The sequence below is a fragment of the Piliocolobus tephrosceles genome, chromosome 6 (genome assembly GCF_002776525.5).
Source record: "Piliocolobus tephrosceles isolate RC106 chromosome 6, ASM277652v3, whole genome shotgun sequence".
Lineage (NCBI taxonomy): Eukaryota > Metazoa > Chordata > Mammalia > Primates > Cercopithecidae > Piliocolobus > Piliocolobus tephrosceles.
The window spans coordinates 56,141,586-56,213,674 of record NC_045439.1 but is presented as its reverse complement, the minus strand read 5'-3'; positions in this window follow the sequence as shown (position 1 = coordinate 56,213,674).

The window sequence follows — 72,089 nt, the reverse complement described above, 5'->3', positions numbered from 1 at the left end:
TTGTAAAACAGTGGTGTAGGAGAAACACTGTAAGTTTTAGTGATGTATTCCCTTCCCAAGTTGAAAGTTTTGTTTGCTAGGGAAATGATTTATTAGTAAAAGTAATTTAAATATCAAAATTCAAAGTGTTTATTTGAAATTTAATGTACCTGACCTGAAGCCATACTTATTAGAAACATTTTCTCCAAATTAAGACATTTACCTGACAGCCTATGTTTAACTGCCTTTCCCAGAAAATTAATTAGAAACAAACTACTTCCTTATTATTGTGAATGGTTTAATAAACTCTTTTTAAACTATAATCATTCATAGTTCGGTAAGTTTAAAATTCTTCTGTTGGTGCAGGCATTTTCTCACAGATTAGACTCTTCTCTGCCTCTTTTATTTATTACTGGGCTTTGCTTCTATTCTTTCACTATTCTTGTCTGCATTCTGGGTACCAAGGCCATACCTGTAGCTTTTGATAGCACCTGTATAGGAACTAAGGGCCCCTTAGGAGTAAAAAGCCATCAGCGAATTTGTTCATAACAGTAATTTGTTAATAAATATCTTTTAGTTTCTACTGTGTGAAGATAAGTGATGGTGCAGAAGTACTGATTTCACCCATTTGTATCCAGCTAAAATTCTAACATAATAGTAATAGCAGTAGTAATGACGGTACTTTATGAAGAGCTAAGTGTCAGGTACCATGCAGGCACTGTGCTAACCAATAACATGCATTGCCTCATTTAATCCTCACAGCCTCCTCATGAGGTAGACATTATTGTTTCCATTTATAGTTCAGGAAACTGAAGTTCAGATAGTTAACTGCCTGAGATCTCACAGTTACTAAATGGAAGAGTTGGGATTCTAATGTTAAGTTAACGACTTGTTTTAGTTGGCTAAGGCTGCCATAACAAAGTACCGAAAACTGGGTTCTTAAACAACAGAAACTTATTTCCTTGCAGTCCTAGAGACTAGAAGTTCAAGATCAAAGTATCAGCAGGGTGGGTTTTTTCTGAGGCCTCTCTCCTTGGTTTGTACATGGCCATCTTCTCCCTGTGTCTTCACATGAGCTTTCTTCTGGGCCTGTGTATGTCCTGATCTGCTCTTCTTATGATGACAACACTTATTTTGGATCAGGGCCCACCCTAATGAATTTATTTAAACTTGATTATCTCTTTAAAAACTTTATTCCCAAATACAGTCACATTCTACAGTAGAGAAGGTTAGGGCTTCCACATATGAATTTGGGGGGAACACAGTTCAACCCATAAAAGTCCTGAAACCATGAAGTCTGTGTATTACCAGTAAGAGGAAATATCAAGTCAGCTAGACATTTCCACTCTGGTATAAATTAGTTTTCCCCCAACTAATTTCCTACAGGAAGATTTGGATGGTGAAACTTATTGAGAAACTTGGGGGCTCTGGGTCCTTTAGGGAATGAAGAAAAGTCATCAAAAGTGGGAACAAGGAAGGAAACTAGAAGGACAGAATCTCCTAATTCACTGTTTTGGGTAGGACCAAACTTCTGGAAGTAAATTAAACACAGCATCATTTTCTAATTTTGCTTCTATATTTCATCTTTCTAGCTTCTCATTTTTGTTCTGAAAGCATCATTGCTCTCCAATCAAGCTGGCAGGCTCCTCATCTCTTGGAAAAGGTCCTGAACAAATCCCATTGTCACTTTTGAAATAGGACCAGAAAAATAAAAGAAAGTAATAATCTGCTAGATTCTCTATCATTTAAAAATATTATTAAAAATTATAGACATCTGTTAATATAGATTGGAATCCAGAAATATTAGTGGGTATCTGGAAAGTTTAATAAGAATTCACAGGAAGCCAATCAACATCAGTGATGGTTTTTCCTGGTGAATTCCCGATTTCTATCATAGCTATTTCATCTAAAGGAGTATATCAGAAAGGAAACCACAGCACTGCTCACATCCTGCCTTCCAAGAGTTCTTATTTCTATAACCTCTTGGGAGCCAAAGCTAATGAAGAAAGCAGGGCCTTCCTTCTGCCCTCATCTATCAAGAGTCAGATTCTCCCATTACTTTTTCTCTTCCTATGCCACTGAGTTTGTCCATGGGGCATACTGCAGAATTTGCCACTTGTCTAGAGGCAAAATTAACTACCAAGTTACTTTTGGACACTCAGCTCATTGTGAATAATCCTGCTTGACAGCCTGTTAAGTGCCTTCTGTGTCAGGAAGGGCTAATAAGTTTTAGTTTGTACACCAACTCCAAATGACTGATGGGTAGTGACTGTCTAGGTAAGGGCAGTGTTGAGAAGGTTGTGAGGCCATTTTTTAAAAAAGAAAAAAAAAAACGCCATAATCATTTAGTGTGGTCTACCATGGGAGAGGGACTAGTGGCACAAATATAAATGATCTTTCATCAGTAATAAAGTCAAAGCTACAATTTATAGTGAGCTTACCCTGTGCCAGGCACTGGGCCAAGCCTGGTACATGCATTAATTCAGCGAATGTTCACAACTCTCCAGGATAAGTGTTATATATCTCTATTGCAAGGAGAAAGAAACTTGCAAGGATAAAGAAACTTGGGCACAGTGGGTTTAAATAGACAGCTCAAGGTTATCCATCTAGTAAGATTCACAGCAGGGCAGTCATGATATAGATTCTAGGAAAAAATGCACTGAATATGTGGATTAGGATTTGAGTGAAGGCTGCTGCAGGCAAAGCTACAGTGCTGATATCACTGTGAGACCGCAGGGCATCACCAAGGACCCAGGAGGGGAACTTCCTTAGATGTGTCCTCAATATAGCCTTCCTAACTCGGAGCTGGCAGGCTTGTCTTCTCATTATTGAGTCCACAGATACTTACTGAGCATCTAGACTGTGCCAAGCATCCAGGAATGCAGCGAGCACAATAGGGTTCCCTGTCCTGGAGGAGCTTATGCTCAAGTTGAAAGAGGCAGACAACAAACACATTAACAAATAAGATCACTTCAGGCCTAGATAAATGCTGCAGAGTTGCTTAAAGAGGGTTACTGGATGGAACCATGTGGGAAGAACTACTTTAGCCAGGGATGAAGATCTCTCTGAGAAAGGGATCTGAAAGGTGAGAAGAAGGCAGTGTGGGCAAAATATGGGACAGAGAGAAAGAGGAGCAAATGCAAACACCCTGACACATTAGGATCTTGTCATATTTGCAGGAAAGGCTCGGTTATTGGCCATTCCCTCACTGTTATTTGAAGACTAAAAATCATGGCCATGCTTCTGTGATTGTCCGAATTTCAGTTCCCCTGCACAAACTTACTTGGTGGGGAAAATAGAATAAAGTGATCTTCCTTCTGTTTTTCTTTTCTTTCTTCTGCCCTCTAAATGTTTATGTCAATAAGTCAGTAAGGAGTTACACACATGACCAAACCTTCAGCATTTTGAAGAATTAATTTGCTTAGGGAAGAATATGAACTTACAGCATGTCTTATAGAGAATGTCGATTGATAATATACATAATAGTCACACATCAAACAAACTAATATTAGGGAGAATCCTTTCATTAACTTAATCTAGAGAGTTTATCTTTGAACACTAAAAATATGTTAGAAAACTCAAGAAAAAGTAAAATCATTTTCACGAGTTTTGATACAATCATCATGTATTTCCCGCAGAGTGGACTCTCCTTGTTCTAAACACATGATCCTTTGGGACAGCTGTTGTGGAGAGGACACCTCAGAATAAGGGGTATCGTGCCATGACACTGTTTTTTTTTTTTTTTTTTCTTGGAATTTTTTCTGACATTGATTTGAGATTGATTTACATTAGTTTATGTAATATTTTAAATGAAAATAATGGGCACGCATTTCATGGTTATTGCAATATAAATAGGACAACTATTAGCTAAAAGCCTGAATTAACCTTTGCAAAGTGGCCCAACAAAGCTTCCTCCTGAGACAAAACCTCCGGCATTTCTGTCTCACATATCTGTACTTATTTAATAAACGTTTATCAAGTGTACCCAGAAAGTGCCAAATTCTATGAGAGGTAAATAAAAAGCAGAGAAATCATTGTTTCTACCCTTGAGAAACTTGTATTTCATTGGGGCTAAATATTTGAAAGAGCTAAGGAACAAAGCTAAAGCAATTCAGAAAAAAAAAAAAAAAAAAGGTAATTAAGATTTGCACAGAGCATCATAGATCATCTTTATATGCCTTTCTTTGTTTTGCTTGCACAATGGTCTTTTGAGATAGTTATTGATATTATCCCCATTTCCCAGATGAAGAAACTGAAGCTTAGAGAGGTAAAATACACAAGACAACTAGTAAAGGTCAGGAGCAGGCACTGTAGTAGTTAAGGGCAAGGGCTCTGGGGTCAGACAAACTGAATTAGCTTTACAAACTTCGGCAAATTTTTTACCCTCATCCTCAGTTTCCCCATTTTAAAGGATAATAATGGTATTCACTTTCTCCACTGTTGTATTGAATGAGAAATCTATTGAAGATGCCTAGCACACAGCTGGGACCACAGCATCCACTCAGTGAATGCAGCCTTTGTTATGAGGAAGTGGCAGAGCCAAGATTGGATTCCAGCATCTCTGCTGTCCAAATACAAGACCCTGCATGTCATGTGGACCCTAGCACTCTCTGCTTAGGTTAAAAACGTGGCTCAACCACTTACAAGCATGACCATGGGCAAGTTCCTTGATGGCTCTGTGTCTCTGTTTCCTCATTTGTGAAATGGAGATGATACAGTGGCTACCTCACAGGCTATGTAAAGATACAGTGCTTTACTACACATAGAGCACTTAGAACAGTGCTTGGCCACATTAAGCTCCCTAAAGAACTTTACCATCAAGGATCAAAGATGCAGGTGGGGTGTGTTTAGGAAGGCTTCTTCCAGGCAGAGCTTGTCACTTATATCCTGATGGAACAAATGCCAACAGGAATTGAATCGGCACACCCTGCTGATTGATCATCACCCTCACACAGTTGGAGGAGGCATCATGGCTAGATTTGAAAATCTACCTTCACCACCTCTCCTGCACCTGTCAAAACTGCAGGGGCTGCTCAGCAACACATGAGAAATCCAATTTGCAATAAAATCATTTTTTTCCAAATACATCTGTCTACAGTTGAAGGCGGCAAAACACATTTGAGAATTTGCAATCCTGCATAGAGGATATGAACTTGTCAACTTGTTCTGTTAACAGGCTTGATGTCTGAGCATTGTTGTCATCACAGAACTGCTTGCTATCTGCCAAGCTTGATTGTTTCCCTCTCAAGTGGGAATGGGAAGGTTCTCTAACAGAAGAAAGCTTTACAAGCCCCGGATATAATGCAAAGCCACAGCCCTTGACTTTGTAAAGTGGAAGGTTTAGTCTCTGTGTGCTTTTAGCTGCGTTTTGCCCCATGGCCCTGAGAACCTTCCCCTTTTCCCTCTTTCCCTCCCCTTCACTTTTTATTCCCTTTCTCCCCTTCTATGAACCAGTGTTTCTAATGGGGGCAGGAATAGGTCAGCTATGTTTGCCACTCTGGAAACATTCCTTAAATTAAGTTACCATTTAGAGTTTGTCTATCAGGTGCTTACTACATGCATGACCTTGTTTAGTCCTCAAACAAGCCCCTGGAGGATTTGAACATAGGCTTACTTGATGAGAGAGCCAGGACTTTAAAGCATGATGCTTCCTCTGAGTATGCGCAAAGAGTTTGTCTTTCTTGCCTGTGAGTCAAGGGAGCTTTAGTTTTTGCCATAGGGGACTGTATTTTAATTGTATTACTTACATTTTTGACAATTAAAAAGGGTAAAACATAAGAAAGTTGTAGATTAAATTAAAAAGATGAGGAAATAATCCTAGCTCCAGAAATTAAATCAGTTGAATCTTGGTGAATTTATAAGTGTCATTCCAATAGGTTTCATTAAAATCCAATGGGGAAAGAAGAAGTGAACAGATCACTGACTTTGGAGTCAGATTCCATGTGGGACCAAATTCTGATTCCATATATGGCCTTGGGCAAGTAATTTACTATCCTTAAGAGAGGGCAAGCCTGGTGGCTCACGCCTTTAATCACAGCACCCTGGAAAGCCGAGGCAAGAGGACGGCTTGAGCCCAGGAGTTCAGGCCAACCGGACAACATAATGAGACCCTATCTCTTTAGAAAACACACACAAAAAAAACTCTCTCTCTCTCAAAGCCCCTTGATTTTCTTGACTATAAAACAGGAATGATAATGCCTCAATTACAGAGTGGGCAGCTAACATATATGAAGTACTTGGTTCACAGTTAGTATTAAGTTAGTCTTTATTTCCCTCTCTTTAAGTTGTACCTCTCTTTAGCAGAAATAGAAGGAGGAATTTCTCAGCAACTTTAAGAACCACAACATAAATGCAGTTTTATTATAAAAGAAACAACAGTCTTGCCATGTTCTCCCCAGACAAGTTAAAAAAAAAAAAAAAACTATTAAAAAAATTGAGACAAAGGAGACTAGGAAGGCAAAAATATAAATATTTAATAGTGACATTCTGCCATTAAGAAACGTGATATTTGCCTGTCATTACAGCCTTTTTCAATTTTGGGGGCAAACATTGCCAAATAAGAAAAAAATCCATATATGGCCTTGGGCAAGTGAAATGAATAGAATTTTTCAACTGCTTAGAGAAAGCTCCTTTGACATGCAGTATAATTGCCAGAGGAAATGAGTGCATGTTTTGAATACTGGTAATGACCAGGTCGGACCTAAAGAAAGCAATTTGAGCTTCCGTCAATTTGCTCCAGAGGATTCTAGTTTCCGGTTCAACTGATGGTGTTCAGTGTTAAGGCAGACTATTTATCTTAGCAAATAAATGGTGCAGATTCAGGCATTTTTTGTTGCTTTGCTAGAAATAAACAGGCCATACTCACAAACCATTCGTTGGTATCCTAAATATCATAAACAGTTATTTGGGAATGTTGCTTTTTCCATAGACTAGCTTTGGGAGTAGTTATTCTGAAAACTACTCTCTTAACATTGTTTAATTATAGGCATAGGTATAAGTGAAATAGCAATTAATTTCCTGGTGGAAACAGAACCAAACTTTAAGACAAAGAAACATTTAAGAACGATCTTTCTTTCTTTAGAGTACTGTGTAGCCCTTCTTGGCAACTTCTGCCTTGTCAGTTTTGGTAGTAACATATGGAGAAATTATCAAGTTCCATCCATTAGGTAAACGTGATTTATTAACCAAATGGCTTGGTGGTTTTCACAAAGGGAGATGTTTTGCTTGTGTTAAATGACTAATGGTACAATTTGTTTTACATTATCAAAAAAAAAAAAAAAAAAGAGAGAAACTGACTTAAGAACTTGTTTGGAAAGGATTATTGAAGAAGGAATCCATCTTCATAGAAAGGAGTGCCTGAAGCATGTGAATGAAAGTCCTAATCAATCTGCCTTTGTTTTGGGAAATTAAAGACTATTTTTTAAAAAACAAAACAAAAAAAATGAATAAACAAACAAAAAAACAGAATACAAGGAAAAGACGGTTTCCAGACAGGGTACTAAGCAGAAAGAAAAGCTGATGGATGTAAAAGTTAGGGATTTAAAATAATAATGTTTGCATCTTTCTTTTTGTCACATCTTTCTTCCACAGGCTTTTAAAACGTAAAAGTGAGGACAGTGGGTTAAATTAATTTGTGTTTATAGCATTGTAAAAATGACTGAAGTTTTTTCAAGATGAAAACAAAGGCATAGTCATCTTGATCTGAACAGCTCCTGCTTTTTTTTTTTTTTTTTTTTTTTAATTCTCTTAGCACTGGTAATTGATGGTGGGTTCACATCTTTTTCCTGTACTTGAAACCAGTTGTGTCAACTGAGGTCCTGAGTCACTGATGAAACTAGGATAGGATGGAAGGAAAAAAAAAGCCAAAACTGGTGACCTTAGGAAATCCTCTCCAAAGGTTTTTCTCTTTATTTTGCTCATAATCACTATCCTCTTGATTCACACACTATTGAAAATAATGTAACTTGACTTAAAAACACCCAAAAAATTCCAACCACTAAATTCAGTCATCTCATAAAACATGTAATATTTGAATCCTTTATTCTTCAAAGGGATATATATATATATGTATGTATATATACAGTCAGCCCTTTGTATCCATGGGCTCTGCATCCATAAAGTCAACCAACCACAGAGCATATTTGGGGAAAAAAAATTATACAAAGTTTGAAAAAACTAAACTTGAATTTACCATGCACTGAGTACTACATTGAATCCAGGCAAGTGAGGTGATGTGTATGCATTGTATTAGGTATTATAAGTAATCTAGATATTATTTAAAGTATACAGGAAGGTGTGTAATAGGTTACATGCAAATACTATGTCATTTTATATAAGGGACTTGGGCATCCTCAGGTTTTGGTATTCATAGGGGTCCTGGAACTAATCTCCCATGGATAATGAGGAATGATTGTGTGTGTGTGTGTGTGTGTGTGTGTGTGTGTGTGTGTGTGTGTATTTGGTTCTCTGTTGCAAATAATGGAGGTAGATGAAAGAAAACTAAAATAAACAACTAAATTCTTTTTTAAAAATCTAGGTTTATAGAAGCTATAATAATTAAACTACCATAAGGACAGTAGAATATCCTGAATTAACAGCAGATTATATTTTAAAAATATTTTAAAAGATAGATAGTGAATGTCATTTAATAAGCTCAAGTAGCTTGGAAATACATTTTTTAAAAGGGTAAATTGAAGTTATATCAGTTAGTTATTGCTGCGTAGCAAACAACTCCAAAATATAATAGCTTAAAACAACAACCATTTATTATTTCCCATGAATCGACATATCAGTCGGGTGGGTCCTGCTGATCTTCACTGGGTTTGGCTGGGCAGTGTTTTGATCTCAGCTGGGGCTTATGCACTGGCTTGACAATTAGTTGGAAGTTTGCTGATCTATTACTAGATTCAGCTAGGATGACTGAACTCCATTCCACATATCTCATTCTCCAGAAGGCTTGCGTAGGTATGTTTTTGTGGTAATCACATGATTGTCATTGACAGGAAGCAGAAATGTGCAAACTCTTCCTTCAAGCCTCTCTCTGTGTGTGTGTGTGTGTGTGTGTGTGTGTGTGTGTGTGAAATTTGCTACTTTCCTTCTGGTCAAAACAGGCTACACAGCCAAGCCCAGATTCAAATTGGGTAGGAACTACAAAGTTTCTAGGCAAAGTTACAAGGCCAATAATGCAATCAATCAATCTACCACTGCAGGGTAGTTGAAGTGAGTGAAAATTGATATGGTGGGGAATACCTTAGCATCTACTAAAGAAATCATCATGAAGATATAGAATGTCCTGAGAAGGCTTCCCAAAGGAAGAAAATGAAGGGAAGACCATTGCAGGTGGAAGAAAGATATATTATGGGAATAAGTCATTTTACTGGAGGTGTAATCACTTATGTAACCAATTCCCAATTGATGGACATGTAGGTTGTTCTAAATTTTCTCCATTACAATCAACGCTGATCTATGCATCTATCTAGCTAGTTTGCATATAAGATATATGAAACATTTGCACACACACACAGATATATCACACGTACATGATATGCAAATATAAATTCTTAGAAATGGAATTGCTAATTTAAGTAGCTCGTAAATTTTTATAGATGTCAAATTGTCAAACTGCCATCTAAACAGACCATACAAATTTACACTTCTACCAACAGTATATGAGATTTGTTTTCCTTACATTTATATTAGATTTTTATCAAACTTTTTAAACTTTGCCAGTCTGATAGGTAAGAAGTAGTGTTATGATTTTTATAAATATATCTTCAGTTATAAGGGAGGTGAGACTATAATATTTTTGGCCAGGCATGGTGGATCATGCCTGTAATCCCAGCATTTTGGGAGGCTGAGGTGGGCGGATCGCTTGAGCTCAGGAGTTGGAGACCAGCCTAGGCAATATGGCAAAATCCCATCTCTACAAAAAATACAAAAATTAGTCAGGAATGGTGGCATGGGCTTGTAGTCCCAGCTACTAGGGAGTCTGACGTGGGAGGATGGCTTGAGACCAGGGGGTGGACATTGCAGTTAGCTGAGATGGTGCCACTGCACTCTGGCCTGGGTGACAGGGCTAGACCCTGACTCAAAATAAATAAATAAACAAAATAAAAATAAACTATAGGCTGGGCTTGGTGACTCACGCCTGTAATCCCAGCACTTTGGGAGGCAGAGGCAGGTGGATCACGAGGTCAGGAGACTGAGACCATCCTGGCTAACATGGTGAAACCTTGTCTCTACTTAAAAATACAAAAAATGAGCCAGGCATGGTGGGGGGTGCCTGTAGTCCCAGCTACTTGGGAGGCTGAGGCAGGAGAATGGCGTGAACCCGGGAGGTAGAGTTTGCAGTAAGCCCAGATCACGCCACTGCACTCCAGCCTGGGCGACAGAGCGAGACTCCATCTCAAAAAACAAACAAACAAACAAAAAACTATAATATTTTCACATATAGAGGACACCTGTTTCTTATGAATTGTCAGCTTATCTCTTCACTCATCCTTTAAAAAGATTAAGCCTAACTTTTACAGTTATTTTGACTTTTATTTTATTTTTTAATCTATTTTTTTTATTTCAATAGGTTTTTGGGGAACAGGTGGTGTTTGGTTATAGGAATAAGTTCTTTAGTGGTGATTTCTGAGATTTTGGTGCACCCATCACCTAAGCAGTGTACACTGTACCCACTGTATAGTCTTTTATCCCTCACCTCCCTCCTACCTTTTCCCTCAAGTCCCCCAAATCCATTGTATCATTCTTACGGCTTTGCGTTCTCATAGCTTAGCTCCCAGTTACGAGTGAGAACGCACAACATTTGGGTTTTCATTCCTGAGTTACTTCACTTAGAATAATAGTCTCTAATTCCACCAGGTTGCTGTAAATGCCATTATTTCATTCCTTTCTATGGTTGAGTAGTATTCCATGGTACATATAGACCACACTTTCTTTATTCACTAGTTGATTGATGGGCATTTGGGCTGGTTCCACACTTTTGCAATTGCAAACTGTGCTGCTATAAACATGCATGTGCAAGTATCTTTTTTGTATAATGACTTCTTTTCCTCTGGGTAGATACCTAGTAGTGGGATTCCTGGATCAAATGATAGATCTACTTTTAGTACTTTAAGGAACCTCCACACTGTTTTCCATATTTGTTGTACTAGTTTTACATTCCCATCAACAGTGTAAAAGTGTTGCCTTTTCACGGCATCCACGCCAACATCTATTAAAAGAAATTTTTTTTTTATTATAGCCATTCTTGCAGGAGTGGGGTGGTATCACCTTGTGGTTTTAATTTGCATTTCCCTGATCACTAGTGATGTTGAGCATTTTTCTATATGCTTGCTGGCCATTTGCATATCTTCTTTTGAGAATCGTCTATTCATGTCTGTAGCCCACTTTTTGATGGGATTTTTTTTTCTTGCTGAATTGTTTGAGTTCTTTGTAGATTCTGGATATTAGTCCTTTATCAGATGTAGAGATTATGACGATTTTCTCCCACTCTGTGGGTTGTCTGTTAACTCTGTTGATTATCTTGCTATGCAGACGTTTTTAGTTTAATTATGTCCCATCTATTTATCTTCGTTTTCATTGCAGTTGCTGTTGGGTTCTTGGTCATGAAATCCTTGCCTAAGCCAATGTCTAGAAGGGTTTTTCCGGTGTTATCTTCTAGAATTCTTATGGTTTCAGATCTTAGGTTTAAGTCTTTGATCCATTTTGAGTTGATTTTAAGGTGAGAGGTGAGGATCCAGTTTCTTTCTCCTACATGTGGCTTACCAATTATCCCAGCACCATTTGTTGAAAAGGGTGTCCTCTCCCCACTTTATGTTTTTGTTTGCTGCAAGTATTTGGGTTTATTTCTGGGTTCTCTATTCTGTTCCATTGGTCTATGTGCCTATTTTTATACCAGTACCATGCTGTTTTGGTGACTATGGCCTTACAGTACGGTTTGAAGTCAGGTAATGTAATGCTTCCAGATTTGTTCTTTTTGCTTAGTCTTGATTTGGCTATGTGGCTCTTTTTTGGTTCCATATGAATTCTAGGATTGTTTTTTCTAGTTCTGTGAATACTGATGGTGGTTATTTTAATGGGAATTCCATTGAATTTGTAGATTGTTTTTGGTAGTATGGTCATTTTCACAATATTGATTCTACCCATCCATGAGCATGGGATGTGTTTCCTTTGGTTTGTGTCATCTATTATTTCTTTCAGGAGTGCTTTGTAGTTTTGCTTATAGAGGACTTTCACCCCCTTGGTTGAGTATAGTTCTAAGTATTTTATTTATTATTTTTTTGCAGCTATTGTAAAAAGGGTTGAGTTATTGATTTGATTCTCAGCTTGGTCACTGCTGGTGTATAGCAGAGGTATTGATTCGTGTACATTAATTTTGTATCTTGAAACTTTGCGGAATTAATTTACCAGCTCTAGGAGCTTTCTGGATGAGTCTTTAGGGTTTTCTAGGTATATGATGATATCATTAGCAAACAGTGACAGTTTGACTTTCTCTTTACCAGTCTGGATACCCTTCATTTCTTTCTCTTGTCTGATTGCTCTGGCTAGGACTTACAGTACTATGTTGAATAGAAGTGGTGAAAGTGGGCATCCTTGTCTTGTTCCAGTTTTCAGGGGGAATGCTTTCAACTTTTCCCCTGTTCAGTATAATGTTGGATGTAAGTTTGTCACAGATGGCTTTTATTACCTTAAGGTATGTCCCCTCTATGCCAATTTTGCTGAGGGTTTTAATCATAAAGAGATGCTGGATTTTGTTGAATGCTTTTTCTGCATCTATTGAGATAATCATGTAATTTTTGTTTTTAATTATGTTTATGTGGTGTATCACATTTATAGACTTGCAGATGTTAAGCCATCCCGGCATCCCTGGTGTGAAACCCACTTGATCATGGTGGATTATCTTTTTGATATGCTGTTGGATTTGGTTAGCCAGTATTTTGCTAAGGATTTTTGCATCAGTGTTCATCAAGGATATTGGTTTGTAGTTTCCTTTTTTTGTTTTGTCCCTTCCTGGTTTTGGTATCAGTGTGATACTGGCTTCACAGAATGATTTACAGAGGATTCCCTCTTTCTCTATCCTGTGGAATAGTATCAATAGGATTGGTACCAGTTCTTCTTTGAATTTCTGGTGGAATTCAGCTGTGAATCCATCTGGTCCTGGACTCTTTTTTGTTGGCAAGTTTTAAATTACCATTTCAATCTCACTGCTTGTTATTGGTCTGTTCAGAGTTTCTATATCTTCCTGGTTTAATCTAGGAGGGTTGTATATTTCCAGGAATTTATCCATCCTCTCTAGGTTTTCTAGTTTATGTTTTGACTTTTAATTGTTTTCATTATGACCGTTATTTACTTTTATGTTTTTCATATTTTATTAATATTTTTTCTCTTTACTTCCAACTAACTAATCTATTGGTTTTATACTATGTAAATTGCTTTATTTTATTCCTTTTAATTTTCTTATTTTATAATTATCCTCTTGGTTTTAATGTCTCCTCCACCTATCTTTGAGGTTTTACTATTTGAGCCTGGGGACAAAAGCACAGGCTGGAGGCTGCCTCTATGCAGTGGCCCTATTTTCACCTCTTTTCCCCCTTACTGAATCTCTCATCTGTTTTTCTTCATCTTAGCTGCCTCAGAAAACTAAGTAACTGACTTGGCCTAGGAGAACTCCTGTTTTTGCTTGTATGGATGGTGCTCTTGTTATACTGAAATGGTGATAATCTTGATAATTTGCACTATCCAGAAACTATTTCCAAAGATTACTCATGAGTAGTAGAACCAGGTGACTGTGAATGAGAAAAGACATAGAGAATCTTTACTTTATACTTATACCTATCTGTACTGTTTCGAATCTTTGCATAGTCATGTAGTACTTTTATAAAATACACAAGTGAAAACTAGTAAGTTTTATGTTCTCCAACATTTATAGGCAATGGCTATGGGACAAATCGTATCAACAGCATGCCAAAGGTGAGATGGGAAGTTGTCACCCTGCTCTGGCATGGGTGAGGAAGCTGTTGATAAATAGTCCCAGGATAGCAACACAGAATGGCTGTATCCAGATGGTGGCCAGCAGTGGACAGACCCTAAGGTTACTCCCAATGACCCCTGCCTTCTAATATTCAAATCCCCTCCCTTTGAGAGTGAGTAGGATCTGCAACCTACTTCTTTTTTTTTTTTTTGAGACGGAGTCTCGCTCTGTCGCCCAGGCTGGAGTGCAGTGGCCGGATCTCAGCTCACTGCAAGCTCCGCCTCCCGGGTTTACGCCATTCTCCTGCCTCAGCCTCCCGAGTAGCTGGGACTACAGGCGCCCGCCACCTCGCCCGGCTAGTTTTTTTTTTTTTTTTTTTTTTAGTAGAGACGGGGTTTCACCGTGTTAGCCAGGATGGTCTGGATCTCCTGACCTCGTGATCCGCCCGTCTCAGCCTCCTAAAGTGCTGGGATTACAGGCTTGAGCCACCGCGCCCGGCCCAACCTACTTTTTTAAAATTATTATCTTTTATTTTTTTGAGACAGGGTCTCGCTGTGTTGCCTGGGCTGGAGTGCAGTGGCGCGATCTCAGCTCACTGCAAGCTCCACCTCCCAGGTTCACGCCATTCTCCTTCCTCAGCCTCCCGAGTAGCTGGGACTACAGGCACTTGCCACCACGCCCGGGTAATTTTTTGTGTTTTTAGTAGAGACAGGGTTTCTCTGTGTTAGCCAGGATGGTCTCGATCTCCTGACCTCGTGATCTGCCCACCTCGGCCTCCCAAAGTGCTAAAATTACAGGGGTGAGCCACTGCACCCGGCCGGATCTGCAACCTACTTCTAGATGAGATATCACCCCTATGATTATGTTATAATACATTAGAGAAGACTCCATGCTACTGGCACTCACTGTTGCTCTCCTGCTGGCTCTGTAGAAGCAAGTGGCCATGATGTGACCTGGATATGAAGAGGGCTGTGTGCTGGGAGCTGCAGGCAGCCTCTAGGGGCTGAGGGTGGTCTCTGGCCAATACAGCGAGAAACCAAAGCCCTCAGAAATACAGATGCAAGAAGGTGAATTCTGCTAACAACCTGAGTGAGACTGGAAGCAAATTTTCCCTAACTGAGCCTCTAGATGAGAACATACCCAGATGACACCTTGATTGCAACCATTTGAGAGCAGAGGACCCAGTTAAACGGTTCCTGGAATCATGACCCATGGAAACTGTGACATGATAATGTGTGTATGTATGTGTTAGTGTGCATGTTTAATTGCTTTATTGAGGTATAATTTGTATACTATATAATTCACCTATTTAAAATGTACAATTCAATGAATTTTAGTATATTCACTGAGTTTGTAAGCATTACCACAATCTTAGTGATTTGTTTTTCTAAGACCAGCCGAGCGGGCGCAAAAGAACCAGTGGGTAGGCAAGTGTAACAGCAAAACTGCTGGTTTATTTTAGTAACCTAAGGTGTGCGGGAGAAGTCTGTCGGCCTCCGGCGAAGGAGGCCGGCAGAGTCCCCCGTGGGGCTCTCGGACGGACTTCCCACAGTCCCGACATCCCGACAGGACTGGGGCTGTGAGAGGGCCGCGTGGCTCAATGGCGGAGAGCGGCTTTTCTAGGAGTGGGAGGGCAATAGGTGGGGCATGGGCGTGTCAGGGGCGTTCCGCAGGTGCGACCAGGTAAATCTTGGTCTCTTCGGATTGACGTCACCTGGCGCATGCCCAGTTGGTCTGCACCCTCCCTGGGCGCCGGCTGCATTTTCGCGCGCGGGAAGAGTTGGTGGTGAAGAAGAACCCGGAAGTGCACCATCTTGCCTGGGAAGTGCACCATCTTGCCTCCGTTCGTCCAAACACTTAGAACATTTCATCTCCTCCCAAAAAACCTCAGCCAAGGTTAGCAGTTACTCCCCAACCCCTCAGCCCTAGACAATTTCTAAACTACTGACTGTCTCTATAAATTTGCCTTTTCAAGATATTTCACATGAATGAACTTGCATAATATGCGGTCTTTTTTGATTGACTTCTTTCACTTAGTGTTGTTTTAAGCCACTAAATATGTGGTAATTTATTACATAGCATAGAAAACTAATACACATTCACAGCAGTTTAACTCTAATACTTATTTCTCAATTGCTCCTCTTCCCTTATAATCAGGGTCAAAAGAATCCTCATCCATTGTGTCCCTCGTGAGAGCTGCTCATTTGTTAGAACTTTTATTCATCATTCAGGATTCACATAAAAGGTAAGATCCCACACAGGAGGGAAGCACTCTTCACTTCCATATCATGGATCTTTGTTCCTTTTGAGAAAGTGCTTCAAGGGTTTAGGCTGTGGCTGAGGATCCTGTAATGTTTGTTTGGTTTCCCCAAGGACAAGTAGAATGCTAACTATGATATTCAAATCTAAACCTTGACTTTTTGTCTGCTTGAAATATCAGTAACAGAGAGGTGTGTTACAGTCTCACTATGATTGTGAATTTCTTGATTCCTCCTTGTAAACTTCCCCCTCACTATCCATCTGCATCCCTTATCTCCGAACTACCCTGGCCTATGGTTTCAGGTCACTTCTGTGGTTTCCAGTGACCCATTTTCTGGCACTTGGAGATGTTTCCTGTTTTAAGTATGTATGAATTTGGCTTTGCATTTAAAATAATTTGTATTATATTTTATAAATCTTTTCTAGGCATTGCAGTGGGAGGGTTTTTACATTTCTCAGTCTGCCATATTGCTGAAATTGGATCAATCAAAAGTTGATTTTTCTAAAATCCTAAATGGGACATATTTCCTATCCCCAGGTGTCTTATAATTTTGTTTATTAACAATCATCTCAATGCCTCAAGGAGTCTGGTGTCACCCTGCAATCCCCTTCCTAACACAGCATCACTGGGCTCCTGCATTTGACCACAACTCACAAGATTCCAGACACTGCCTTGTGAAATGCCACCACTTCCTACCCTCAGATTCAAGTGCAGAGATGAACACATGCTTACACACATGCATGTCTTCCTGCCCTCTCCACAGAGTTTCTGAGGGGGTGCCAACAGGCCAGAAACCAGGCAGTAAGCTCTGGCCACAGTGAACCATGCTCAGTTCCCTGAAAGTGCAATGTTCCCGTGGATATGCTTTGCACTGACTTTGCCCTTCTTGTGCTATTTTCCTTATTCCCGCCTGGCAAACTCCTGTTCATCATTCAAAATGCACCTCAATCCATTCCTTTTGCAAAGCTTTCCCTGCCCTTTTATTGCTTTGCACATCTTTCTACTGTTGGATTCATTATACTATACTTTTGCATTTAAATGTCTGTCAACCTCACCAGCCTATGAGCTCTTTTTATCTCTAATGCCTGGCATGTTGCCTGACTCATACCAGGTACTCAACTAATGCTTATTGACTTTAACTTATCAGGATTTCAGGGTGATATCAGGGAAATGTACTGACACTGTCTCCCAGAATTGGGTTTATTGGCAGTCTACCCCTGGACCTTGAAATTTGAGAAACTGATACAGGTTATACCTTCTCAAAGGCATTTAAAGGGGGAACTTGGGCCAGGAGTGGTGGCCCATGCCTGCAATCCAGCACTTTGGGAGGCCGAGGCGGGTGGATCACTTGAAGTTAGGAGTTTCAGACCAGCCTAGCCAACATGGTGAAACCCTGTCTCTACTACAAGCCTCTTCAGCGTAACCCTGACCCATCCTTCCTTAGCGGGTGGGGCTTCCTTGCAGGATCTCCAATAACTCCAGCCAGAGGTTCAGGGACAGAATTCAGATCTCCCTGGGCCTGAGCCTCTAGGGGGAAGGGTGGCTGCATTCTCTGCAGACCAGCAGACTTAGCCACTACTCCTGGTAGTTCTGAGGAATCTGGGCAGCCCAGATAAGTGGGTTTCCCCCAAATGAAACATACCCTCTCCACCAAGGGACAAAGTGTTTCATTAAATGGGTTCTGTTCCCCATGCCCCCCAACTGGGTGAGACCCTCCAACATGGGTTGTCAGACACCATATACAGGAGCAATCCTACTCGCATTAGGTTGGTGTCTTTCAAGGTCAGAGGTCCCAGAAGAAGCATCTTTGCTGCTCTCCAGCCTCCTTGAATGACATCTCCAAGCACAGAGCAAATCAGATTAACAGGGCCTGAAGTGAACTCCTAACACACTGCAGCAGCCCTACAGAAGAGGGATAGGACTATTGAAAGAAAAACAAGCAGAAAGCAACAATAGCATCATCAACAATCACAAAAACAACAAAAAGGCCCCCCAAAAAACCCCATCCAAGGGTCAGCAGCCTCAAAGACCGAAACTAGACAAACTCACAAAGAGGAGAAATAATCAACAACAAAAAATGCCGAAAACCCAAAAGGCCAGAGTGTCTCTTCTCCAAATGATCACAATGTCTCTCCATCAAGGTCACAGAACTGGATGGAGGATCAGACGAACGAATTGACAGAAGTAAGCTTGAGAAGATGAATAGTAAAAAACTATGATGAGCTAAAGAAGCATGTTCTAACCCAATGCAAAGAAGCTAAGAAGCTTGATAGAAGGTCAGAGGAATTGCTAACTAGAATAACCAGTTTAGAGAGGAACATAAATGACCTGATGGAGCTGAAAAACACAGCACAAGAACTTCATGAAGCATACACAAGTATCAACAGCTGAATTGACCAAGTGGAAGAAAGGATATCATAGTTTCAAGACCACCTTACTGAAATAAGACATGCAGACAAGAATAGAGAAGAAAGAATGAAAAGGAATGAGCAAAGCCTTTAAGAAATATGGGACTTCATAAAAAGACCGAACCTACGATTGACTGGAGTACCAGAGGAGGTGGGGAGAATGGAAACAAGCTGGAAAACACACTTCAGGATATTATCCAGGAGAACTTCTCCAACCTAGCAAGACAGGCCAACATGCAAATTCAGGAAATACAGAGAACACCATTTAGATATTCCATGAGAAGATCAACCCCAAGACACACAATCATCAGATTCTCTAAGGTTGAAATGAAGGAAAAAATGTTAAGGGCAGCCAGAGAGAAAGACCAGGTCACCTACAAAGGGAAACCCATCAGACTAACAGTAGACCTATCAGCAGAAACTCTATAAGCCAGAAGAGAATGGGGGCCAATATTCAACATTCTTAAAATAATTTTCAACCCAGAATTTCATATCCTGCCAAACTAAGCTTCATAATCTAAGGAGAAATAAAATCCTTTACAGACAAGCAAATGCTGAGGGATTTCATTACCACCAGGTCTGCCCTGCAAGAGCTCCTGAAAGAAGCACTAAATATGGAAAAGAAAAACTAGTACCAACCACTGCAAAAACACAACAAAATATAAAGACCAACGACACTACAAAGAAACTCCATCAACTAGTGTGCAAAATAACCAAATGGCATCATGATGACAGGATCAAATTCACACATAACAATACTAACCTTAAATATAAATGGACTAAATGCCCCAATTACAAGACAAAGACTGGCAAACTGGATAAAGAGTCAAGACCCATCGATGTGCTGTATTCGGCAGACCCAACTTATGTGCAAAGACACACACAGCTCCAAACAAAGGGTTGGAGGAAAATTTACCAATCAAATGGAAAGCAAAAAAAAGCAGGAGTAGCCACGCATGGTGGCTCACACCTGTAATCCCAGCACCTTGGGAGGCTGAGTGGGGCAGATCACCAGAGTTCAGGAGTTCAGCTCATGACCAGGCTGGTCAACATGGTAAAACCCTGTCTCTACTAAAAATACAAAAATTAGCTGGGCATGGTGGCAGGCCCCTGTAATCCCAGATACTAGGGGAAGCTGAGGCAGGAGAATCACTTGAACCCGGAGGCAGAGGTTGCAGTGAGCTAAGTTCATGCCCCTGCATTCCAGCCTGGGTGATAGAGCAAGATTCTATCTTAAAAAAAAAAAAAAAAAAAAAGACAGGGTTGCAATCCTTGGCTCCAACAAAACAGACTTTAAACCAACAAAGATAAAAAAAAAAAAAAAGGACAAAGAAGGGCATTACATAATGGTAAAAGGAGCAATTCAAGAAGAAGAGCTAACTATTATAAATATATGTACCCAATACAGGGGCACTCAATAAAACAAGTTCTTAGAGACCTACAAAGAGACAGACTCCCACACAATGATAGTGGGAGCCTTTAACACCCCAGTCAGTATTAGACAGACAAACGAGACAGAAAATTAACAAGGATATTCAGGACTTGAATTCAGCTCTGGATCAAGTGTACCTGGTAGACATCTACAGAACTCTCTACCCCAAATCAACAGAATATACATTCTTCTCAGTGCTCATGGCACTTATTCTAAAATCGACCATATAATTGGAAGTAAAATAATACTCAAAAAATGCAAAATAACTGAAATCATAACAGCTCTCTCAGACCACAATGCAATCAAATTTGAACTCAAGATAAAGAAACTCACTCAAAAGCACACAATTTCATGGAAATTGAACAACCTCCTCCTGAATGACTCCTGTGTAAATAATGAAATTAAGGCAGAAATCAAGAAGTTCTTTGAAACCAATGAGAACAAAGAGACAACACAGCGGAATCCCTGAGATACAGCTAAAGCAGTGTTAAGAGGAAAATGAGTAGCACTAAATGCCTACATCAGAAAGCTAGAAAGATCCCACATTGACACTTTAACATCACAAGTAAAAGAGCTAGAGAGGCAAGAGCAAACTAATCCAAAAGCTAGCAGAAGACAAGAAATAGTGAACTAAGATCAGGAAGAACTGAATGAGATAGAGACATTAAAAACCCTCCAAAAATTATATGAATCCAGGAGCAGGTTTTTTAAAAAAATTAGCAAAACAGATAGACTGTTAGCTAGACTAATAAAGAAGAAGAGAGAGAAGAATCAAATAGACACAATAAAAGATGATAAAGAGGATATCACCACTGACTCCACAGAAATACAAACTACCATCAGAGAATACTATAAACACCTCTATGCAAATAAACTAGAAAATCTAGAAGAAATGGATAAATTCCTGGATGCATACACCCTACCAAGACTAAATCAAGAGGAAGTTGAATCCCTGAATAGACCAATAACAAGCTCTGAATTTGAGGCAGTAATTAATAGCCTACTAACCAAAAAAGAAAAAAAAAAAAGAAAAAAGAAAAAAAAAAAAAAAAAAAGCCCAGGACCAGATGGATTCACAGCTGAATTCCACCAGAAATACAAAGAGAAGCTGGTACCATTCCTTCTGAAACTATTCCAAACAATTGAAAAGGAGGGACTCCTCTCTAACTCAGTTTATGAAGCCAGCATCATCCTGATACCAAAACCAGGAAGAGACACAACAAAGAAAGAAAACATTAGGCCAATATCCCTGATGAACATAGATGCAAAAATTCTCAATAAAATACTGGCAAACAAAAATCCAGTAGCACATCAAAAAACTTATCCATCATGATCTAGTTGGCTTCATCCTTGGGATGCAAGGCTGTTTCAACATATGCAAATCAATAAGTGTAATCCATCACATAAATGGAACCAAAGACTAAGCCACATGATTATCTAATAGATAAAGAAAAGGCCTTTGATAAAATTCAATATCCCTTCATGTTAACTCTTAATAAACTAGGTATTGATGGAATATATCTCAAAATAATAAGAACTATTTATGACAAACCCATAGACACTATCATATTGAATGGGGAAAAGCTGGAAGCATTCCATTTGAAAACCAGTACAAGAGAAGGATGCTCTCTCTCACCACTCCTATTTGACATAGTATTAGAATTTCTGGCCAGGAAATCAGGTAAGAGAAAGAAATAAAGGGTATTCAAACAGGAAGAGAGGAAGTCAAATTGTCTCTGTTTGCAGACGACATGATTTTATATTTAGAAAACTCCATCATCTCAGCCCCAAGACTTCTTGAATTGATAAGCAACTTTAGCAAAGTCTCAGGATACAAAGCCAATGTGCAAAAATCACAAGCATTCCTTTACACCAACAATAGACAAGCACACAGCCAAATCATTAATGAAGTCCCTTTCACAAGTGCTACAAAGAGAATAAAATACCTACGAATACAGCTAACGAAAGATGTGAAGGACCTCTTCAAGGAGAACTACAAACCACTGCTCAAGGAAATAAGAGAGGGCACAAACAAATGGAAAAATATTCCATCCTCATGGATAGGAAGAATCAATATTGTGAAAATGGCCATACTGCCCGAAGTAATTTATATATTCAATGCTATTGCCATCAAACTACCACTGACATTCTTCACAGAATTAGAAAAAACAATTTTAAATTTCATATGGAATCAAAGAAGACCCCATATAGCCAAGACAATACTAAGTCAAAAGGGCAAAGCTGGAAGCATCACACTACCTGACTTCAAACTATAGTAGAAGGCTATGGTAACCAAAACAGCATGGTACTGGTACCAAAACAGACATGTACACCAATGGAGCAGAACCAAGACCTCAGAAATAACACCACACATCGACAATCATCTGATGTTCGACAAACCTGATGAAAACAAGGAATGGGGAAAGGATGTCCTATTCAGTAAATGGTGCTGGAAAAACTGGCTAGCCATATGCAGAAAACTGAAACTGACCCCTTCCTTACACCTTATACAAAAATTAACTCAAGATGGATTAAAGATTTAAATGTAAATCCACAAACCATAAAGACCCTAGAAGAAAACCTAGGCAATACCATTCAGGACATAGGCATGGGCAATGACTTCATGACAAAAACACCAAAAGCAATTGCAACAAAAGCCAAAATTGACAACTGGGATATAATTAAACTAAAGAGCTTCTCCACAGCAAAAAAAAAAAAAAAAAAAAAAAAAAAAACTGTCATCAGAGTGAACAGGCAAACTACAGAATGAGAGAAAATTTTTGCAATTTATCCATCTGACAAAGGGCTAATATCTGGAATCTACAAGGAACTTAAACATATTTACAAGAAAAAAACACAACTCTATCAAAAAGTGGGCAAAAGATATGAAGACACTCCTCAAAAGAAGACATTTACGCTGCCAACATACATATGAAAAAAAAAACTCAAAATAAAATAAAATAAAAATAAATAAAAAATTTATTAAAAAAAGAAAAAAAAAACCCTCAACATCACTGATCATCAGAGAAATGCAAATCAAAACCACAATGAGCTACCATTTCACACCAGTCAGAATGGCAAATTATTAAAAAGTCAGGAAACAATAGATGCTGGCGAGGCTCTGGAGAAATAGGAATGCCTTTACACTGTTGGTGGGAATGTAAATTAGTTCAACCAGTGTGGAAGACAGTATGGTGATTCCTCAAGGATCTAGAACCAGAAATACCATTTGACCCAGCAATCCCATTACTGGGTATATACCCAAAAGATGATAAATCATTCTACTATAAAAATGCATGCACATGTATGTTTATTGCAGCACTATTTACAATAGCAAAGCTATGGAACCAACCCAAATGCCCATCAATGATAGACTGGATAAAGAAAATGTGGTACATATACACCATGGAATACTATGCTGTCATAAAAAGGAATGAGATCATGTCCTTTGCAGGGACATGGATGAAGTTGGAAGCCATCATTGTCAGCAAACTAATGCAGAAACAGAAAACCAAACACTGCATGTTCTCACCTATAAGTGGGAGTCGAACAATGAGAACATGGACACAGGGAACGACACACACCAGAGTCTGTTGGAGGGTGGGGGTTAAAGGGAGTGAACATAGAGGACGGGTCAGTAGGTGCAGCAAACCACCATGGTACACGTGTACCTATGTAACAAACCTGCATGTTCTGCACATGTATCCTGTTTTTTTTTTTTTTAAGAAGAAATAAATTTTAAAAGAGGGGGTGCTGGAGGACTTGGTAGGAATGTAAAATATCATGCAGCCATGGTGGAGGAAAGTTTCACGGCTCCTCAAAAAGTTAAATAGAATTACCACATGACCCAATAATTCTGTTCCTGGATATATACACAATAGAATTGAAAGCAGGTACTCAAACAGATACTTGTACACCAATGTTCACAGCAGCATTATCCACATTCACCAAAAGATTGAAACAATTCAAATGTCCTTCAATAGATGAATGAATAAACAAATTGTGGTATACCCATATAATAGCATATTACTCAGTTTTAGAAAGGTCTAAGATTTTTACACATACTATAACATGGATAAACCTTGAACAGGAGAATAGGACACACACACACACACACACACACACACACACACACGGACATTTATTGGAGGAAGTGGCACATGTGATTATGGAGGTTAAATCCCATGATCTGCCATCTGCAAGCTGGAGACTGAATAAAGCCAGTGGTGTAATTCAACCTGAGTACAAACGCCTGAGAACCAGGGAGCTGACCAGTGGAGCAATCACAGGGCAGAAGAGGTTAGATGTCTCAGCTCAAGCAGTGAGGTAGGAATAAAAGGGTGAATTCTCCCTTCTTCGACCTTTTGCTCTATTCAGGCCCTCAATGGATTGGGTGATGCCCACTCACATTGAGGAAGGCAAACTACTCTGCTGAGTCCAACAATAGACTCAATTCAAATGCTAACCTCAGCCAGAAATACCTTTGCCACACATCCAGAAACAATGTTTAATCTGGGTAACCTGTGGCCTGCTCAAATTGACACATAAAATAAACCATCACAGGAATCAAGAGAAAAAGAAATGTCCTCTTGTTGCTTTTTCTAAAACAAATTCAGAGTCAAAGAAGGAACATTCCCTTGTGGCATCTGGATTAGCTTAGTATTTCCAAATAGTATAATAATAATTGAATCTGTTTTGTGATTAGATCAGCCACTCTGCATTTAGAGGCTGGTAAAGGTTACAGTACAACCAGAAATTTCAGCCAACTGAGCTAAACATACATCAGTGATGGCTCATGCCTGCATTTCCTGCACAAGCTGGAAAGAAAGGGCCTAAGCCTTCTGTGTTACAGTAACTTGAAGACCTGTGTCTGGGAACTGTCTCATGGACTTGCCTCTCCAGAATTTCACCAGATAATGCAAACTGATGGAGGGAGTCAGAAAACAGACTGAATTTGTCTTCATTCGGCATGTGTTAGACAGAGACAGCATATGGTTGCATTATAAACTCTTGAGACAGACTTGCTTCTGGAAACCTTTCATTGCCCTATTGCTGTTGCCATGGCAACTGCTAGGACTTTTGATTCTGTCTTGGTCCTTCCTTCAGCACTTGACCACTGGGGTGTGACTTCTGTTGAGCACTCTAGGAAAGCTCAGCTATGACTGCAAAGACTGCATTGCAATTTATGAGTGTCATAGGGGAATTGTATCCTCTTTGCTGCTCAGGGCAAAGTTACTATTTTGGGGCTGAACCTTCTCTCTGTGGGTGCTGCTCAGAGGATCTGGGTTGTTCCCTTCAGGCTGGGTGATTTTGTAACCTGGAGGTGTGGGAACTGCTCCTCTTCCATTGTGTGACTCTTACAGTGGAAACATAATTACAGTCATGGCTGTGAGTAAGTAGGGGGCAAAGCAAAGAACTGAATGATGTGCAACTACTTGCTGCTCTGGTGTCACGTGACAGTCTTGTTTTCAGGGGGAGGCTCTCAAGCAGTGGTGTCTTCCAATGCTTCAGGATAGAAGCAACCACCAACACTGAAGAATATCAGGCAACAATACAGAAAATTTTGCTTTCAATTTCCAATTGCATTAACCTAATTGTCTAGGTTAGTGGATTAAATAGACAGGCTAACAAATCTATTTAAAAACTTTGTTAGGCTTTGTTTTAATACGAGACATTTTTAGATCATTGAATTATGTGACTCTGACAATGTTTCACGCTGGAGAACTACTGTTCACCAGCTCTTCTTTATAAACAGAGATAATTTTGTGAGAAATTAGAAATAAATCCTTATATTTAAAATGACTCTTTTCCTCATATTTTAATTATTTACATAATGAAAATTCATAGAACTACATAAAAGGCACTGGGTCTGTGGCTGGTCAGATCTCAATGTAGTAAGAACAAATTAGTTTTCTGCATAATAAAGGCTTAGGAATTTGTAATGCATGGCCATTATCACTCTGCTGGCCTTCATATTTTTGCATTGCTTATCGCAGTATATTAACACATATTCATTAAAACCCTGTGAGCAAAATCCAGTAAAAGATTGATATCATCACTATCTTACCCATTTGTCAGAGGAGAGAAATGAAGATGAATTGAGTTTATTCTTTCCTTCCTAGAGGAATTTGGCTAGAATAATAATTCACTTGGCTAAAACTGGCTGGAAAACATGGGAGGGAGAAGAAAAAGAGGCTGGAAAGGAAGAATAAAGCATATATATTTTTAAATTTTAGTTATATTCCAATATGCTAGAGCTTTGAAGGCAAGGCTCTTGGCTTCATCTTGACTTTAGATCACGTTCTTCCTCTGGTGACTATGTAAATGAATTCATAATATTTAACACATCTCAACGCACGTGCCCCTTCTGTTTTCTTTGCACCACGTTGTAGATCTGCTTGTTTGTGTTCTCTCAGTCTCTCTGAGGCATTTGCCTCAAATGCCATAACACCAATGAGTCCTTTGATCAGAATGGAAGAAGAGAGGGCCCAGAGGCACAGACATCCTGGCTGCAGGGAATGCTCAGCAAGGACTTCCCAGAGTCCCTGTTCCCAGTCCAGAGGTCACTTCACCTACTCCATAATGGACCTTCCATCATGTGGTCCCTGGGAACCAAGGCAATGCCCTTTAAAGCAGCTGCCATCATTTACCAATTCACCAAACCCTCTAAAGTCACCATGGTTCTCCCTGGTTGGCCTTCTTCTTTGAATTCAACTTTTTGTTGTTGCTGTTGTTCAGTAAGCCTTTATTAAAGATGTTTTTATTACAGTCTGTATTTGAGTAGAATATCTGTTTTGAAATTGAAGTTCAATTTCACACTTTTCTTAAAACATATATTGACACAGAAAAGATATGTATAGATGCATGCGCATATGTAGCAGGAAGAGCATTTGCTATTTTGAGGCTTGACAGAGAAATTAAGGAGGTGCAGGGAAAAGAGAAGGGAAGAGGTCTCTTTATAAAGAGTGGGGAGAAAGCAATCAGGCCTGTCAAGGATGGCTGGTGACTTCAGAACCAGTGATGTCTGAGATATATATATATATATATATATATATATATATAATCATTCACATGGTTCAAAAATTAAGAATTGAAATCTTCCTCCCACTCTTGTCCCTAATTCATACAGACCACCTCTTCAGTTTTCCCTACTCTATCAACAAATGTTATTATTTTCTCAAGAAGGTTTCCAGAGTTTCTCTGTGCATATACAAATATTAATAAATCTATTTATATATTTGTTCACTCAACCAATTAACAATTGTTTCAGGCACAAAACAAAGCTCCCTGACCCCAAAAGATTACATTCTAGCTGAAAGAGACAGATGATATACAATAAATACAATAAATTTGAAAATAATAGTTTCCATTAGATCAGTGGGTCTCAGGAAGGAAAAAACAGAAAACATAAGGAAACAGAATCAGGATGAGGAGACTGGTTGCTGTTTTCAAGATGGCGGTCAAATGAGGCCTCATTGAGGAGGTAATATGTGTAATATGTGAGCAATGACTTCAGTTGGGAAATGACCATAGGGTGGAGAAAGTTTTTTTTTTTTTTTTTTTTTTGGAGATGGGAGTCTCACACTGTCACCCAGGCTGGGGTGCAGTGGTGCCATCTTGGCTCACTGCAACCTTCCCCTCCCGCTTTCAAGAGATTCTCATGCCTTGGCCTTCGCCAGTAGCTGGGACTACAGGTGCTCACCACCATGCCCAGCTAATTTTTTTGTAGTTTAGTAAAGACTGGGTTTCATAATGTTGGCCAGGCTGGTGTCGAACTCCTGGCCTCAAGTGATCTGCCCACCCTCAGGTGATCTGCCCACCTCAGCCTCCCAAAGTGCTGGGATTACAGGTGTGAGCCACCACACCTGGCTGGGGTGGGGAAAGTTTAACCCCACTTATAATAAGGAAAATGGTTTTCACTTGTGTTTTCTATGGGCACAGTGGTATTGATGAAAAAAGCCTAACTCTGTAAAACATTTAAAGAGATTTATTCTGAGCCAAATATGAGTGACATGGCCTGAGGCACAGTCTCAAGAGGTCCTGAGAGGAGGCTGGGTTACAGCTTGGTTTTATATGTTTTAGGGAGACATAAGATATCAATCAACACATGTGAGGTATATATTGATTCCGCCTGGAAAGGCGGGACAACTCAAAGGTGCAGGATGTAGTGCTTATAGGTCATGGGAGCATGCAAAGATTTTCTGATTGGCTTAATTTTTCTGTTGAAACAGTTAAGTTATTATCTAAAAACCTGGAATCAATAGAAAGGAGCGTCTGGGTTAAGAAAAGTGGTTGTGGAAACCAAGGTTTTTATTATGTAGATGAAGTCTCATAGGTGGCTGACCTTAAAAATAATAGATGGCAAATGTGTCCTACTTAAGACTTTCAAAAGGTGGTAGACTCTGAGTTAACCTCTTCAGGACTGGGAGGGGCTAGGAGGGGAAAGATCTAGTTATGTTATTACAGATTCTTTACAGATGCAAATTTTCCCCTGTAAAAGATGGCTTTGCAGTGCCATTTCAAAATATGCAAAGAAACATATTTTGGGGTAATATATTTTTATTTCCTTCTGTATCTGCCATGTGATACTAGAGGCAGGTTGGAACTTGGTATCTTATTGCTACAAAGAGTCTGCTTTGTCAGTCTGAAGATCTGTTTTTAATGTTAATGCTGGTCAGTTGTGTCTGAATTCCAAAAGGAGGAGATCCCCCTTCCTTCTCATCATGGCATAAACTAGGTTTTTTCAGGTTTCCTTGGGTCCCTTTGGTCAAGAGGAGGGGGTCCATTCACAGTCAGTTGGGGGGGTTGGAAATTTATTTTTGGTTTATAGTGGCATTACAAATTACATTGGATGGCCCCAACACAGAAGTGGATACACATATTCCCCTCCATCAGTCCTCCTCAGGAAAACAACCTCTCTGTCAGCATCTCATCAATGTCAACAAGGGGGACTCACATACATTATGTCATTAAATGTATAATTTTCGTCCTCTAGGAAGAAACCAGAAGCTGCTGTAGTTCTACTTTGGTGACATTTGTTAGGCAAAGACAAAGCAGCATCTAGAAGGGGCAGCTCGTTCCTTTGCTTCCAGCAGCAGTGGAGGGTGGGGGAGACACTCTAACTCCTCTCATTTATTGGGCACTTAATATCTACCAGCACACTGCTAAGGATATGATCTCATTTGACCCTACAACAACAAACCCTGTGTTGTTGTGGATAAGTATTTTTATTCCATTTTGACAGATAATAATTTATTAATGTTACAGGTAAAATGTTAGACTCAGGTTATAGAAACTGGCCAAGGTCACATAGATCCCAAGTATCCAGTTCTGAAGCTTGTGGTTCTGGAGTGGGATAGACTCACTGCAGTCCTTGCCTTTCAAAGCAAGTATCAGGCAGTGGGGTATCATCTGCCTTCTGCTGTTCACAACTGGAGCAGCTTGTAGTGGCTTTGAGCAGCACAGGTAAATATATATGCTATCTCCCTGCAGGTCATTCTGTGGTTTCTTACAGAATCCATGATACTTGGTATTCGGCTTGATTTTTTTCCTCTTCTATAATAAAATACCATATCAAGTCCACTCCTATCAAATGTCCTCATTGGTTTCACATCTTTAAGTCTACCTGTAGATTACTAAGGCAGTTTCAAAATTAATCACAGAATTCTCATATAAAACTCACAGTCATTGTTTCATCACTGTTTATAAAATAGTGCAGTGTCTCTTATCATTTAAAACTTAATGGTAACTCTGTGAAGTCTTAACAATATATCTCACATGGCTTCCAGAACACTTGTTCAGGTTACCAAATTCCTTGGCTTGTTGCTGACAGAGTTTACAGAAAAAGGAATAAGTTTTTAGTTGAGCTGATCTATTTTAGGACAAAAGGGAGTGGATCTTACATACACTAATGTTTACTTAAAATTATATCTCTATCCAGGCGTGTGGTGGCATGTGCCTATAATCCCAGCTACTTGGGCAGCTGAGGTGGAAGGACTTCTTGAGTACAGGAGTTCAAGGCTGCAGTGAGCTATGATCACATCATTGTACTCCAGCCTGGGAGACAGAATGGAAGACCCTGACTCAAAAAAAAAAAAAAATCATATATTCATATATATATGTATATGTGTGTATATATATATGTGTGTGTGTGTGTATATATATAAGACTATCAGCTATATATAGTCTCAATCTCAATCTGAATTCTAAGTATTCACTAAAAGTAAAAAGTACATCACTTTTTTGGGATAAAACCCATTCCTATGCCAATGCCAGAGTGAGTGTCACTGCAGTTGGATTGTCAATTCTATAATTAAAACGTCAATTTTGGCCCTTCAAAAATGTGGCTCTATTTCTATTCTTCTATTATTCTCTTTGATTCTCAGAAAGCAAGAACAAAAATAAACTTAAAGTTTGTACGCTTGATGAAGAATTGACCCAAACACTTCTTTCTGTTGCAGATGAAATGTGTGATTTGTATTTTAGTTACTGAAGTGTCAGCCTTGGAAGTATTCTATTTTGTAGTAATTAAAGGTCTCAGAAGTTGCTCAGTTAGGATCCTTTTATTTGTAACTGATTTATTGATCAATTACAAATGTGATTTAAAAGACATACTTTTGAGATCTATTAATTTGTTATTTATCAATGAACTTCATATTTACTTCTCATTTTAAGATGTTTTAACCATAAGTGATGCTGACATAGGAATGATATAGGGGAGACAGGGATAGAAAATAAATTTCTGACATTCTGATGTGTTTTTAAAATTAATTGGAAGCAGTATTCAGAAATATTCTCTAATTAGCTGTCAGCTTTCAGCCTGCATTCTGTAACAATCTTTAATTTGACATCCAAAGATACTTCTTTATAGAAGAAAAACACAAATCATAAGTATAGATCTACCTGGCACTTTCTGGAAATTCTTGTAAGCTGCCAAACGGTTCTATTCTGGAACACAAGAAACAAAACAGCAGAAATCAGTTATGTCACTGCAAAAACAAAAAATGTCTTTGTTTTACTATCATCATCATCATCATCATCATCATCACTATGATCATTAACTCTGAGTTTAGGAAAACTTTGGTTTCCATTGGCTTTAGGTGTATCTTTTGCCACATGTCCATAGTAGATGCTTGATAACCATTTTTTGAATGAATGAATGAATGAATGAGATGTTTATGTTTATGGCTGCAGTGGGGCAGGAGTTGGAAGACCTTAAACATTTCTGAGCTGTTACATGAGTCAGCGCTGCAATACTTGTGCTAAAGAGAATCTTTCAGAGTTCATCTTTTCCTAAGTTGTTTTCTGCATAAATTGTCCTAAAGTTCTTCCAGACATACTGGGACTCCCAAATGCCTATGATGTAAGGCCTCTGCAATGTGTGAATGTGTAGGAAGTGTTTTTAAGATTTTCTTTCCCAATCAATTTGCTTTTTGGCAGATGACACAATTAAGGTGCAATATGTAGGTGGACATTTGCTAAATTATAAAATAAAGGAGGCTAGTGGGTGAGTGCAGAGGCAATGACATTAATAAAGTGGAGAAGATAAGAATCAGATAATTAGAAAAGGCAATTTTTTTTTTAACAATTTATGAAGAGCCATGAAATGTTATACTAACAGAAAGAATTAAGGAACTAAAAACATATACCAGCCCTCTGCAGGAAGGAGACACTACAAAGACAAAGATTTTATTATTTTATTTTATTTTTAATTTTTTGAGATGGAGTCTTGCTCTGTTGCCCAGACTAGGGAGTGCAATGGTGCAATCTTGGCTCACTGCAACCTCTGCCTCCCCGGTTCAAGTGATTCTCCTGCCTTGGCCTCCAGAGTAGCTGAGATTACAGGTGCACACCACCATGCCCAGCTAATCTTTTTGTATTTTCAGTAGAGACAGGGTATCACTATGTTGGCCAGGCTAGTCTCAAACTCCTGACCTCAGGCAATCCACCCGCCTCGGCCTCCCAAAGTGCTGGGATTATTGGCATGAGTCATCGTGCCTGGCCAATAATTTTATTTTTGACCTGAAATTTTTATATGCTCTTCTGCCAACTTAATCTCTCATTTTCTGATTTTTAAACACACACACACACACACACACACACACACACACATCCCTACATATAAAAGTATAATGTTGTAAAGCAAATGTGATTTATAAAACAAAATCGGTGCATGAAATACCTTCTGAATACAGAAATACAGTTTAGAAAAGTTCAGTTTGTAGAGGATTTCATATGGTGACATTCGGCAGTTTCAGTGCCAAGTCATTTTACCAGGGAGCACAATCACAGTGAATTTAGCAGCAACTACACTGCTGTTTTGACTCTCAGCCTTGAAGACCAGTGCTTGGTTTTGTGCACACGCCAAGAATATATCCATCTCTTGAAGGCTAGCTTACTGGAGACTGATCAGTAAAATCAAATTGCCAGTTTGTTTGTATAGTTTCATGGCACATAAAACTGTTACATCGGCAAGAGTCCTCACATCAACATGACTAGCACATTCTCTTGCTATAGAAGACCAAGAAAAGAAGTCAGGCCAGCCCTAGAAGGCTGTATGATGAACATGGACTCAGGATACAGGAAGTGAGAGCAGCTGAGTGGCTGAAGGTATCAAGCCTGAAGTGTCCAATAGATGCTCACAGGAGCCAGACAGGTAGGAGAAGTGGGTGAAGGTAACCTCTGAGGGCTTTGGACAGGCAGAGAGCAGTCTGCAAGGGACAACGCTTATTAATTCTGATTGTTGCTACATGGGAATAAGAGTTTTTTCAAGTAAAGTAATAAATGGGGACTCTGATATAAAACGTTTTTATTTAAAAAACATTTCCAGTGTGGCTGGGCACCCTGGCTCACACCTGTAATCTCAGCACTTTGGGAGGCCAAGGCAAGCGGATCACTTGAGGTAAGGAGTTGGAGACCAGCCTGGCCAACATGGTGAAACCCCGTCTCTACTAAAAATACAAAAGCGAAAAAAGAAAAATTAGCCAGCTACTTGGGAGACTGAGGCAGAAGAATTGCTTGAAACTGGGAGGCGGAGGTTGCAGTGAGCCGAGACTGCGCCACTGCACTCCAGCCTGAGTGACAGAGCAAGACTGTGTCAAAAACAAACAAACAAAAAATGTACAGTGTGAAAGAAGATAAAGAAACCAAGGCTACAGCTTTCCAAAGTAGAGGCAGGAGATTGTGCAATCCTTTCACAAAGATCAAACCACAAAATGTTCTAATAGATTTGAATAAACAACCAAAGTCAGTATCCACTGGCTTTCAATATCTATCAGTTGGGAGTGCCTTCATTAACTAACCAATCGGAACTGGTTTGCAGTTTAGGATTTCTGCCTAGCCAACGAATTGCCTATGTAAACAACTTTTCATGGAAATCCCCTATAGAAAACCTCTCCTGCATTTGCCTTACAAGACGCTATTGGGGGCTGCCCTGATTCAGTGTACCTGAATTGCAATTCTTGGTTTCTCAAATAAATGTTATTTATTTTGACCTCATGTTGATCTTTTGTTTTTTTAGTTTTTTTTTTTTTTTTTTTTTTTTAAAGCTAATGTCAGAAGTGGGACCTGAAGTGATCTTACCCAGTGGTCCACAGACCAGCGTTCTTTGGAGTACGGTAAAGTCCACACAGCAAAGAGCCACTTGTACTCTCTGCTTCCTTGCATCACAGGCCCCCTTGCTCACGAGTCCTCTCAGACTCTGGCCTCCTTCTCTTTGGTTTTGGTCAATGTCTTTGTTTGGGAATTTGAGAATGGTTGTCCCATCTGTGCCCACAAAGACTTTTAGCCTGTGCAAGAGTTTTCCTAGTTTGTCAAGAGTTTGCCAATGTTTACGTTTTCCTATTAGTGAGTATTATTACTAGTGTTATCAGTATGGGATTCTTTAATTCTAAACCTTGTAATGATTGTTCCCCTTCTGGAACTCCTGATGGTTTTATGTTAAAAAAAAATTATTAGCCCTGCACCTGCATTTATCTAGAATCCTGGAGCTTCTATACAAAAGATACTTTCAAATTACAACAGCCAAAGAACAGTTCCTTTGATATATCAAAACTAGATTGTCTCCTAACTAAATTAGAAGACCAGTGTTCTAAAACAAAACAATCTGAATGGGACGCATATTTTAATTGACATTTAGAGGTGTCCAAACACATTCAGGACTCTAAAAATTGCCTCTCTCCAAAACAGTCTCTAAACTCACAGAGGCTAATAAAAATTTTAAAAAGAAAGAAAATGTCTTCGAGGCTCAGATTTCTTCCTTCAACTCTCATTCCCTGACTTCTTTCTCTATATACTGGACTTGTTGAACTTCCTTTCTACTTTTCTGACACTGAAGCTTCTCTTGATTCCCTTGTTTATGTTAAACCTGTTCAAATTCATCATTTCAATCTCCATCCACATAATGAAAGCACTCACAAATATTTCTTCCATACCCTGGACAAAAGTCAAACTTAGGGGTATGCCTAAAGAGTTTCCCAAGGCTTCTGAGGGAATTTGCTAAAGAATTTCAAATTGTTATCCATACTTATGAACCTAGTTTCTCTGACATTTGTCAATGAATACATATGCTTGTTGAAGAAAGTCAGGCACAACATTGAATAGCAAAAGCAGGCTGGAACAATCTTCTAAGAGACCTCCAATGCAGTATGCCTCCTGATAAGGAAAAAGCCCATGAAAGAATCAAAACTTTACACCAAGCCATTTTTTTAACTATTCCCTAAACCAATAGATTGTAACAACAGTCAGGCCTACACCCAAAAGGAAGGTAGGGCAGTACATGACTATTACAACAGACTTGAAATAGTCTTCAAGAAAATCTGAATGCTCCCCTTGGATGCTGAATCTACCAAACTGGCTTTTAATTATATGTTCACAAGTGGCTTAGATGAAGATCTTGCAATTCTAGTTAAACAGCGTTGACTTAATTGGAAACAATGCTCACCTCTGATTTAGTTAACCTGTACAACCAATTATCCCCTAAAATTTCTAAGATCAATAGTGTGAGGCAAATAAGATAATGATGCTACAGCTTTAGCAACTTTCTACATTCATAATAAAAGATAGCAGTCTAACACCAGAAAATCAAATCTTAAAGGGGTCTGTCACTGTTACAAAAAGCCTGGACATTTGGAAAAAAAATATGTACAATGAAAATATGCACAATGTTGAACAACCCCTTAATAAGTTGGCTTCTATGTTCCTTATGGACTGAGGGTACTCCCAGGAAACAAGGTGATCTTTCAGATCTTGCTTCTTTATCATTCGGGTGAAACTTTCCTGATGATTGGAAAGGAGGTTCTCACTGTCCTTTCTGACCCGGGAGCAACCTTCTCTGTGCTTACCCCCACCAGTCTCAAGCAACCCCTTCCTTGAGTACTGAGTACTGAAAAAATTCAAATGGCGGGAGTTTCTAATGACCATTAACACTTTACAAATATTTACCCTTGCTTTTTCAATTGGATCCTCTCTGGGACAGTCATTTTACATTAGTTCCCTCAGACACAGTTCACTTACTTGGAAGGGACTTAGAAAGTTTCATGCTGCCATTTCCTTTTCTGAAAAGGGGGAGGTAATTTTTGAAAACCACTCAACCCCCTCTTTATTTATGAATTTAATTTAATTTTTTTAGAGACAACATCTCACTCTGTTGTCCAGGCTGGAGTGCAGTGGCGTGATCATTGCCCACTGCAGCCACAAACTCCTGGGCTCAAGCAATCCTCTCACCTCAGCCTCCTGAGTAGGTGGGACAACAGGCACGCACTACCACACCTGTCTAATTTTTAAATTTTTGTAGAGATGGGGGCTTGCTATGTTGCCCAGGTTGGTCTTGAACTCCTGGCCCAAGTGATCCTCCTGCCTTGGCTTCCCAAAGTGCTGGAATTACAGACATGAGCCACTACAACAGTAAGAATTCTTCAACATGTTGGGGAATTTCTGCCCTTAACTTAAATAATGAAGATGCTGAGTTTTACAAAAGAGTTTCCTGAGGAACTGTGGGCTAAGTCAATAACAAACATTGGATGAATCCATTTGGCTCCCACATTAAAGATTAAAATGGACGCAAAGAAACCCCCAACTAACCAGACAATACTCCCTAGGCCTTGAAGCTCTTGCAAGAAAATAAACCAATTATAAAAGAAAATAAAGCCAATAATCTTATAATGCCTTGTACTAGTCTTGTAATACTTCTATCCTTCCTGTAAAGAAACCTCACAAATGATGATGAATATTTGTACAAAACCAAAGAGCCATTAATAACAATGTCATTCCTTGACACCACGTTGTTCCAAATCTGCATACCCTCCTGGCTTGACTTTCATCCCCACAGATGGTTAGTTTCTTCACAGTGATAGACCTTTGTAGTGCTTTTTTCCCTTTAGCATTCCTGTGTGTGCTGATCATAATTCTAAAACACACAATCTCAAATGCCATAGCCTGAATGTTGAAATTCTGAAAGATCAAAATCCCTAAAGTTTAAAATCCTGAATGTATAAGATCCTGCCAAAAAAAAAAAAAAATCCTGAATGTTGAAATCTTGAAAGCCGAAATCTGGGGAAGATATTAGTCCTTTTCTGGTTGTACACATTATGTTAATTGTGTCATATTAGGTGAAACTATTTCCTTGTTATTGTCTTTATTTGGAAATTAGGTATGGTTTAAGGAGATACATATGGGTGCCAAGTTGACAAGGGGTAGACTTGTGGACTTAATTTTAAGTGTCAACTTGGCTGGATTAATGAATATTTAGAAACCTGGTAAAGCATTATTTTGGATGTGTCTGTGAGGGTGTTTCCAGCAGAGATGAGTGTGTGAGTGTGAGTGGACTAGGCGGGGAAAATCTGTCCCCAGTGTTGATGGGCACCATCCAAGTGACTGAGGGCTCAGAGAGAACAAATACAGAAGGTGAATTGGTCTCTCTCTCTCTCTGAAAGCTAGGACAGACTTTTTTTCTGCTGCCTTGCACATCAAAATTCCAGGTTCCAGGATTTACACCAGTAGTCCCTTAGGTCTTGAGGCTTTTGGCCTTGGACTGAGTTATACCATCAGCTTCCCTGGTTCTGAAGCCTTTGGACTTGGACTGAGCCACACTAATGACATTCTAGGGTCTCCAGCTTTCAGATAGCCTGTCATGGGACTTTTCAGCTACCATAATTACATGAGCCAATGCTCCTAATAAATCTCCTCTCATATGTCTATATATACATATCCTATTGGTTCTGTCTTTCTGGAGAACGCTGACTAATACAGATTTGATGTTGGGGAAACAAATATCATTCCTTCTTACTGTGTATGCAAGAAATCTGTGAAATTGTTCCCTTGCCAAAAAGCTATGATAAGTTTAGTGTATGAGTCTACTTCATGGTGAAAGATAAAGTTTAAAAGCTAATTATTATTGGTGCTGCAAAATCAGAAAGTTGTTTAGTTGTAATAGCCAAGCAAACACGAGACTTTCAAATTTGTACAACCACTCTCCAAATACAAGTGCAGCAAGTGTTTTGAAGATCATAGAAGAAGACGTACAAACACAGGGAAAATTACAAGAAATTTCCCCTGTCAAATTATTCAAGCATGTGCAACTTCTGACCCTTCTCATATAGTGCCAATTTGTTATGCTATATATTTCATCTTCACATCACTTTTAATACTGGAGATATAAATGGTGTAAAGACTTTTAGACCATTCTAATTTGTTTTATTCACTTTTTGCAAATGTGACTCCATAAACATGTATTATCACAATGTTGTGCATGTATATAAAAATGTTGAAACTTCCTCAATAAATAAAGAGATGTCATTTTGGTACACCTGCACTTATGAAAGGTTAAATTTATTGATCTTGACTCTCTGGACAACAATCTTAGTTTCTGATTGATCTCATCAAAAAACTTATGTTGTCTCATCACAGTATTTCAGATGACTACAGTTATAAAATTAAGTGCACACAGTTACCAACCATATTGATATGCATTTATACATTTTGCCTTTTGATCTTTTTTAATGAATATGGTTCATCTTCTTATAACTATTATACCCACACAATTGTTGTTAGTGTACTTGTTCATGCTTGGAAAATATGTATATTATTATATGATTGCTATTTTATTGTGTTAACTAGCCTATGAAGTGTTCTGTCATGTTTTTATGTTTCTCAAATAAACCCCCTTTTGGATGCCCCATTCTCCATGATGTGCTTATTTCACATTGCATGCTTGTATCAAAACATCTCATGTACCCCATAAATATATACACCTACTATTTACCCACAAAAATAGAAAATTAAGGCCGGGCGTGGTGGCTCACGCCTGTAATCTCAGCACTTTGGGAGGACGAGGCGGGTGGATCACGAGGTCAGGAGATCAAGACCATCCCGGCTAACATGGTGAAACCCCGTTTGTACTAAAAATACAAAAAATTAGCTGGGCGTGGTGGCAGGTGCCTGTAGTCCCAGCTACTCAGGAGGCTGAGGCAGAAGAATGATGTGAACCCAGGAGGCAGAGCTTGCAGTGAGCTGAGAACATGCCACTGTACTCCAGCCTGGGCAACAGAGTGAGACTCCATCTCAAAAAATAATAAATAAATAAATAAATAAATAAATAAATAAATAAATAAACAAATAAATAAAATCTAATTTAAAAAGTACATAAATGTATTTTTAAAACTTTTAAAATTTATTTCTTCCAGAATTATATTTTTGGGATTTTGATCTTTCAGTATTTCAACATTTAGGATTATGACATTTGGGATTGTCTTTTGGGATTATGAACCAAACCCTTCCTTTTATTTGCCTTCATGTGTGAAGGACAACAATATACCTGGAAAATAATGCCGTAAGAATATACTGAAAGCCTCTCTTTTTTTTCACAGAGACTGAAGGCAGATTTAACAGACATGTCTTTCCCTCAAGGTTTGACTCTCTTGTAGTATGTTGATGATGTTGTTTCCCTTCTAAGGAGGCTTATGAACATGATAGTGTTCATTCCTTAACCTACTAGCAGACAAAGGCCATAAAGTTTCTAAAGACTCCAGGTTCATGTTAAATATTTAGGATTTTTAAGATCAAAGATATTCTCTTGAATATCAAGAATTTCTCTTAGATCCTGACAGACTAAAGGGTATTTTAAACTTTCCTCAACCTCGGACTAATATACAATTTATGGGCCGGGCGTGGTGGCTCACGCCTGTAATCCCAGCACTTTGGGAGGCCGAGGTGGGTGGATCACTAGGTCAGGAGATCGAGACCATCCTGGCTAATATGGTGAAACCCCGTCCCTACTAAAAATACAAAAAAATTAGCCGGGCGTAGTGGCGGATGCCTGTAGTCCGAGCTACTCGGGAGGCTGAAGCAGGAGAATGGCGTGAACCTGGGAGGCAGAGGTTGCAGTGAACTGACATTGCGCCACTGCACTCCAGCCTGGGTGACTGAGTGAGATTCTGTCTCAAAAAAACAAAACAAAACAAAACAAAACAACAAAAACAAAAACAATTTTTTGGGGCCTGGCAGGTACTGTTGAAACTAGATGCTTAATTTTTCCTTGATAGGACAGCCCTTATATGCCCTTCTAAAATTTGACAAACTAGATCTCCCAGACTGTGAAGAGAATGCTTGAATAGCATTCTATCAATTAAAAGAACTCCTAAGTCCTCCTGCCTAGGGCACCTCAATTACCAGCTCTTATTCTCTCTTTTTGTGCATGAAAGATGTCAACCTAAATAACAGACAGAGAGAGACTCTTTAAGAGAAATTGATATTTATTTGAGAATGGGCATTGCAACGAAAATACAAGCTATAGTAAACTATACCCTGGGGGCAAGGAGAAGTTTTTAAAGGCAAAATGAGTAGAGTTACAAAAATTGTTTTGAAATAACAGTCCTTGGCTAGAAGGATCAGTAACCAGAGTCCAAGGTTGGACAGGCAGTTGCTGGGTAGATATCCTTGCAGAAGTAATTTTCTGTGTGTGAAACTGCACACACAATGAGATGAGATTTGGAGGGAAGAAAACAGGGTTGTAGTGTTTGTAGAGTCTTTTATGATAGTTCTTGTTATCAAGCATTCATGCATGTGAGCTCTTCATGGCCTTCCCGGACTTCATTTGTCAGAGTTTTAACACAAGTTACTGTATTTTGATTGTGATTTTACATTTTACACTTCCCCTTTAGATCAAGATCTTTTTCCAAAAGCATCACTGATGAATCATTTTGTAGTTAGATTTCCATTATCCTTTGGTGCTGGAATATATCAGTCCCAGTTTGTTGATCTGGTCCTACATCAGAGGGAGTGTCTGGTAACATGGAGTCAATGCCAAAACCCATTTAGCCACATTTGAGCGATGAGGTAGGTTTGGAGGGAGTGGCTTTCAGGCTCAGTCTACCTAGAGTCCATTGTTAAGTTCAATTTTGTCTCTTCTGTAGGCACTGGCTATCATCTCAAATTGCTGGTCCAATATTATTCTTTTAGGAGCTGTACTTCTGCAGAAATTTAATAAGGGTAGTGTTATGGTTTGGATGTTTTGTCCCCTCAAAATCTCATGTTGAAATATAATCCCCAATGTTGGAGGTGGGGCATGATGGCAGGTATTTGAAATGGGGTGGATCCCTCATGGACAGCTTGGTGCCATCCTCACACTACTGAGTCTTACTCTATGAGTTCACACGATTTCTGGTTGTTTAAAAGAGCTTGGAACCTCCTCCTCACTCTCTTGTTCCCTCTCTCAGCATGTGACATGCTGGCTCCCCTTCACCTTCTGCCATGATTGTAAACTTCATGAGGCCCTCACCAGAAGCAGATGCTGAAGCCATGCTTGCACAGCCTGTAGAACTGAGCCAATTAAACCTCTTTTCTTTATAAATTACTCAGTCTCTGGTATTCCTTTATAGCAATGCAAATGGACTAACATAAACAGGTTTTCTTAAAAAAGAAAACATAAAGTAAAATTACTAGTAATATGAAAATCTCAGTTCGCATAGTGGTTTTTAGCCACGAACCTCGGCTTAAGGCAATTGAATGCATAAATCAAATAACCGTGGGTAACTAGGTGAGACCTGTTGTAATTATATGACCTGTTTTCTTATTTTGTGTATGTGGGTCACAACTTCTCCAGAGAATTTATCCAGGTACAGCATGTAATATTAGCTGTATCATAGACATTTTCTTATTTAACAAACAGATAATATGGAACAATTTTATCATCCAGTATCCCATGACTGGGTTGAATTAAAGCAGAGAATGAGCAACAGTCCTATTAGGGATATTGCCAAAGTTACCCACTAGGTGGCCTAAAAGATCTCTTAGGTCAAGGTCTGTCAAATGTCCAGTAGAAGCTACTGAGTGAGAAATTTCTATTACATTATTCTCCTGCCAAGTGGAAAAAGTCCTACCTTTTACCATTAAAAGGGATAAGAGTCTCATCATAATATGGTGTCTTGTTCCAATGTTTTAGGAAAACCTGTTTACAGCATAAAGCCATCAACTTCTTGTTCCCGTTTGCATGTCTCTGGTTATGGCATTGGGTCTCTAGTTATGGCATTGGGTAGTTTGAACTTTCTATGTGGCCCATATATCAGATGAGATTTGTTTCTTAAAAATTATCTAGTCTCAGCCTATAGGACTCCAGGAACAGGGAATACTTCCATTTTTAGTGGTATTATGGAAGAAAGTCGGATTGGAGGAACATAGAAGAATTCAGGATCCAGTCTAACCTACAGGTAGATAATGAAAAAAGCAATACAGAGGGCTACAATCTAATAATGGGTATATTGTAGCTTTTGGGGGAAACATATAACTTTTCTCTCCACAGTCTTTTTAATTTCTACCAAAGATAATAAGAGTGAGGAAAAATTGTTTGTAAAATAAGTTTAGTCTCACCGATTTTGGTCTGATTATTTCACAAGTATAGCAGGACTAGTAATTCATTACATAATAATTTTAGATTTAAAAACGTCTCAAGGCTAAGAAGACAAATCAAAGCAGACTTCATATTTCACCTGCTGTCTTGAGTTTCCTGAGCCTGTTAGAAAGTGACCATTTTTACTCACTCACCGTAAGGCTGAGAACCCTTGAAGCCAGGCATTCTACGTACATTCTCAAGTATGACATTTCAGTGAAAACCTGGGTAATATAAGCAATGTTTCCAATGGTAGGGAGGAGACTTTTATTGAAATTACGCAGACAGTTGTATTACCATAAAAATAAGAATACTCATGAATAGTATTCAGACTTTGGAGGGATCAAGTAGGAGAAGAAGTAAATGCTTATACTTTTGTTCATATAAGTATACTTCACCAAATTACTATAAACTATAGATAGCTTAAGATAAAAAGTTTTCTTACGCCTGAAAAACAGTTAGTAAAGATCAACAATGTCTCAAATAAAAGTCATAAAACATTATCTTTATCAGTTATTCAATCTCATGTAATTTTTTGTTTTGTTTGATCCTGATTAGCAGCTTTATAAATTCATCAGTTTCTTCACCAGAGCTCTGGAAATTTGTTTTAGTCCACTGATCTTAAAATTACTAGAAACCTGAATTTAAGAATACTTGTTAGAGCCTTTTCCATGAATCTGATTGAAAGTGCTTTTAGAGAAGAATCAAAACTGTGAATGACAGAGACTTAGAATAGTCATTATTAAAAATTTGATAAAAGTATATTATAATCAGCAATTGATATGGAAATTTGGTTATTTCTGTGGTATACAACATTTTAACATAACAACTGAAATTATGACTGATATCATTAGATTTCTATGAATCTATACAATTTTTGAAATAATATACCTATAAATAAATGTAACTGAAAAAAGATCTAGCATCATTGATCATTTGACACGGCTTTCAATATAATTCAGCATCCCAAATAAGCCTGATTTAGTACAGTCTCTCTCCTTTTTTTTTTTTTGACACAGTCTTGCTTTCTCATCTAGGCTAGTGTGCAGTGGTGCGATGGTGGCTCACGGCAACCTCTGCCTCCTGGGTTCAAGTGATTCTTCTGCCTCAGCCTCCCAAGTAGCTGGGATTACTGGCATAAGTCACCAAGCTCGGCTAATTTTTGTATTTCAGTAGAGACAGAGTTTTACCATGTTGGCCAGGCTGGTCTCAAACTCCTGGCCTCAAGTGATCTGTCTGCTTTGGCTTCCCAAAGTGCTGGGATTACAGGCTTGCGTGAGCCACTGTGCCTGGTCCAGTATCTCACTTTTATGAGCTTTTAAGAAGTTCTGGGGCCTCTGGAACATCCCAAAATTAGTTCAAGGTCAAAAAAGACTTAATTTAGAACTTGATTCTTGGGAAGTCTAGCAAGGATATCAAAAGGTTCAAAACATTTGATCAAAATAGGAACACAGGTCACTGTGAAATAATTGTCATTTACTTAACAGAGTGGTAATCAAAGGCTTCAAAAGTAATACAGAAAGTTACATAGATGTAAAAACAAAACAAAACCCCTTAACTCTTTCAAAACTCAGTTTTCCTAAGTAATCACAAAACTAATAAAGACAACATGAAACACAGGAAATAATCTTGATAAAATGTAAAATTTTTGTTTCTTAAACCAGTTACTAAAAAGGTAAAGAAAGCCTCCTGCAGTGTGATGGTTTCTCCTAATGGAAAAGCCCATTTAGCTAACCTGGAAGTTGAACCTGATGAGAAAGCAATTGAATTTAATCAAACACAGGAAGAATATGTGTTCAAGGCTATGAGTGTACCCCATATTACAGAGGAATGTAAACAAGAAAACTAGTACCTCCAGCAGGAAAATACATGGCTTTTAGTAAGAGCATGGGAAATTTCCTGGTTACACAGAACAACTTGGACACATCAGGAAAAGCCAAGAGTGCAGAATCAAGTTATATTGGAGGAAAATATTGTTCTAAATTGTAAATCTCAGTTCAGATGATTGAAAATGTAAAGAAACAGATTTCAGAATTAAATCAAAACCTCCTGCAAATTTTACCAAGAACACATCAATTCTTCAAGGAAATCAAGGACATCTTCTTGTAACATGGAGAACCACATTTTAGTTTCATATCAGTATATTTTTAATATCAAAGCTCAATCTTTTTTTTCCTTTTTTTTTTTTTTTGAGATAAGTTCTTGCTCTGTTGCCTAGGCTGGAGTGCAGTGGCATGATCTTGACTTACTGCAACCTCCACCTCCCAGGCCTGAAGCGAAAGTGATCCTTTCACCTCAGCTTCCCAAATAGCTGGGACTACAGGCATATGCCACCATACTGAGCTAATTTTAAATGTTTTTGTAAAGATGGGGTCTCACTGTCTTGTCCAGGTTGGTCTTGAACTCCTGGGCTCAAGTGATTCTCCTACCTCATGCTCCCAAAGTGCTTGGATTACAGGTGTGTAATCTCCACTCAGCCTCAAAGATCAATTTTTAGAAAGACATAAATAATTCCCTTCTAATTATAGTTAACTTGATCATGCACAAAACTCCTTTCATAAATTCATGTTTCACAGGCCTTTCATGGCTTACTCAGATCTTCCACAACCTACTTAGGCCTTCTGCCTTGTCCTAAACTTCCCCTTTCTGAAATAATCAGTCATTTTACTTTAGGAGAAAAAAATTACTTTCTTTTTCCTCATCGTTTTGAAAACTATTTTCTTTTTAACCTTCCTCATCAAACATACATGTTCATACTTAATAACTTACTTTGCAATGCTCTTTCCTACTTACTGATTCCTTTCTATCTTCTCTTTTCTTCCTGCTGTAGTTTGAATGTTTGTCCCCTCTAAAACTCAGGTTAAAACTTAATCCCCTGTGTTCCTATTGAGAGGTGGGGCCTTTAAGAGGTGATTGAGTCATGAGGGCTCTTCATCCATTCATGGATTCATGGATTCATAGATTCATGGATTCATGGGTTAAGCATGGGAGTGGACTTTATAATAGAGAACTGAGACAGCATGCTTGGCCTCCTCACCATGTGCTATACAGCACTGCTTTGGGACTTTCCAGAGGGTCCCTACCAGCAAGTAGATACTGAACAGATGTGACCCCATGACTTTGGGCTTCTTGGGAGTAAACTTATTTTCTTTATTAATTACCTAGTTTCATGTATTCTGTAATAAAGCAATAGAAAATGATACTAAGGCTCTGTAGACTCCACTCTGGGGATAGGGCATAGCTAAACAAAAAGCAGCAGAAACCTCTGCAGATGTAAATGTCCCTGTCTGACAGCTTTGAAGAGAGCAGTGGTTCTCCCAGCACGGAGATTGAGATCTGAGAACAGACAGACTGCCTGCTCAAGTGGGTCCCTGATTCCTGAGTAGCCTAACTGGGAGACATGCCCCACTAGGCTCTGACTGACACCTCACACCTCGCACGGCTGGGTACACCTCTGAGACAAAGCTTCCAGAGAAAGAATCAGACAGCAACACTCGCTGTTCAGCGAGTGTTGAGAGTGGGGGTCAATATTCAACATTCTTAAAGAATTTTCAACCCAGAATTTCATATCCAGCCAAACTAAGTTTCATAAGTGAAGGAGAAATAAAATCCTTTACAGACAAGCAAATGCTTAGAGATTTTGTCACCACCAGGCCTGCCCTACAAGAGATCCTGAAGGAAGCATTAAACATGGAAAGGAACAACTGGTAGCAGCCATGGCAAAAACATGCCAAAATGTAAAAACCATCGATGCTAGGAAGAAACTGCATCAACGAACAAGCAAAATAACCAGCTAACATCATAAGGACAGGATCAAGTTCAAACATAGCAATATTAACCTTAAATGTAAAGGGACTAAATGGTCCAATTAAAAGACACAGACTGGCAAATTGGATAAAGAGTCAAGACCCATCAGTCTGCTGTATTCAGGAGACCCATTTCACATGCAGAGACACACATAGGCTCAAAATAAAGGGATGGAGGAAGATCTACCAAGCAAATGGAAAACAAAAAAAGGCAGGGGTTACAATCATAGTCTCTGATAAAACAGACTTTAAACCAACAAAGATCAAAAGAGACAAAGAAGACCATTACATACTGTTAAAGGGATCAATTAAACAAGAAGAGCTAACTATCCTAAACATATATGCACCCAATACAGGAGCACCCAGATTCATAAAGCAAGTCCTTAGAGATTTACAAAGAGACTTAGACTCCCATACAATAATAATGGGAGACTTCAACACCCCACAGTCAACATTAGATGGATCAACGAGACAGAAAGTTAACAAGGATATCCAGGAATTGAACTCAACTCTGCACCAAGCGGACCTAATAGACATATACAGAACTCTCCACCCCAAATCTACAGAATATACATTCTTCTCAGCACCACATTGCACTTATTCCAAAATTGACTACACAGTAGGAAGTAAAGTACTCTTCAGCAAATGTAAAAGAACAGAAATTATAACAAACTATCTCTCAGACCACAGTGCAATCAAACTAGAACTCAGGACTAAGAAACTCAATCAAAACTGCTCAACTACATGGAAACTGAACAACCTGCTCCTGAATGACTACTGGCTACATAACGAAATGAAGGTAGAAATAAAGATGTTCTTTGAAACCAATGAGAACAAAGATATAACATACCAGAATCTCTGGGACACATTTAAAGCAGCGTGTAGAGGGAAATTTATAGCACTAAATGCCCACAAGAGAAAGTAGGAAAGATCTAAAACTGACGCCCTAACATCACAATGAAAAGAACTAAAGAAGCAAGAGCAAACACATTCAAAAGCTAGCTGAAGGCAAGAAATAACTAAGATCAGAGCAGAACTGAAGGAAATAGAGACACAAAAAACCCTTCAAAAAATCAATGAATCCAGGAGCTGATTTTTTGAAATGATCAACAAAATTGATAGACCGCTAGCAAGACTAATAAAGAAGAAAAGAGAGAAGAATCAATTAGATGCAAAAAAATCATAAAGGGGATATCACCACTGACCCCACAGAAATACAAACTACCATCAGAGAATACTATAAACACCTCTACACAAATAAACTACAAAACCTAGAAGAAATGGATAAATTCCTGGACACACACACTCTCCCAAGACTAAACCAAGAAGAAGTTGAATCCCTGAATAGACCAATAGCAGGCTCTGAAATTGAGGCAATAATTAATATTCTACCAACCAAAAAATGTCCAGGACCAGACAGATTCACAGTTGAATTCTATCAGACGTACAAGGAGGAGCTGGTACCATTCCTTCTGAAACTATTCCAATCAATACTAAAAGAAGGAATCCTCCCTGACTCATTTTATGAGGCCAACATCATCCTGATACCAAAGCCTGGCAGAGACACAACAAAAAAAGAGAATTTTAGACCAACATCCCTGATGAACATCGATGCAAAAATCCTCAATAAAATACTGGCAAACTGAATACAGCAGCACATCAAAAAGTTTATCCACCATGATCAAGTGGGCTTCATCCCTGGGATGCAAGGCTGGTTCAACATATGCAAATCAATAAACGTAATCCAGCATATAAACAGAACCAAAGACAAAACCCACATGATTATTTCAATAGATGCAGAAAAGGCCTTTGACAAAATTCAACAGCCCTTCACGCTAAAAACTCTCAATAAATTTGGTAGTGATGGAACGTATCTCAAAATAATAAGAGCTATTTATGACAAACCCACAGCTAATATCATACTGAATGGGCAAAAACTGGAAGCACTCCCTTTGAAAATTGGCACAAGAAAGGGATGCCCTCTCTCACCACTCCTATTCAACATAGTGTTGGAAGTTCTGGCTAGGGCAATCAGGCAAGAGAAAGAAATAAAGGGTATTCAATTAGGTAAAGAAGAAGTCAAATTGTCCCTGTTTGCAGATGACATGATTGTATATTTAGAAAACCCCATGGTCTCAGTCCAAAATCTCCTTAAGCTGATAAGCAACTTCACCAAAGTCTCAGGATACAAAATCAATGTGCAAAAATCATAAGCATTCTTATAGACCAATAACAGACAAACAGAGAGCCAAATCATGAATGAACTCCCATTCACAATTGCTTCAAAGAGAATAAAATACCTAGGAATCCAACTTATAAGGGATGTGAAGGACCTCTTCAAGGAGAACTACAAACCACTGGTCAGTGAAATAAAAGAGGACACAAATAAATAGAAGAACATTCCATGCTCATAGATAGGAAGAATCAATATCATGAAAATGGCTATACTGACCAAGGTAATTTATGGATTCAATGCTATCCCTATCAAGCTACCAATGACTTTCTTCACAGAATTGGAAAAAACTGCTTTAAAGTTCATATGGAACCACAAAAGACCCCACATTGCCAAGACAATCCTAAGCCAAAAGCACAAAGCTGGAGGCATCAGGCTACCTGACTTCAAACTATACTACAAGGCTACAGTAACCAAAATAGCATGGTACTGGTACCAAAACAGACATAGACCAATGGAACAGAACAGAGCCCTCAGAAATGATACCGCACATCTACAGGCATCTGATCTTTGACACATCGGACAAAAACAAGAAATGGGGGAAGGATTCCCTATTTAATAAATGGTGCTGGGAAAACTGACTAGCCATTAGTAGAAAGCTGAAACTGGATCCTTTCCTTACTCCTTATATGAAAATTAATTCGAGATGGATTAGAGACTTAAATGTTAGACCTAAAACCATAAAAACTCTAGAAGAAAACCTAGGTAATACCATTCAGGACATAGGCATGGGCAAGGACTTCATGTCTAAAACACCAAAAGCAATGGCAACAAAAGCCAAAATTGACAAATGGGATCTAATTAAACTAAAGAGCTTCTGCACAGCAAAAGAAACTACCATCAGAGTGAACAGGCAACCTACAGAATAGGAGAAAATTTTTGCAATCTACTCATCTGACAAAGGGCTAATTTCTAGAACCTACAAAGAACTCAAACAAATTTACAAGAAAAAAACAAACAACCCCATCAAAAAGTGGGGAAAGGATATGAACAGACATTTCTCAAAAGAAGACATTTATACAGCCAACAGAGACACAAAAAAATGCTCATCATCACTCACCATCAGATAAATGCAAATCAAAACCACAATGAGATACCATCTCACACCAGTTAGAATAGCAATCATTAAAAAGTCAGGAAACAACAGGTGCTGGAGAGGATGTGGAGAAATAGGAATACTTTTACACTGTTGGTGGGACTGTAAACTAGTTCAACCATTGTGGAAGACAGTGTGGCGATTCCTCAAGGATCTACAACTAGAAATAGCATTTGACCCAGCCATCCCATTACTGGGGATATACCCAAAGGATTATAAATCATGCTGCTATAAAGACACATGCACACATATGTTTATTGTGGCACTATTCACAATAGCAAAGACTTGGAATCCACCCAAATGTCCATCAGTGACAGACCGGATTAACAAAATGTGGCACATATACACCATGGAATACTATGTAGCCATAAAAAAGGATGAGTTTGTGTCCTTTGTAGGGACATGGATGCAGCTGGAAACCATCATTCTCAGCAAACTATCGCAAGGACAGAAAACCAAACACCACATGTTCTCACTCATAGGTGGCAACTAAACAATGAGATCACTTGGACACAGGAAGGGGAACATCACACATCGGGGCCTATTGTGGGGAGGGGTGAGGGGGAAGGGATAGCATTAGGAGATATAGCTAATGTAAATGATGAGTTAATCGGTGCAGCACACCAACATGGCACATATATACATACGTAAGAAACCTGCACGTTGTGCACATGTACCCTAGAACTTAAAGTATAATAAAAAAAAAAAAAGAAAAAGAAAATCTTGTAAAAAAAGAAAATGATACTAAGATACTTTGTAAATTTACTCTTTTGAAACAACCTTAAATAATGTCTGAATTTAGAGAAAATTATACTTCTCAATACAGAACACATTTTTATGCCTTTCTTACAATTTTTCTTACCAAAAACACATCTTATTTTGGGGACATATTTTGTACATAGAGTTATATACATTAATTAGAACTTTTAATTCCTAGTTACCTTAATTTCTAGCAGAAACTTAGGAATTAAGCAGTTCTGAACTATCTATTACATATCAGTATTTTATAGATGAGAACCATTTAATAATTTTTAGAAACATGTTTCACATAACATAATTTTTATGTGTATTAATACACCAAAATACATTTAGTTTTTCTATGAAATTCAAGAAGCCAAGAATGAACTTACATTTATGTCCAGCAATTTGTTTCAGTATTTTATCTTATTTGAAAGTTATCCATATATTTAATGAGTATCTATTACTTAATTTAATATCATGTAATTTTAGGATTTCAAATTATGTGAAAAGTTTATTTATAAACATTTATCCCACATACAGTTATCTAATTTATTCATTTTTAATAATTAGACCTAGATTATGAAAATTGAGCTATTAGATAAAGCTAATCATGATTTCAAGTTATTTCCCAGTTAACCATTTTTACAGCATGTGACTGTCAGGTGAATCACCTAAGTAAGAACCTTAAAATTAAATATATAGGTATCTTGCTGATAACTCGGAAAATACAGCTGTGTTCATTATACCAACAATATTAAATTAGTCTTATCAAAGACTCACACAAAGATCGTTCTGTTTTTAGGTTGGGTTTATAGTTTTAAGACCTTAAAACATCCAGCAGAGACAAATATGATCTCACCAGTAAACATAGGTGAAAATGTATGCTGACAATTCTGAAGACATTTCTATTTTTATTTTATCAACACATTTAAAACCAGATTATTTATCAAAGATTTACTTAAGTCACATGAACTAAAATGCATTTGGGTTAATTACTATATATTTTAGCAATTTATATGAGGATTCACTTATTTAAGCCAATCTGAATAGAATTCTGTAAAGGGATTTCTGGCTGACTACACCAGATTCTACCATATAGACACATCATACAACATAATACATATACATACGTGTAAACACAGCTAAACACATACACACACAAAGATTATATAGTTTTCCTTTTAGAATTTTAGTCATGATACAGTACAACATGGTAATATAAACTCACTAGTATAAAAGGAGAGTTAGATCCAAATTGTGTTTTTGACAAAATGGGATCCTTTCACATGGCTAAACTTTACTTGATCTGATAGGTAATCTTATGAAGACTGTGGACCAAAATGTTGGGTAAAGTAGTTTGATCAAAAAAATATATATTTTACCTTCCCCACTCTCCTTTAGTTTTAAATGAGAGTAAGAGTTAAATTTTCAAATGTTAACATTTTGTCTAGCTCTGGCTGAACTGTATTAATAAAAAAAAAACAAAAGCCCCAAGTAGCCTTGAATTTTTGTTATGAATTTATATTTTGTTTCCTGAGTTGGTTTGCTTGATTAGTCATTGAAGGCATGGAAGCACTTTAGAAAGGTATTTGAAGTTTTTCTTTTTGGCTTTTTCTGGCTTCTGCATGACAGGCAAAGTAGTTTTTATGCTGGACAAAGATACCTTATGTTATTGTTCTAAGCACAAGATTTTGATGTGTTTTTCTGACAGCCTAACTTTTATAAACATTTACCAAGTTATTTTCTTTTACACTACCATTCCTTCAATTAACTGTTCTATCACCCTAACCAACTGTCAGCCAGGCAAACCTACATTTACATTTCCAAAAGAATGACTCAGGTTTCTAGGATGTTGGTTACTAGGGAGTTTTTGTAAATTATAAAGCCATTAATGTGGAAGTCATTTAAGATTTTATTTTTCTATCTTGCCTGGAATGCCATAGCATATCTTGATACTAGCAGAAAAGTCATCAGATTCAAAGTCGGTAGAAAAAAAAAAAATAGAGAACTTAGAGGGTTCTACATGTTAGCTCTAAAATTGAAGTTTCTAATCCAATTCTAAGAAAAACAGGCCTCGGGAGTTCAAATGATCTCCATAATGGCCACTGATTTAAAAATATGCCTGAAGAAGAGTCATGTAGGTGTCCCAGAAAGCTTGGCATGCCTTAATGTTTGAAAATCCCATTCTGTTTCTTATTAATCTCTTAGGAACAATGAAAATCCTACAAATCCTGTCAGAGAATGTCAAAAGTTTGGACCAGTGTCTTAGATGGTGACAACCATCCTAGTGGCTTTTAGCCAGCCATCCTGTGCCCATCATTTAGAAGGCTTTCCCCCTGCCCTCTTTCAGGAGACATCTGTCAGAAACAAGCAAGGGAAAACATAGTAAAAGAGCAAATCATTTACAGCTGCAAGTAACTAAACCAAAATGAAACAAAAATAAGACTGCTCACAAAAACTTTAATCCAGACATGCAGGCCAAACAAAATATTAAACTACATGCACAGAAAGAACCAAAAATGAATTGGCCCGAAAGACATGCCTCACAGACGGAATGTAAATTCTGCAGAAATCAGAAGGGCACTTGTCTCTACACTAGAAAGGGCTTGTCAGAAAAAACCTTTACAGTCCCAAGAAGAAGGCATGGTCCTTTATTTAAGAAGGTAGCCTTAAAACCAAATCGGGTCCTGAATAAAGTAAAAAGAACTCAACAAAAAGGAGTCTGAGAATCTGAGAGGAGATTCATAGGGGCAGAAAAGGCAACTTCATGGAAGCAGAGAATGCAGAGGGTTCAGTAAGTAGTGCACTGGATTACAGGGGCCACTGATTTGTACAAGGTGAGCTTACTTTGGCTCCACTTCTGAACACAAAATGATGTCAACCTAAATAACAGAGAGAGGCTCTTCAGACCTCATGACTATCTAAATCTAACTGACCAGCTACTAAAACCTAGAGTTGACTTACAAGAAACCCTTATACCAAATGCAAAACTTTCATGGTTTAAGATGGATCCTTTATGACAGACAATGGAGAGAAATATCTTGCTGAATATACTATTATCACCTTATTCTGAAGTAATTGAAGCAGCCCCACTGCAAATGATTAGTTTGGCCCAACAAGAAAAACTTTATGCCTTAACCAGGCCTTGTATTCTGGTGAAAGATACAACTGCAGATATTTACTCCCACAGCCATTATGCCTTTGTGGTTGTTCATGATTTTAGTATGCTTTGGAAACAGGATTTTTAACCTCCAAAGGAAACAAAATTTAAAATGAAATTTTTATCAATAATTTATTAGATTCAATTCAATCTCCCTCTTCCTTGGCCATAATGAAAATTTCTGGGCCCTCAAGATTGGATTCTGATAAAGCTAAAATGAAAAATTTTATTGGACTCATAGTGGTTGCATTTTTTGCCCAGCATGAAATTTATGTGGTATGGTCTCAATAATAAAGTGGTATTGCCAGAATCAATGAAAAAAAAAATCCCCACTCAAAATGACACATTAGATGATTCACTGGGCAACTGATAAACTTGTAAGTTTTATAACATAGTATTGGTGGGGAAATACTTCAATGACAGCCAAAAGGGCACAACTCTCTTGTGTTGCTTGTCCAAAATTCAACCACAAAAAGACAAGTCAGACAGTTCCAGGTCATTTTGGCATGCCTAATGGACCCTTTGAAGTTTGGCAAATAGCTTTCATCCAGCCACCTCTCTCTCAAGATTCTAAATACGATTTTATTTTATTTTATTTTATTTTATTTGAGAACGGAGTCTTGCTCTGTCACCCAGGCTGGAGTGCAGTGGCACCATCTTGGCTTACTGCAAGCTCTGCCTCCTGGGTTTATGCCATTCTCCCGCCTCAGCCTCCCAAGTAGCTGGGACTACAGGCACCCGCCACCATACCCGGCTAATTTTTTGTATTTTTTAGTAGAGACGAGGTTTCACTGTGTTAGCCAGGATGGTCTCAATCTCCTGACCTCGTGATCTGCCCACCTTGGCCTCCCAAAGTGCTGGGATTACAGGCGAGAGCCACCGTGCCAGCCAATATGTTTTTGTTATGATTTGTATGTCTTCCTATTGGGTAGAAGCATTCCCTTGCCAATGTGCTACTGCCTCAGCCATTTCAAGACTATTAGAAAAGATTATTCCTCCATAGGGCATACCTTCAGAGTTACACAGTGACTGAGGAGCTTACTTCACTGGCCATATCATAAAACAAATCTGTGAACTCTGGTCCATATTACAACACTTTCATTGTACCTACCAGTTCCAATCTTCAGGATTGGTTGAAGGAACAAATAGCATTATCAAAACTCAGCTGGTAAAATTTGTGGAAGCAATGAAGTTGTCGTGGCCAGTGGTACCTCCTTTGGTCCTATTAAATCTAAGGTCCATACCTTTTGGAAAACATAAGTTGTCACCTTTTAAAATTATCACTGCACAGCTGATGCATTTAGCCCACTCTGCTTTTAATGTTAAATTGATTAAAGGAGGCATTCTCCAATATTATAAGGGAATAAGTAAGGCTATAGACATAAGCCATACCCTGGTAGAACAATATTTCCATAGTGAACTCCCAGAAGACAAAGGCACCAGACATCATACCCTTCAGCCTGGTGATTTGTCTATTAAAAGAGGTATTTATAAAATAACTTCCTTCAATCTTCATGGGAATCCATATCAGGTACTCCTTACCAATTCCTGCACTGTCAAACTGGAAGTCATAGACTCTTAGATTCATGTTCCTCATTTAAAGAAAGCTCCTACCCCTGCTGGAATTCGGAAACAACCAGAGATTTGAAGCTAAAACTGACCCAAAGTGAAGCAGATGACAGCTGAAGTTGACTGCCTATCCAAGACACCTGGACCAGGCCTCCGTATTATTAAGCTCCCTGAAATATTTGGCCTTTCATTTGTTGCTGTCTCTATACTCTTGGTTTTTGCCTTTTAATCCCTTGCACAACAGAGTTACACTGAATTATATCTTGGCTGAGCAAGGAGGTGTTTAGATTGCAGCCAATATCTTCTGTTACACCTGGATAAATACTTCTAACAAAGCAGAAACCATGTTGGAAAGATCTGTGCACATGTTAATTAATTAGCTAGAGTACCCCCCATTAAAGTGTTTGGCTTTTTATCTCTTCAGTTGACTACCTTCTAAAGTCAGAAGTGGATAAATTTCAGTCTTCAACTTTTGCTACTCACTATTGTGGTTAGTGTTGCTATTGTAATATTTAAGTTACTTACGTAACTTCTTACCCAGGTTTGCTTAGATATAAAAGTTTAAACAAAATAATAGTTGTTTAGAAGCTCAACATGATCAATTAAGCCTATAATTGAGAAAAGACAGCCAACCTGACAACTTCTTGGGGGAACCTAAGAAGTCTGGAGAGCTCTCCTCTCAACATCTCCTTGTTACTCAGATGTGGCCCACTGTAGCCTTACACTCCCTTAGGATGTGAATCTCTCCCAGAGAGAGACATGATTCCTGGGACAGGTTATCCCAGTGACAAAGAACAAAATTAAACTTGCCAACTGATCTGTAATGCTTTCTGTAGAAATATCTTGATCAAAAGGAGGACATGTGAAAGAAAACGAAGTAACTAAGGCTAAGGCTTTCTAAAGTGCAGTTGGCAGATTGTGAGAGGACTGCACTCATACTTGCTAAAGGTCAAACCACAAGATGTTCCAACAGACTCAGATTAACACTGGCCTTCAACATCTCTCAGCTGGGAGTACACTGGCTAACCAATCAAAACAGAGTTGGGATTTAGTATTTCTGTGCCTCTGAAAACAACTTTTAGTGAAAATCCCCTATTTAAAAACCTCTCCTGTTCTTGTTTTATGAGATATTGTTCAGGGCTGCCCTGTTTCAGTGTACCTGAATTACAATGCTTTGTTTCCCAAATAAATGCTGTTTCCTTTGACTTCCGTGTCAATCTTCTTACCTAACACCAGTTAATTTGATTATTAAAAAGAAAACCTACAAGAGTCAGACAAATCCATCTGTGAACTAGGTTAGGTATACAGTGCTCCAGTTTGTAACTTTTGCCTTGAGTTTCCGTAGCTTGATGCCTCTGGCTCAGGTAAAAAAAAAAAAAAAAAAAAAAAAAAAAAAAAAAAAAGTCTTGCTACAATACTGTGAGCAGCCTTTAAAGCTGCTTGTCTCCTTAACAATGTTTAAATGCACACAGCCAACACTTCCTTAGTGACACTCATTTTCCTATGTTTCTATGGTTTTATTACGGATTAACATACTTTGGATGAACACACTCTTTAGATACTATATTTATTATTTTATTGTCCATCTTGCTGACCCAACAGCTGTTCTATCTCTAAATAGATGTGCATTCTCGGCTCTGATTGTTATCTATTGATTTCATGGTTTAACTCTCATTTCTCTTGCTTTAAGTTCCAGGGGGACAAATCACTGTACCTCCATGAACTGACCGTATTGCCTGGGAAAATGTAAGCCTTTTTGTCAACATCATAATTTATTTTCAGTTCTGCTCGTTTGACCTGGAATAAACTATTTTTCCTACATTTTTATAAAAACAATAATCTCCCAGTTGGCCTGTTTAAAATAGAACCTATTAAATGGGCCATCTGTATGATATCTGTATTACAGTTTTGAAAAAAATAATGTTTGAGAACTGTTTAGGATGAAATAAACTGCAGAAATGATTCTTAATGCTTTTTTGTCTAATCACAGCTGGTTCATTAGATATGTTATTTTTAAAATCAGCAGCATGATCTTCTTAATTTGCCACACCAGTAGGCATATGGTGCTGATGTCAGCATGAAATTGAGGCAGTGAAGCCTTGAAAAAACCCCATAACATTATGTTTTACTTGGGTACTAACTTGAGATTAAGCAGCTGTTGAATATGTGAAGGGGGCATTTTAGAGACAAATTTTACGGTCTGGACTTTAAACTCCACATAATGGAATGGAAGGTTGTGTCCTATAAAGTGCACCTATTGGGGCATCAGGTCTGGATGGAACACTCACTGCAGCCAACATAGCCTGTGCTTCATGGCTCCAAAGAGAAGCCAGCTCTCCAAAGAGAAATCACAGCATGTGTTATTTTGCCAGTCTGATCTTAAAGAGGCACTGAAATATTTGATATTCAGGAACATTATATCTGGCAACTGGCCCTGAAGTTTCAGTTTACTTAAACAAATGTATGATAATGAATTTTTATAAAGGTGAACACTTTTATAATGACCACCCATATCAAAAAACAAAACATTGCCTTTCCTTCAGAAGCCTTTCCCATGTGCACGTGTCCCAATGATGATTATTACTTTCTTTCTCCAGTGGCCTTTATAGTAATTGCTGCTTTAAAAAATACTTTTATCATCCAATAGTGTATCCCTGAATATTATGGTTTCAGTCCTGCTCATTTTTTAAAAAAATATGTCTTTTAGTTTTAATCTGATCATCCACTTCTTTTCCTCATATATGTATGTATATATACACACACATTTTTATATATTTTTTTATATTTATACACACATATATTATATATATACATGTATATATACACACACAAATATATATGGATTTTCACTAAGAGTTGTTTTCAGAGGCACAGAAATACTAAATCCCAAATCTGTGTGTGTGTGTGTGTATGTGTGTGTGTATGTGTGTGTGTGTATATATATATATATACACACACATTTTTTTTTTTTTTGAGACGGAGTCTAGCTCTGTTGCCCAGGCTGGAGTGCAGTGGCATGATCTCAGCTCATTGCAACCTCCACTTCCCAGGTTCAAACAATTATCTGCCTCAGCCTCCTCAGTAGCTGGGATTACATACCCAGCTAATTTTTTGTATTTTTAGTAGAGATGGGGTTTCACGCTCTTGGCCAGGCTGGTCTTGAACTCCTGACCTTGTGATCCACCCACCTTGGCCTCCCCAAGTGCTGAGATTACAGGCATGAGCTACCGTGCTTGGCCCTTTTCCTCATATTTTATCTGGGTGCTTGAACCTATAGAGTTTCTCACAGTCTGGATTTTGCTGATTGCTGATTGCACAACTCAGGATGCAGTTCTGTCCCTCTGTCCTCTGGTATTTTCTGAAGGAATCAATGAATTGGTACACTGTAACATTCTGAAGGTAATCAGTTATTTTGTAGATATATCATATGAGCTCATAGATTTAAGCATATTTGATTAGTTTCAATTCATCAAAATTACTATTACCATTGTTGAGCTCCAGTTGTACCATCTTTGGCCAACAGGAGCTTAAGTTGGCTCCTGAGTCATTTTAATGTGACTCTAGTAGTCTTTGATAACTTGTTTGGTACTTGGTACACAATATATTCCAGGCTCATTTTATCACTTTCTGCCTCAGGCCTGGAATCTGCCATTTCTTCTAGAAGCTCTGGTTTCCTTTAGTGAGAAATAGTATTTTAAGACCACAATTTGGGTACTGGGGATGCCCTTCCTACTAGGTTGGTCATTGTCTCTAGGCGTTCTCTGTCTCTACTTGTCTGTCTCTATACATTTATATTTATCTATGAATATAATCTCTATATGTTACATATATGTAAAAATATATATTTCTAAATCATTTAAAAAATAACTTGCAAACATCATGACACTTCATCCCAAATGAAGTTCTTACTGAAATTTCACCCCGTTATCATTTACAGAAATTTAACATCATCTGATAATATAACCATCTATATTTAAAGATAATATTTAAATCTCCATTATCCCCAAAATGGCCTTTACATGTATTTTTTAAATCCAAGATTAAATCTAGGCTTGTGCATTACATTTCATTGTTATACTCTTTTATTTCTCTTTAATTTAGAATAGTATCCACCCCTCCCCACCACATACCCTTTATCTTCTCTGACACTGACATTTTGAGGAGCTTCAGCTGTTGTCTTTCAGAATGTGCCACAATTCTGGACTGGCCCTTATGATTACATTCAAATTAAACATTTTGACAATAATAATACATAGGTGATATTTTGTATTTCCCCTTTGTAGTATATAAGGAGAAGGTAGAGAATATCAATTTATTCTTTTATTAGTGAGAAACAGTTTGATCCCTTAATTAATGTGTCTGCCTGATATAGTCATTGTAAACCTCTTTTTCTTTTTTAATTAAAAAAGAATCTATGTGATGATAGTTTCGGATAATGTAACTACCTTATTTTTCAAACTTTCACCCAATGGTTTTAGTATCGTTTTCTAATCCTTACCTAAATCAATATTCTATAAATGCTGTAAAATGATTTTCTAATTAAATCATTTCTTCTATCTTAATTAGCTTTCATTTTTATGTAAAGAAGATCTTTTCCTCTTTTCCCTTTTTCTGTCTCTCCGAGTATCACTGTGGGTATCACAGATTTTAAAATTTATTATATTACTTCAAGCTGGCTCCTTTAAAGAAAAGGAAATATTTTGTGTACTTAGGTTCCTCGTCACAATCAGAAGGGCATTTTATAAAATCTATGGGAATATGTACTGTAAGGTCACACACCACATACCGGTTTCCAGGACAGTGACCAGCATCCCGTCACTTTTGTTGAAATGAACTTAACTCGCATGTGCCTGAACCATGTCCCCTCTTGGTGGAAGTCTGGCCAGCAAAGAGCCTGGCATGTGGTTATCTAATAAAAGAGAGGGTGGTGTAGTGATTCTCAAATCAGGCACAGCCTGGTCCAAATGCTGCTTCTATCTTATTAGTAACTTTATGGACCCATGATATGATACAACTTCTCTGAGTCTCAGTTTATTAATTGGTTAAAAAAAAAGACATGCGATAGGAGAGACTGTGAGGTTTCTAGATCAACCTGTTCACTGGAGGCATTCGTATATGATAGCAAACACAGAGCAGCCAGAGTTTGAAAAGATGCAATGGCATGAAAATCTAATTTATACTCCTGGTTTTTTGTTTTGTTTTGTTTTGTTTTTAAATCTTCTATGCAAGGAGAAAAGACTCATTAGGGAAGAAGCCTGCTCTGGGGTGCTTCAGAATATAAACTTGGGTGAAATCCATCTTGTTTTATCCCATCAATGACTGAAAGAAGGGGTTCTGATTCGTGAGTGGGATATTTTTCTTTCCAAAAGAAAATGCTTGTCTTATCTCTGGGTTTTTATTATTATGATAAGATATATGTCACATTAAATTTTCCATTTTAACCATTTAAAAAGATATAGCTCAGTGGCATTAAGTACGTTCACACTGTTGTGCAACTATCACCACCATGTATCTCCAGAACATTTTCCACTTCCCCCAACTAAAACTCTGTACCCATTAAACAGTAACTCCTGATTCCCACCTCCCTCCAGCACCTTGCCACCATCATTCTCCTTTCTATCTCTGTGAACTGACTACTCTAGGTAACTCATATAAGAGGAATCATAAAGTATTTGTCTTTTTGTGACTGGCTTATTTCACTTAGTATGTTGTTAAGGTCATACATGTGGTAGCATGCATCAGAATTTCTTTTTTATTGTGGTAAAAAACAACATAAATTTTTCCATTGTAACCATTTTTGGGGTGTACATTTCAGTAGTGTTAAGTGTATTTACATTGTTGGGGAACAGATATCTAGAAGCTTTCCATTTAGCAAAACTTAAACTCTATATCTACTAAACAACTCTTATTTTCCTTCTTCGTCCAGCCCAATAACCACCATTCTACTTTCTGTTCTTATGAATTTGACTACTTTAGATACTTGCTATAAGTGGAATCATACAGTCTTTGTCATTTGTGACTAATTTATTTCATTTAGTAAGTTCAGTCTATGTTGTAGCATGTGATAAGATGTCCTTTCTTTTGAAGGCTGAACAATATTCCATTGTATGTACATACTACATTTTGTTTATCCATTCATCTGTTGATAAACATTTAGGTTGCTTCTAACTCTTGACTATTGTGAATAGCAGTGCTATGAACATGGATGTACAAATATCTCTTCAATGACCTGCTTTCAATTCTTTGGGATATATACCCAGAATTGGGATTACTGGATCATTTTTAAGGCTGAATAATATTCCATTATATGTATATATCATATTTTGTTTATCCATTCATCCATCAATGAATATTTGTGTTATTTCTACCTCTTGCCTGCTGTGAATAATGCTGCTGCTATGAATATGGGTGTACAAATACGTTTCCGGATTATTTTTTGATGACTGCCTGTGGCTCCCTGTTCATTCATTCATCATATCCATATTGGCCTATCCTAATACTTATCCTATCCTAACACATAGTTGAACTCAGCTAGAAGCTATTTCTTTTCAAGTTTCACATAAAGCAAACATTCTAGATTGAGTCCTAATTAGATAGCTCCATTGGAAAGGTACTGTTGCTGCTTTTCTTTGACAACTTTCTGCTACTACCACCTGAGGTTTGCTGGCAACAAGAGAACGAGGCCTTCTTTATTGTGAAAAAGACCCTAGATTCACAGCTGTTTGATGCTGTGAAAGCTTTACTCCTCTGCAAAAAGCCTCCCATACACAGTACCACAAGCCCTATATTCTCCCGAGTTGGGAGAAGCAATCTCCTCTACCTTGCGAAAGAAGAGTAGCCTTCTTTGCCAATAGATGACATGAAGACCTGAGATGTAAGATGATGCTTGTCCTTTTCCAGATCGACCCCCACCTTCTATCATTACCACTGGATTAACAATTAGAATCATCTCTCAGCACAGCCCAAGCAGTCCCTGCTGCAGGAGCAGCCAGCTTTCTTCTGAAAGAACTGTAGGATCTTACCAGTATGTACTGGCAGGAACCTGAGAACATATGTGGGACTGGATCTTGACATTGTTGGACAGAGTACGGTGGAATGTAAAGTTGTATAGAGGGGCACTTATTGACCTGGGAGCAGCACCCTCCCATGACTCAGGATTTAACTCTCTAGCAAGGACATTTAATAGCTTGCTGGCCAGGTTCTCTGGTGCTTGGACATGACAATTTACAGTAAAGGAGACAAAGTATGGAGAGAAGAGTAAAAGGGCACATCAGAATTGCTCTATTGCATGATATCAGAGAACTTAACAGATAACCATGTTCCCCAGGAAGGTCCAGAAGACAGTCCTTTTACTAAGACAACAAGGAATACCCCAGTGAGGGAGGCACTGATATCTCTGAGTAGTCAATGGTGGCTGTCTCCTGTAGGTTTAAGGACCACGCCCCTTTAGCCCATCTGATTCCAGCACAGATTCAGTATTTTTGCCTTAGGACATTCTCCAAAATTTGCTCATCCTGCATAGATGAAATCTAGAAGCGTGGGGAGCTTAATGTCTCAGGGGACTGTGATGGTTAATATTATGTCTCAATTTGACTGGGCTAAGGGATGCCCAGATAGCTGGATAAACATTATTTCTAGGTGTCTCTGTGAGGGTATTTCCAGAAAAAATATAGCACTTGAACCAGTAGACTGAGTAAAAAGATCCACCCTCACCAATGTAGGTGGGCATCATCCAACGCATTGAGAGCCCAGATAGAACAAAAAGGCAGAGGAAGGGTGAATTTTCTGTTTCCTTGAGCTGAGGCATCTTCTTCTGTCCTTGGACATTGGAGTGCTTGGTTCTGAAGCCTTCAGACTTCAATTACATTACACTATCAGCTTTCTTGGTTCTCTAGCTTACAGACAGCAGATCATGGGACTTCTCAGCCTCTATAACTGTGTGAGCCAATTCTCATAATAAACCTCCTTTTAAAAGCATGCGTGTGTGTGTGTATATATATTTATATATGTGTGTGTATATATTTATATACACTATATACAAGCTATATATATGTGTATATATATTTATATACAAACTATATGTGTGTATGCATGTGTGTGTGTATATATATATATATAGTTTGAATATTTGTCCCCTTTAAATCATGTTGAAATTTGATCCCTAATGTTGGAGGTAGAACCTGGTGTGAGGTATTTGGGTCATGAGGGCGGATCCTTCATAAATAGTTTGGTGCTGTCCTCATGATAATGAATGAGCTCTTCCTCTATTAGTTCCCAAGATAACTGATTGTTAAAGAGCCTAGCATCTCCTTCCCTCTCTTGCTCCCTTTCTCACCATGTGACACACTTTCCACCTCTTTACTTTCCACCATGACTGGAAGCTTCCTGAGTCTCTCCCCAGAAGCAAATGTTGGTGGCATGCTAGGTGTACAGCCTGCAGAACCATAAGCCAAATAAAACTCTTTTCTTGTAATTTACCCAGCCTCAGATATTCCTTTATAGCAACACAAATGAACTAAGAACACGTACAACACACACAAACAACATATAAACACACACAGATGCACAGAGACATAATTTTCCCCCCTCTGTTTGTTCTGTTTCTCTGGAGAACCCTGATTAATACAGGGGCTAACTTCAGTCTTCAATGAATGAGTAACAGAAGTTAGCAAATAACTCCCCAGTTTCTCTGTTCTTCAGTGGAATATTCTGAGGCACATTCTCCCACAGTTCTTTTAAGGGTCTGTGGTGGGACTGAGTCCCTGATGTCCACAGCAGTAACAAGTCACCCTACCTTGGCCTTTCTCCTGTTCTGTCTCACACTCTTAGTGACCTCACTCCTTTTCCCTGGGATCTCCTCCCAATTTAACTACCACAGCCCAGTCCTTGTCTAGGTTTTGCTGTCAGGAGAGCCCAAACTAAGATTCTTCTGAACTAGAATTTCAAGTTACTAAAATTCATGTCTGGATAGCATGGTATGCTGAATATCCATTAGTCTATAAAGATACGCTCATTCAGAAAACATATCCTAGCCCAGTGTCAACTGATTAACATTAACATTTTCACAACTCTACAACCCACTCTCTGTACTTCAAATCCATTTAGAGGAGAGGCTGAATTTTTCCCATATTTTCCCAAAGTTCTGATGGAGTACTTGATGGCAAAGCCAGGTAAAGCTTACAATATGTGTGAGCAAATAGCCAGAACTACAGTATTTCATAAGGAGTGACTGTTATTAAAAGCAATAAGGGGGGCCTAATTAGAGATCTAGGGCAACTGGTAGTAACTGTATTTTCTCATGTAAGCATCTTAGCACATCTAAGTGCTTAGCCTTAATTCTCCACACTAACTCCCATTAAATGTTTGTACTGTCCTTTGCTAAGACCCGCCTTTTCTAAGTTACTGTCATACTTATTCTGTAGCTCTTTTTTCATTCTGTGAAACATTAGCTGGCTCTTTTCCCCCCATTTATCAGGGAGACATTTTCATATATTTAGGTCCCAGATCTTGAAATGTTCTTTCTTTGGTAGACGCTAAGCCTTGCTACTTCATTTGAAAAGCTTCCAAATCCCAGTTTCTTCACAGGTCTTCTCTCTGAGGAGCATGATATTGCACCAACTCCAGCCTCTTTAAATTCAGAATTCCTCAGAGATCTTCTTTCCCGACCTCCCACGCGGGGAGCCCTTGGCAGGCACTGAGGTTCAGACTGGTTCCTCAGATCCCTCTTTGTCCTTTACACCTCTCCACAAAACACTGTGGCTCTTCAGTTGGAAATTCCTTGACATCAAAAAATAATGGCTTTGTAATTCAATTCCTGGCACAAAGACATGCATGGAGAAACACTTATAGAGTCGTTTTACAATGATTGAGCCAGATGTAAATGCAGGGAACACAGTTATTTTGCTTTGAGTTGATATTAGAAGGCTCAGTGAGCAGGTTCACAAGGCTATAATATAAGTGCTATACTTCACAGCACTTAGGAGCCAATGGCAATTTAAAAACACACAGACAATAAGTTATATGAGGTGGAGAGTCACAGAACCAACCACATTCCAATATAATGTTGAATGTTCTTTGGGGCCTAAAGCATAGTAATATCCTAGTTCCATTACCAGTGGTATTCCTTGTGTCTATATAGCCCTAAGGGTATATAAAAATGATGGCACTGGGTAGGAGACAGGTCCACTATGCAAGTCCAAGAATATTAAACATGGACAGGATGATAGGGATTATCTGATTCAGCCCTCTGATTGTGCACTTGTGAACACTGTCATAAAGAGGCTTGCTTAATGCACACAGGTAGTTAGTGGAACAGTGAATCTTCTGACTCCTAAGTCTGTGTCTTTCTAACAACACACTATGTGGATGTGGGGAGTGAGCCTGTTGATTCTTTTCAAACTGCAGACTTATCAGGAAGCCAGGAAGCACTTTTAATCTAAGGACCTAAATAAAGGAAAAAATTATAAAATGAAGAGTAAAGTTTTATATATAAGGATATTCAGGCCAGGCATGGTGGCTCATGTCTGTAATCCCAGCACTTTGAGAGGCCAAGGTAGGCAGATCACTTGAGGTCAAGAGTTCGAGACCAGCCTGGCCAACATGGTGAAACCCTGTCTGTACTAAAAATACAAAATATTAGCCAGGTTTGATGGTGCACACCTGTAACCCCAGCTACTCCAGAGGCTAAGCCAGTAGGATTGCTTGAACCCAGGAGGCGGAGGTTGCAGTGAGCCAAGATTGCGCCATTGTACTCTAGGCTGGGTGACAGAGCAAGACTCCATCTGAAAAAAAAAAAAAAAAAAATCATTATGGGCTGTTTTCAATAGCTAGAAATTATCTAAATGTAGATAATAAAGTAATAGTTAATAATGGGATAATTATACAATAAAATAGTGTGCAATCATATAAAGTGCTCTACTAAAAAATCTTAATTTGTTAGTAGAAAGCAGAATACCAAATTCGTATATGTCGTATTACTTTAACTGTGTAAACATATATATACATACATAGGAGAAAACAGACAGAAGCATACTGTTTTCAGTATGCTTACTGAAATGGTAACTGTGATAATTATGTATCTTTGAGGGCTGAAACTAGGTGGTGATTTTTATTAAAATAACATTCACACAGTTATTATAATGATTTCCCTACAGAAAAAAAGAAGTAAGTAAGATAACCTAAAATATACTAGTAAGAGTAGTCAAATGTTATAAATTTTTACGTGAAAGACAGTTTTCAATGACTCTCTATCAATCTCTGAATAGGGGGAGATGCATTATCAGGACAAGCCAGACTCAATGTGCTACCTTGGATTTTTGACATGTCAAGTACAAATTACATAACATCAGAAAACATCAACTGTATTTAATTTGTGTCTCTGACAAGAAAGCTATTAAACTTTCAAATTTTCCTTTTTTCTTTACTTTATGACCAGCACTATTTTTCCTGTTACTTAAAATTTATTTATAAACTAAAGGTTATCTTAAACTATAAACTATCTATCTATCTATCTATATCTATATCTATCTAAAGGTTATCTATAAACTAAAGGTTATCTTAATTTTGTTTTTTGTGCTGCTATAAAAATCATGGTCATTGTGTTAGTTTGAATCTTTTGAGATGCAGGTGTCAAGATTAGATGTGCAAGATATTTATTGAGGTAATGCAGGCAAACAATAAATGGAGAGAGCAGGAGTGGGTAGAAAGTGCCTTCAGACAGAAACAAAAGTCTGACCCCTGTGGCAGCAAGGCCATTGGGCAGTTCTTAAACCAAAGTACCCACTGAAAGACAGACTTAGTTCATTTGTGCTGCTATAACAGAACATCTGAGATTGGGTAATTTATAAAAAAGGAAATTTATTTCCTCATGGTTCTGGAGGATGGAAAGTCCAAGATTAAGGCACCAGCATCTGGTGTCTGGTGAGGACCTTCTTGCTGTGTCCTCACATGGCAGAAGAGCAAAAGGGAGCAAACCCACTCCACAAGCCCTTTTTATATGGCCCTAATCCAATCACAAGGGAAGAGTCCCTCATGACATAATCATCTTGCAGAGGCCCCATCTTCCAATACCATCATCTTGGTGATTAGGTTTCAACATTAATTTTCCAGGGGGCAGCACATTCAAACCATATCAAGAACATTGTGTCTCACAGGAATGGAATTGTATTTGTGTCTTCATTGTGGTCAATCATTGCCTCAGGGCAGCCATGGGAATTGTCCTCTTGGTACAAATGATGGTGGTGCATTCAGAAGGTCATTCATTAGGGCCACAATTAATTATGCCCATTACATTAGGATATATGAGTGGCACAAGTTCACGGTTATCATAGTCATAAGATGCAATTATAAGAAGACAGATAGATGGGTAGTTCCATAAGCCTTTGAAACACAGAATGAGTGACCTTGACATTTTCTTCAAGTTCATTGCCATATGCTGCAGTGCCAAGAGGCAGTGCCTAGAATAACTTGGAAGCATATTTGAATTTGTAGGCTGATAATGTATATCATTTTAAAATCACCTCACAGATACAGAAATAGTTATTGTGTGCATATTTAATCTCTAGATGAACTTTGGCTGGGGACAGGCAACTCACAACTCATCTACTCTAATGTACTTTTGTTTTTGCTAATTCCCTATTTCAGGTAAATATAATGAAGACAATAATATATTGTAAATGAGATATCAATTCAGAACATTTCACAGTACTTCCTTTGAAAGTACTGGCTCAACAGAAACTATAATTACTGGAAAGCAAAAAATGTAAAGCTGTCATACAAACTGAAGTGTTTCTACTATTTCTCTGAGGAATTCAATCAATTCAGCCAAAGCAATCAACAAAACCAGTTGTTTATTATTAAACATTCCAAATCATTTAATGACTAACTAGGTTTCTTCAGATTTAATTGACTAGATGTTGAACTGCTGGGATAACATAAACCAACATGCCCAAAAGGCTCTTCAGGTGGCAAGATTTCAGAAAATTCACTCGAGCTATTAGTGAGTAAAACCCCATCTTCTCTCAATTATTTTACACTTGAAACAAAAACACTCTTGAATTGTTAAATGGTCAAAACAACCAGGGAGCCTGGATAATATCATACATTCTTATTGATTTTTTTGAAAATTATCTTGCTCTGAGGGGTGAATATATTTTTAAATTTTGCCTCTGGGATCCACTTTATTAGAGTGTCTTTGTGTTTCCGGGACAGAACAGACCCTGTATGCCCTGCTCGTGGGATAAGCTCACGACTACTTCTTGATTTGATTTGTGTTACTCTAGAAAGACAAATGAGGAACCAGACTATTTCAGTCTGTGATTCATTCTCAAGTCAAGTGTAGTTCCTGAACCTAGCAGCAGCAGCATGCGCCCAGGAACGTGTTGGAAATGCAAATCCACAAGCCCACCTCAGACCTACCGAAACTGGCACTCTGGGGATGAGGCCAGCAATGTGAGTTCTAACAATCCACCCAGGTGACTCTGATGTATGCTAGGAGGAGGTCTGGCTGACACCACTCCCCATGGTATATTCTTCAGAAGGGTATTCTGTGACATATTAACACGTGTCACACAATGAAGGGGTTCCTCATTTGAATAATTTTGGGAAATTCTGAGATAAAAAAATTAAATAGAGCAAATGTACCACACTCCTCCACAGTTTCCCCATGGGTTATCATATGCAGATACCTGCTTAATGTCCCACAAATAGGATATCCCATGCTCTTTCTCCCAAGAGCCTAGTTCTCCATCCCTCTCAGCCATTCAGAGAGAGAAAGAATTCTCCTTCTTTCAGTACAAAGTCCACCTTTTTTCTACCCAAACATGACTGACAGGGGAAAATTCAGTGTGGTTTGATGCCTCATTCCCTCTACTGCAAGGCAATCATGATAAATGGGTGACATGCTAAACAAAGTCTGAGTTATTCGGTCTTAAATAATTACCCCTTTGGGACAATGTTCAATTTAGTCCACATATATATTTGGAGAAAAGACACTTCTTCAAGGTCAAAGTCTTGCTAAAAACATAGCAAATTCCTATTACTAAACTGAATGAAAACATTTTGGTCTGAATCATCTATATTTATATTATTTCAGTGGTTCAGGGCTTTCCCAAAATTAATGTGGGGTCATTTGCTTTCCATCTATCTTCAGTGTAAAACTAACAAGGACTTGCCTACAGAATGGATTCTAGTTTCCACTTTAGCACACAGAAATAGGTGATGAACCCCAGGGTGGTAGTTTTTCAGTTTCAGTAATTTGCACTGCAAACGCTACCACTAACAGGAAGAAGCTGCAGGCAACTTAAATTATACTGGTTTTCACTGACACAGGGGCTACTAAATAAGACTTAAATGAGAGAGTTCAAATTACTTCTTCACTTAAAAAAATTTAATATACTCCAATGCTATAAAATTTTAGTTTAATTTAATAATGAAAAATAGAGAATTTAAAAAGTTCATTGTTGGTTCAATATTGTATGCCAGAGAGCAGGAGGACAAGCATGCAAAGGAGATTACTTTGGCCTTTACAGAAAAAACATTGCATTTTTTGGTTGCCTTTGCTTGGGTCAAGATATATTCCCACACAGCCAACTATAAACATCTAATGGCCATGTAGAGAAGAAGCTTTCCAAAAACTCAGACCCTAATGAAAGCTGATAAAATCTGGGTGAGACAAAGCTTCGAGAATAACTCAAGCATGACTTCAGACTTAAAACCTCTTAAAGGAACACATCAAATTATGCCAAGCTGCTTGTGCCCAGTTGTAATGAGAACAATTCAGTGCTGTAGGAGAAAGGGTACTAATTTAAGAGTTGTTGGCATGGCAAACAATAGATGACGTCTCATCCCTTTATATCCTATAATAAGTGTGTGTCATCCCAGCCTTTCCTCTAGTTCCTCTGACTCAAATTCATGTATTGTTAAAAAACTTACTAAAATGCACTGAATCAGAGCACTGCAGACAATAAAAATAGAGGCAGTTTTTGATGCCAAGCCAAATAATTTTGGCATTTATTCTCAATATGCATGTAAACAAACTGTCAGGCACCCTTACGTACGAAAGGAAAATTATTCATAAAGGGGAATGATGACTGAGGTTCTGAGAACAGTTACCACTGCAGGGAATTAATTCACTGACACATGTTGTCTGTGGAGGGCTGTTCCTTCATTTAGTGTCATGTCACGTTAGCAAACATTTTATTTCATGTTGTATACCACTAAACACAAAACTCTATGTAAACCACCATAATTAAAACCCAAGTCTTTCAAAACAAAAACGTTAAGGCTCTCTAATGTTCTGTTTTTCCTTTCTCCATAAAAAAGGAGGGAAAGAGGTAGGATTACTAACCTGAAAGCTGGAAGGTCAGACCTTAAAAAATGGCCATCAATAAGGCAGTCACATCTCTTAAATAAGGGGTGTAATGGAGACATAAAAGCAGTACAAATGGAACTGGATTTTAAATGTGCTAATATAGGCTAACAGTTTTGTTTTGCTTGGATGAGGGGTCATAGATTCTGATTAATTCTTATAGAAAATCATAAAATCAAAGTTTTAGTTGTAGCAGAGACTGCTAGATACCCACAACTATTTATCCTCCCCGTTCTATAGTCATATGATTTGTAACTGGGTACATGGCCTTCAAATTTGTCTACATATTCCAGGATCCCTTATAAGCCAAGTGTGGCCTATGACTATATATATATTTGTATTATTTACATTGCAGAGAAGGATATAGAAATGATTTGTGCATCTTCCAGGGTGTGCCTCTAAAGAGAAGGGGCATGCTCTCCACTTCCCCTTCTTCCTTTTCACTGACTGAAATGTGGATGAAGATGTAGATACAGGTGAAGGCAGTACCTTAGTGACCAGGACCAAGAAGAAAGGATCCTGGGTCCCAGGAGCATTGTGTTGCCATAGCAACCTTGACAACTCACACATAATTTTAAAAACCTATTTTTATAAAGTCATAGTATTAGATTATCTGTTATTGAAGTTCAATGTATATTCTAATAAATACAATATATGTTTGTTAAAAATGAAGGATGTAAGTCTTCTAGTCCTGTATAGCAATTGTTGGTAAATTATAGCCATAGGTCAAATCTGGCCCAATGCTTGCTTTTGTAAGCAAAGTTTTACTGAAACACAGCTATGTTCATTCACTTATGTATTGGCTGTTTTCCCACTATAATATCAGAGTTGAGGTGTATGACAGCGACTGTATGACCCACAAAGGCTAAAATCTTTATTATCTGGCCTATAACGCAAAAGACATCGCTGCTATAGAGAGAAAGAAAAAGAAAAAATGGTTCATCCAGTAAAAGAAAAGAGAGAGAAACAACAGCAAATAGGAAATAATAAAAAATGGCGGGAATTTAAAATAAAATGTCAAGAATATGACTAAATATATCAGTAATTGAAATAAACATGAGTGGACTAAGTTCCCCCATCAATATGTTAACATTATTCGGGTAAGACAATGAGTCAAGCCTGGAATTATTGTCGTGTTTAGATAAAGAATAAGAACTTTGGAGGGGCAACAACAGAAGGGATTTGGTGTGAGTAGAATTTTCCTAGAAAACGAGGAACTTTATTTTCAAGACATTCTGTGTGCAAAATTCTAGGTAACTCTTAGTAAGCTGACTAAGAGAATCAGTAATCATTTCTGCAAAAAAAAAAACGGAGACTGAGAAAAGCCAGACTTGCTCCTTGAATGATCCTAGGAACTCTTGGTAAAGTATTCTCAGGGAAGTGTGGCTATAGGAGAGGCAGGAGTGAGAAAAAAGCCAATTCTGGCTGGATGTCCTGGTTCATGTCTGTAATCCGAATGCTTTGGAAGACTGGGGCAGGGGGGTCGCTTGAGCATAGGAATTCGAGACTATCCTAGGAAACATACTGAGACCCTGTCTCTACTGACTAACCAACCAATTAACTGAATTAATTAATTAATTAATGAGTTAATTCTACTGTTCTTGTGTTGTTCTGGTGTTCTTGGGCTGTTTTGTGTTGCTATAAAGAAATACCTTGCCAGGTGTTGATGACTCATGCCCAACTGTTCAAGACCAGCCTGGGCAACATAGTGAGACTCTGCCTCTAGAAAAACATAAAAAATAAAGAAAGAAATACCTGACACTGGATAATTTATAAAGAAAAGAGGTTTCATTGGCTAATTCATAAAAGAGGCTTAGTTGGCTCACAGTTCTGCAGGCTGTACAGGAAGCATGGCACAGGCATCTGCTGGGCTTCTGGTGAGGCCTCAGGAAGCTTTCAATCATGGTGGAATGCAAAGCAGGACCCAGTGTCTCACATGGTGAGAAGGTGAGCAAGAGAGAGAGTTGTGGGGAGGTGCCACACACCTTTAAATGACAGGATCTCAGGAGAACACACTTACTATTGTGAGGACGGCACTAAGCCATAAGGAATCCACCCTTATGACCCAAACACCTCCCACCAGGTCCTACCACCAACATTGGGGATTACAATTCAACATGAGATTTGATGGGGACATATATTCAAACTACATCATCTGCCAAAGAACACAGGCCAAGTTC